The sequence below is a fragment of the Camellia sinensis genome, chromosome 2 (genome assembly GCF_055761805.1).
Source record: "Camellia sinensis isolate YWXY chromosome 2, ASM5576180v1, whole genome shotgun sequence".
Taxonomy (NCBI): domain Eukaryota; kingdom Viridiplantae; phylum Streptophyta; class Magnoliopsida; order Ericales; family Theaceae; genus Camellia; species Camellia sinensis.
The window spans coordinates 106,415,212-106,487,300 of record NC_138962.1 but is presented as its reverse complement, the minus strand read 5'-3'; the positions used below and the strand labels follow the sequence as shown (position 1 = coordinate 106,487,300).

Genomic DNA, 72,089 nt, shown 5'->3' with positions numbered 1-72,089 from the left:
GCTGGAGGGGTGTTGGCGTCTATCTTTCAGGATACGACGGTATAGACTAGCTAACGTAGAAACACGTTCTGTTCAGCTCCGGCGAACTGACAATGGTAGTACTCTCTCACATAGGAAGGAAAAATATATAGCAGTCTGACTGTATAATATGGAGGCAAAAATTATGTGTTGAGGCTAAGGAAAATGGCCTCCTTTTATACATAATGGGGGAGAGTGGAGGAGCCTTCTAGCCATGAAGGTTAGCAGCAAATGCACCCATCACTCTTGCAAAACTGATGGAGCAATGTATAATGATGGGGAGTAAGTGTGTGACTTACACACTTTACATACACGTGTATATTTGTAGCCATCAAACAAACCTGGCCCAAAAATGATTAGGTTGGTGGACCACCAATCTGGCCCAGCCCAAACCTAACCCAAAGCCTCAAGATCCAAGATCCACAAGCCACGGACCCCGGACCACTCGGGCGGCACACGCCCGTGTGGTAATTTTTGCATAACGAACTTGGACCATAGTTTTGGTCCAAGCCCATTCTTGAAGCATCCATAACTCCCTTCCTTCAGAAAATTTGAATGCCCCAAAGGGCTCATGTCCTTATCAAAATGTTGACGTTTAAATACCCATCCAAGCTTTCCTCTAAAATCAATGTGGGATTGGTAGTTATACACAATTTCCAATACCTCATTCATGAGGCCAACTTTATCAGACAATTTCTCATTCACTTCTTAATGATTTTTGGTCATTCTTTTTTGTGGTGCAAAGATCTTGTTACAAATAATCTAAACCCATTTAATTCCACCTCAACTAATGGTTGAGACCTACTTTAATTTCACATTAAAGTCACCATAAAACCATTTTTTCCCCCAACAAATATATCATTTTCTATCAAATTTCAACAAAAATTGGCTTTAGGAGTGAATTGGGAAAACTTGAAATATGAAAAGCTAAAGTGAGAAAGTGACCAAATATAAAGAGGTAAAGTGTAATATACCCATTTTGGATATATATATATATATATATGATACTTTTGTACTTAATTTCAATATAATTAAATAAATATTCATTTTAATATTAAAAAAATAATTAAATTGGAGAAAAAAGTCATTTAGAATTAAAAATAGCCCTACTTATTTATTTTGATAATCTTAATTTTGTCATTCTATAAAAATGTTATTTAAATAAACATATATAATAATTTTATTTCAATTATTTATGTGTATTTTAATAATCTTAATCCTATCATACTATAAAAGTATAACTAAAATAAATATATATAATGATTTTATATGATATTAAATTATAACATAGTGAAATAAACACTCAATTTGACATTAATAATAATAGTTAAATTGAAGAAAAAAAAAATAGTAATATAAAATTAAAAGTGATTCTAATTATTTAATTTTTTTTTATTAATTTAGAAACAAAAAAATATGTAGGAATGGAAGGTATACAAAATTTATAGTTTTTTTTTTTTTTTATGGTCCCTAATATTGCAATTTCAGGATATAAAGGACACTCCAAACTTTCATACTACCCGAGGTCCTTCAAAAACATGCGCATCTTATATCTAAAATTATTGGACCAAAATATCCTTTCATTTTACATTCAGTCTAACCTCTTTCACTTTTTGAAAATTTTGAAAACTTATAAATTTAATAACTTTTGATTTAGATGTCCATTTTCAACAAAAATTATATTTTTGCAATGCTCTCGTCGAGATCTATCAAATAAGATCGATGGTGAGTATGAAATTTGGGGAAAAAATGGACAAAATTTCACTATGTTAGCTACCTTTAGTTAGTGAAATTTTTCTGACTTTTAATAAGGGAAATTACATTGATTTATAATAATTTCAGTCAAATTTGTTAGATCAATGGAGTTGATTTCGAGTTGTTCGTTGTTCGTTGATTTCTGATCAATAAATTTCTCTGACTACATTTTGTAGAGAAAATTTATATGCAAGTAAGAATGCAAGTGTGTGATGGCTAAAGAAGATCGACATGGCAGAAAAATTTTAGAGAAAGTCAAATGTGTTAGAGAAATCAACATGCAAGTAAATTTCTCTGACTACATCTGTAGAGAAATTTCAGAGAAAGTCAAATGTGTTAGAGAAATCAACATGCAATTAAATTTCTCTGACTACATTTGTAGAGAAATTTCAGAGAAAGTCAAATATGTTAGAGAAAATCAACATGCAAATAAATTGCTCTGACTATATTTGCAAAGCAATTTAAGAGAAAATCAAATGTGCTAGAAAAAATCAACATGCAAGTAAATTTCTCTGACTACATTTGCAAAGAAATTTTATATGCAAGTCAAATTGCAAGTGTGTTATGGCCAAAGAAGATCAACATGGCAGAGACATTTTAGAGAAAATCAAATGTGCTAGAAAAATAAACATGCAAGTGTATAATGTGTCTAGTGAAAATCAAATGCATGAGAGAGTAAATTTCTCTGACTACATTTATTGAGAAATTTTATATGTAGGTTTGGGAAATTTCATATGCAGAAGAGAGTATTAAGTGTAAAGTTTAAAGTGACTAGAGAAAATCTACATCTCAGAGAAATTCCACACACAACTAGAGAAATAGTAAGTGTATGTGTGATAGCTAGATAAAATCAACATGCTGGTGAAGTAGTAAGTGTGTGATAGCCAGAGAAATTCCACACATGAACATGCACACACGTCAATACACAAACACACTCAGAGAAATTCCAAGAGGATTGTGATGTGCAAAACCTATAGTCGATGTGCCTATTCCTTGCTATTCTTCATCGCCTTTGCTTACTTTGGTTTTCTCTTACTAGATCATTGTTCTTTGGCGACCACAAATTTAGTATTTGGTTCTTGTTTTTTTTGATTATTTTTGAAGTAGCATTCTAGTGTCGGAGAATGAGGATGGTGGATTTGGGTTCTAAGGTTTGGAAAGAGAGAGATTAGAAAATGAATGAAAGAGAGAAAAGAGAGAGACCCAAATCTAAACGATAATTAGAGCGGAAGAAGACGGAGGTGGTGGCATCAGAGAATGACGAGATAGTGGGTTTAGGTTCTAGGGTTTGAGAAGAGAGTGATCAAAGAAATGGATGTGAGAGATAGATAGACCCAAATATGTAAAAAGAGAGAGAAGAGTGACCCAAATATGTAGAGAGGGAGAAGAGTGAGGGTAAAATTGATTTTTTTTTTAATAAAACCGATGCAAAGGATGTGAGGGACCTTATCTAACATAAAAAATTTGTGGACCTCTCATACTACCCAAAGTTGGAGAGGGATGTTAGACTAATTTCTCCAAAATTTATTTTAAAAAATTAAATGTAAGTATATTATGATTGGATTAAGAAAAAATAGATAGATTAATTATTATAACACCTTGAATAAAATCATACTATTATCTATTTTTCAATGTCTTAAGCCAAATTAGTTATTTTATTTTATAAATAGTTAAATTAATGCTTGAAAAAGATCATAGTTACAAACTTCAGTTAATAATAAAATAAAATATTTAATTTTATAATATGTGCTAAAATGTAAACTAAATTAAAAATTTGGGGCATTATTTTTACCAAAATATAATAATGTAATTATTATATTATTTGGGCCAAATCAAAACATAACCATGAAATTATCATAATATTGGGCCAAGAGGGAATATGGCTAGAGGCTCCAAGAAAGCCACATGTGAAAGCAATGATTGCTAGGGGAATGAATCATCACCTAAGCTCAAGTATATCAGGGGATTAGATAGCAAGCTAATGAAACAAAAAGTGAATCAGTGGAAGGGGAGTAAAGGAGAAGGGCCTTGGAAAGATCAGAGGAAAATAAAAAGGAAATAGTAGGAATCGATATTAAGGTGAGTTTTATTATATATTGAGCTATCCTAAATTGTTTTATAAAAATTATGTTTTGCAAATTATATTAATTTTTAAAGTATATTATTTGTTGAATGAACCTTATTTGCTTAAAAAGGAAAATCCATGGATATAACCGTTTATTAAATATGTTTTTGAGAATAATTATTTTGTAAGTACCACAATGGAGGTCCCATACCTTGGGGGACTTAAATAACCATTGGCCCTTTGATTGTTACTTGGGTGACCCTTTGGTGTGGACAAAGTACTGTGCGGAGCCAAGTGCTACACTATCGTAGGAGCTACCTCTAGAGTCCGTAAGAGTCACCTCTTGAGTCCATACATGCGTTATGGATTCATAATTGACCTTTTGTTTTGTTCTATACTGTCGTTATGACTATTTTGTTACATGATTTCTGCATTTTGTTTCTGTTATTTAACATGATTTATTTATTCGAACCAAACTATTCACTGTATTATCCATGATAATTTTTATACCTTTATACTTAGTATAATATTTCTCACTCTGCCATGTGCTTATAACTGTTAAACACTTTCAGGTGATGAGGCCTAGGGAGGAGTGTTAACCCCTTGTTCATAAGTTGGAAGTAACAAGACCAATGCATGAGATAGGCACAAAACACTTTGTAATCATAGTCTGGCTCTGACAATGTAAAAAAATAAAAGTTTCAATATATTGTTTTTAATAAAAATAAATATGTAGGTACCCTTTTATTTTATTCTGCTATGTTATAAATTTATTTAATTTTGATTTGACCTTTGATAACCTCAGTTATTGACTTGTCACGACATCTAACCTCTGGGTACCGGGGTTAGGTTGTGACATGTTGAGCATTGATTTTTCTTTAATATCTATTTTAAGGGATTTTTAGCTTAAGGTTTTTGATATTAAGATTTTATAAGATAACGGACATGTAACATTTTCATAGTAGTTGGGGTCCCTCAACATTTTTATAGAGAAGTTTCGATATAGAGAAATTTTGGCACAGAGAAATTTCAGTATAGAGAAATTTGTCTAAATTTCTCTGTGACGAGTTGAAATTTCTCTTTTAATATTATTGAGAGACCTTAACTAATAAGAAAAAAAACATATAGGACCTCTCCTACTATCAAAAGTTTGAGAGAGATGTTTCACTAATTTTTCTCATAAAAAAAATTGAAATTTACAATTTAAGTTTCATAATTTTAACTACAATGACACAATAAGTCAAATTTTAATTTATTACAAATTTCATTATGTAAGACTCAACTCAATAATTATGCCATTACAAATGAATTATAAATCTTAAAGGGTAAAATTCATTTTGCTCCCTTGCAGTTTAAGGCTAGAGCACTTTACCCCCTATGGTTTATGTAATGCCCCGAAAATATTGACAATTTGGACTATCCATTACTTAAACATTTAACTATTCAACAAGCAGAAGTAAATCAAGATTTTATACATTGAGATTATTATTGCTTCATAGTATTACACTATTACAGAATCGGTTTACATGCATAATGCATTCATGGCTTTTAAAACCTAAATTTATAGCATGTGATCATTGAGCACTAATATCTAAATTATTACAATTTCAAGCCTTAGTGGCTATAGGTTTCCAAGATTATACTTTGTTACAACAAAAGTGAGTTTTAAGCCCAATACATGGAAGCCCGAGGCTTAAACAAAATAAGAATACAAAAGTGAGCCTTTAGCTTCAATATCCTCCCAAGCTATTCTCTTGGCAGAGACAAACCATTAGCATCTGAAATGTCTTTCCACATAGGGTAAGCTAAAGCCAGTAAAGATATTTTTGATGATCTATATGATGCTTAACAAAGCCATAAGGTGAACGAACATGAAATGTCATTATCGAAACATGCATTTTTTCCTTTTCAAAACAGATGTAATGCCAAAGTTAAACCATGAGTCATGCATATATATTTTATTCCTTCAATTAGAAAACATGGTAGTAAATGCACACACTGGAATCTCTAGGCATGTGTTTGCAAGTAGGCTATAAAAGCACTACCAATAGCCATTTTATTGGGGTACTATTTCGAAGGATTGACATCTAACCACACAAGTTTCTAGATTTTCACTAAGGACACAAAGGCAAACATAAATGCCGCAACCCACACTCCTAACTAGATTCACCACGGTATTCACCCATTTTCTAAAAAATAATCCTTTTCAATGCATGAGTATGAAACATTTGAGTAAATGCGATGGATGAGTAAATTGGTTCAATCAACCTAGTTCTCATGCAATTTCTACAACAAACAAAGCTATCATCCACAAATAGCCAAAATAGTTATCTCTATTCGGTATATTCCAAAATGGACAATATAAGTATAAAGAGCATAACTCACCGTTTCCAACACATCAACGAAGTGTTATATTTTCATCATTCCCGTTATAAGTCCAATACTCTCCATAACATAACGATTCCTCAATAGTATAATCCATTTCCAGTATATACCAATTCAATGATTTTGATAAATATTAGAAGTTTTCATTTAAAAAGCATTCAACAACACTTATCCTTATAACTAACCAAAAAGGGCTTTTATGAAAAATATCAAGAGAATATCTCTTTTAGACATTCAAACATACTCTAATCAAAACCAAGACTCCCCAAAGTGTTAGCTTACTCAACTAACGCATAACAAGGTTAAGTAACGTACAAGTCGTTAAAAAAATCCCTACCTTAAAGCACGAGGAGAAGATGAACAACACCCGAAAACCAATACAACAAAAAGAGTCTTTGGAGACGAAAACTAATGACGAAAATAAATTTTGTCACGAAAGACGTACCTTTTAGTGAAGAAAATAATATTTCGTCTCCAAATGTACTATTTTTAGAGAGAAAAATAAAATTTCGTCACCAATCTACATAGATAATAAAAAAATTAGGTGGCGAAATTATTTTTCGTCATTATTTTAATTTTTTTTTGTCACTGAATATTTTTCCCCCTTTTTTTTTTGGATGGTGCCAAATTTTTGAGATTTTTGGTGAGGAAACAATTTGTCACAAATTATAAAATTATTAATGACGAACATATTTTCGTCACCAATAATTTTTAATATTTTTATATCCTTTGGTGAGAAAACAGTTTCGTTGTCAATAATAATTTTGTCACCAATTTCGGAGGCAAAATTGGGCGGCAAAAGAAAACCCAAAATAGGCTCTACTAATTTTTTCGTTTGGCTTCTGAACATAGAATTTGTAAGCTGCAAAACCTAGTAGAAGAGGGGGAGAAGAGAGAGGGTTCGAAGGAAAGACAACTTCGACTTCGAACGGTGCTCTCCATTCGGCGGCGGTGACGATTAACTGTTCCATTCTTGAGGTATGTTTGGATTCCCCCCCTCTCTCTCTCTCTCTTTTACAATCACTCCATTTTTTAAATTTCCTCTTCAAAATTCCCAAACACGCCCCATGCTTTACAAACCCTTTCTCAATTTCTGATTTGATACTCGAATTTCATTATCTCCGAATATTTGTTTGGCTCTGTCATATATGTGTTTGCTATTTTTTATTAGGGTTTTATAACTGTTCTTTTGGATTCACATGTCTTGATTTTGTTCTTGTTGGGTTGATTTGTGCTATTAGGGGCTTGTGAAAGCCAAATATAAAAGGCCTTTTAATGAAATTTGTCCCTGGCAATCTTGGCTTGATTTGGGTTGTGGATTGTGATTTGGTCACCAAACATTATTTGATATAAATTGAACTTGAAGTTTTCGAGGCTGTTTAATTCTTTTTTAGTAATAAAATTTCAAAAAAATTGTCTCTTTTCTATGTGGTTTATTTTTTTCTTGTATTTTTCTTATTCCATACATTTTCGTGCATTAGTATACTTAATAAATATCTTAAATTTTGACTTGAGGGGTTGCATCCCTGAAGTTACCTAGAAGAAGAAATATAAAACTTGAAATGCCAATCCATATATATATGGGAAAATGAGTAGCATACCAGTTCAAATTGACCCAATTGCTAAGTCATATGTGACATTTGGGTGTATAAATGCAGTGGTGAATGACAGCAAATTCATGGAACGGTTTGACAAATTGTTGGTAAAATAATAATTTTGTTGATATTTCAAGGTCATTGAATCAGGCCAAAACATTCATATATTGTGATGGATCTTATCTTTTTGTTGATATTTTATTGAATAGATTAAAATGAACATGTTTTTGTTGATATTACCAAATGAACAGGTTTTTGTAATGATTTGTGATGGATATTATATTCAGCAGGTTATTAAAATGCACAAGTTATTTTGATTGTGTTGTAGTTTTTGATTTTACTAAAATAGATGTTATAATTTGGATGTTATATATTAATTTCCTTATCAAGAAAATTCTTCAAACACACAGCAACTATTAAAAAAAAAAACTCTCTCTCTAAAAAAAAAAACTCTATCTCGGCCTCACCGTTTGCCAGCCGGCCGCCGCCTTTGGCCATGGTAGTTGGCTGGCCTAGTTTCCTCTCTTTGTGTTGTTGTTTTCTCTCCTAATAATCTTGAGCCCCCATTTGTATTCTGCTTTCCTCCTTTTTCGGATCTAATCTCTAGATTTGTTAAGGGTTTATCACTTCATTTTTGTCTTGGTTGCTTGTGTTCGCAGGTTTTCTTTGGGGCTTTTAGCTAATTACTCCTTGGGTTTTGGTGTTTTGGAAGCTTTGTTGGGTGGTTTTGGTGGGTTCTTTTCTCGATTGAAGTGGTTCGGTGATAGTGCTTCGGCCATGGGTTTCAGTTTCGGCCATGCGTGGGTTGGTTCAGGATCTTCATTCGAGCACTTCGCTGCGAAGAGGGAGTTTGAGGGGTGGAGGTTCCAGAGTAGTTTAGGATCTTCATTCGAGCGCTTTGTGCGAGTGAGAGTTTGAGGGGTGATTTCCGTTCAATCCTATGGTGGTCGATTTTTGTGTTCGGTCAAGCTTGAAGAGGAGAGTGAAGCAAGAAGAGGCTGTCGATGTTCAGAGGCAAAACAAAGTAGTTTTGGTCTCGGGTGGTTCTCGATGGTGAAGCAAGAAGAGGCTGCCGATGGTGCTCGGTGTCTGCAGTGGAGGGTGTTGTTCGGGTCACGGAGAAGAGGTGAAGGAAGCAAGAAGAGGTGAGTGAATGGTGCAAGAAGAGGCTGTCAAGTATGAAGGTGAAGCAAAGGAGGTTCGGCCACAGGTGGTCCTCGACGGGAATGGCGTCTGAGTGTCCGGCAAGCATGGAGGTTGGGTGTATCAAGCGTGTATCAGTGTATCAAGTGTGTATCAGGCGTGGGGCTCAAGAGGCGTGGGGTGTTCCAAGAGTCAGGTGCAGAGAGGAGCGTGCAACAAGTTGGTGATAAGTTTTAGCAGTAGTAGCAGGTGGGCGTTGGGCCGTGGGTATTGTCAGGCGTAGGGGAGTGTAACAGGTGGGCTAGCAGCTTAGGTGTAAAGATTCAGTTTCAAAATTAGCAGCAGGGGAGCTGCAGTGGGTGTGTGTAAGAAGAAGAGCTTGGGTTTTAGCAGATGGGTAGCATGGGCTGGCAGTGTAGGTGGTGTGGGCTGTAGCAGATGGGTAGCGTGGGCTGGCAGTGTGGGTGTTTAGGTGGGGCCTCAAGTGTGGTTTTTATTTTTTAGTTGTATTTTAAAATTTAAATTCGTGAGGCTTAGGGGTTGGTTGTAAGAACGCGAGTAGCAGTAGTAGGAGAGTGAGTTTTTACTCTTCGAATCTCTCACAATGCGTTTTATTTCCTTGTACCTGTAATGTCTTGTTTTTAATGAAATTTTTCTTTGCCGATCAAAAAAAAATATATATATATATATATATATATATTAATTTCCTTGATACTATGAGACATATATTTTGCTTGGGTTATTTTATGATAATGAACAGTTTAATTTTATATTGATTTGTATTAAATATTTTATTTAATAGATTATTAAAATGTACAGGTATTATTTATTGAAAAAAATATATAAATTGCAAATATAACCCTCCCCTCAATTTTTAAAAATTATTTATTATTGGTGACGAAAAAAAATTGACACTAAAACTTTTTAATCCCAACAAATAATTTTGTCACACATTCACTATTTCATCACTAAATTAAAATATTTCTTGACAGAAAGTTTTCGTCACTGAAGGGTCTTTTTTTTCCATCTTTTGGTGACGATATTTTCGTCACTAAAAATTTTATCACTATTTTTAATGACGAAATATTTTGTCATCCAAAATAAATATAATAAAATTTTATTTAATTTTGGTGACGAAATGGATGTTATAGGTGACAAAATATTTAATATTTAGTGACGAAATATTTCTTCACCAAATGCCAATAATAGGTGACAAAATAAATTTTCGTCACCGAGTACTTTTAGTGACGACGAATTGGAGACGAACGTGGTGACGAAATTATTTCGTCACGGATCAATTTGGTGACGAAAATTTCACTATTGGAGACGAAGTGATTTTGTCATTAAAGTACCATTTTGTTGTAGTGAATGATGCTGAAAACTTGAAATTTCCAAATTAAAATGTAGCCCTAAACTTGCTCTACCTTAAAGCCTTAAGCACTAGGGGTAGGAAATATGCGAAATTAGATGAAAACCAAGGCTAAAAGATCAAAAGCTTCGAAAATGGCATCTGAGAGAGAAAATGAGAAGATGAGCACAAGAAAATAGATATTTTCAGTTTTTGGAGGTATATATAGACAGTTGCCTCGCGGGGGCGAACAACACACTGCGGTCGCGAGTGACATAATCGCGGCCGCAGACTACCACACCATGGGTACGGTCTCTCAAGTAGCAGCCTGCCTTCGCAGCCCCTTGCGGCCTTTGCGATTCTCTCCTATACAAGGACTTGAAGGCGTGCTTTGGTTGTGGGTGACATCGTGGGCATTAACACCATCGTGGGTGAAGCTCGCCCATCGCGGGCGTCATCACACGGATCGCGGCCTCTCTCACGAGCCATCATAGGCCATGCATTTTGCTAGGCCAACAGACATGAGGGCCATGATTGGTCACGGCCTCTCGCGGGGGCGACCTAGCATCCTTGTGAGCGCGACCTTGCAAACAGGAAAATACTTCTGCCCAATATGTCGGGTGCAAAACAGGGTTCCTGGAGACAACAACACCCAAGGAAGGGACAATACAAATCCCAAAATAGTCACAACCCAATAGCAAGAGTACAAAAGGATGAAGCTTTAACCCAGGCCGTTATAGTTGAGAAATATGCAGACAACTCCCTCATGGTTTTGGACTAAATTGCAATTGTTATTCTTTCCATCAAAACTAATAGAGAGTGTAATACACTCACCAATTTTGTTACTGGGCCTCCCTTTTTGAAAAAATTAATGTGAAATTAATATAGAAAAAGACATTCATATGCTCTTCTTCATCACCTTCCTCAAAATCTTGAAAACCCTAATCCAACAAACACTAACTTAGCCAGCCACTCCCTTCCATCCTGATCATGATCGCTATCCATTTTCTTTATCAAACCATCGTCACTACCTTAGCTTCTCTACTCAACCACTGCCGCCACCCCCTTTCACCGCCATTGCCGACATCTTTCTGCAACTTGATCATCGTTGCCAGACCCTCACTTCTTACAAGTCATCTCCTCTCCCTCAACCATTACTGCCGCTCCATGTCCCCTTCCGAACCATTGTCACTGTCCATGATATGTTCATGATTTGTTACAGTGCGTTTGTAATGGCCCACTTTTCGGGCAGTTATTACACTAAATGAACCTAAAAAAATATATAAATCTGTCCCAAAAAATAATGAGTATATTTGATTTTAGTTTTCTAAATTCAGTTTTTTAAAAATTGAGTTTTTATTTTTTCGTGTTTTTTTTTTTGTTTTTATTGAATATTTTTAAAAATTTAAGTAATTTTTTCATTTTTTTAGATGCACCTTACTTAGATGTATCTAAATAGTAAAATATTTGTGAAAAAATATTTTAAAAAATTAATAAATACACAAAAATACAAAAATTATTTTTTTTTTGTATTTTTTGGTATTTAGTGTATATTTTAAAGATTTTTTTTTCACAAATATTATACTTTTTAAGTGTATTTATGTTAGGTGTGTCTAAAAATTTTAAAAAAAAATTGCTTAAAATATTAAAAAAATCCATTGAAAATATTAAAATAGGAAAAATAAAAAAAAATAGAATTTTTTGAAAACTGTTTTCTGAAAACCAGAACCAAACAAGCTGAATAATTACACAAATGTCTCCAAATATACAACAGCCTCCAAAATAAATATATGGTGGTGGGTTCCAAAATCTCTATCTCAATAAATGCTTTGGAACTTCAAATCCAATCTCCACTAAATTGCTCCACACCTGAAAAATAAATTAATTCGAGAAGTATACAATATGACAAGAATAACAAAGTTTGGATAGAGTATAAATCATCATGGATCCAATAATTTACAACATTGCACAAATGATACGACATTAATAAGGAATTTTTTGAATTCCACAAACAAATAATCTCACATATGATAATTTACCCAGGATCAAATATCCGGTCTTACTCAATACATGACCAATGATCGGCCTCACCCACCTTATCCAAGCACAACTGCTTATCCGGGCATATTGGTGCAAAGCTTATTGGTAGGGTCTATTCGATTCAAGTACGGAGCATTTTCACATCATTTAGTTAGACAAATCACTACTGTTTTACACATAATTTCACAAAACTTATCAAATGACCAAAATAATCAAATGAATTAACCCCGAATGATTTCACAGACTTTATTAAATAATCACAATAATCAAGAAGATAACAAATTGAAGGTAATTAAAAGGAAACTCTTTGCAAAGAGATTTAAAAGAAGGGTCCAGCTTGTCTCAAGTTGAGATCAAGACTAGACCCGTCCAGTTCGGCCTATGAGGCCCATTTTTTGGACTCGTTTTGATAATCTGAACCGTCAATGTGTAGAACTTGTCGAGTACTACATGCTTGTAAAAAATTACGTTGATCGGATATCAATAGCTATGTGATCAAATCAGTTTTGTATAAAAAAAAATGGACGGTGAAACAATTAACGGTTGATAAAAAACTGTTTTGTTCACATAGCTATCGATATCCGATCAACGTGATTTTTTACAAGCATATAGTACTCGACGAGTTCTGCATATTGAACGGTTCGGGTTATCAAAACGGGACCCGTGGTGGGCCCCCACGGCCCAATAGCACGGTCCAGTCCGATCTTGGACTAAAACAAAGCCACTGCCTCAAAAAAAGCATATTGTATACCATCCGAATTTACTTCAAAATGATCTCCTCAATTTCCAAGACTTTAATAATCTGAAATTGCTCCATAAATCTCCAAAATATGACTTTGTAAGGCTTAAGGTATGAAAGGTTTGACAAAATTAAGGACTTTCTTTTTTTATAAATTGGCTAATTCTCATTCTAAATACTCCCAAACTAAACTTACAATTGTATTACAAACAATCTAGGAGAGAAAACAGTCTGAGAGAAACATGAACGGGAAGGGAGATGAAACTGAGAGAGATGGGGAGAGAAAACGGATGACAGCAAATTTGCTCAGTTTAAAATGAATGAATTGGGGCCAAAATAAATAAATAAATAAAATAATTGAAAGGGAAAGAAAAAGGAAGGAAAAGAAGAAATGGGGAAAGTAAAAGATGATATAGGAGAGATAGGTCGAGGCAGGTGGGTTGCTGGTGGCCATAACATTTTATTTTTATTTATTTTTCTTTTATTTATTTATTTTTGTTTTGTTTGTTGTCTGCCACCCCGGCCAACTTTATATATACCATGTCGGTTTGCCGCGCTTGCACGGCAAGTTGGCACAATTTTTTTTTTAATTAAAATTTATTTTTTTGATTTTAAGATAGTATTTTTTTTATAGAAATATAGTAAAATGATTATTTGATAGAGATTAAAGAAGGATAATTATACGACATTTACTCTCTTAGAGATGTGTATTATAGCATTACTCGAATATATATTTATTTATAATAAGAATGCAAATATATAGAAATAGTAATAACAACTTAACCTAATAGTTGTTATGATTTCTAATTTCATTTTTTATTTATTATTTATTTGTAAAATATGAAAATTTTCATAAATAATTTTTAATAATTTCTAAAATTTATGTTATGTGATATTTTATTTGTTAATATTTTAATTGTGGCAACTAAAATAGTCTACTCATAAAATTAAAAACTCATAATTTAATTTGTTACAAATTTATGGAAAAAAAACCATGTCTATTTCATTTGATTTTTTAAAATTAATGTGTAGATGAATTTTTGTTTATTTTGTAGTTTCCTTTTTTCTTGTTAATAAGGCCCGTGCAAGGGACAGGCGGCTTGCATAGTTTTTTTTTTTTTTTTTTTTTTTTAAATTTTTTTTTATAGTGTTTGCTTTAATTGAAGTAAAATATTATAGAATGATTATTTGACAGAGGTTAAAGAAGAATAATTTCATTCCAATTTAACAGCCTTCAGTTTCATTTCAATTAATTAAAAGTTATTTGAAATTATTATTATTTAAAAAATCTCATTTTTAGAAGTAAATGGAGTGAAAGATTAAATAAATTGAAAGGTTTATTTATAGGGTTGGTCGAGCATATCATCCATTAAACAAATCAAATTAATTGAATATGTTTTGAATTGTTCAATTCATGTTTTTTTTTTTTAAAAAAAAAAGAAGCCATTTTATCTACCAGTTAGAGAAAACAAGACATTATCCTTTTTATAAAATTAAAAAAAAAATGATGGAAAAATCTATTTGTACACTATACAAACTTTCAGTACACTACCAGTGGCGGAGCCAGAAAATTAATTTAGAGGGAGCACTTACTAATTATAATAATTTTTACAAAAATATTTCACGTAAATTTTTTACGATTGATTTCAGGAAACATTAAGAAAAAAATTATTATTTGTAACTAGTGTATCATGGACAATACAAAAAAAAAATGGATATAAGCCTTAAAATAAATTATATAATGATAAATTATTTTTTGATACAAAATTTGATTAAAAATTCAATATAATGGTAATACCACGTCATCACTGGTATGTAACATCACCCACTAATGATAAATAAACGCATAAATAGTGAACCTCACATGCCAAATGTAACTAACAATCTAATAAATTTCATATCTTTATAGTGAGATTACTTATACTTGCATATCACTAATAAATACATCGTTGTTACATTCAAAAATTTTCATAGCTAATATGGTTTATTTATAATAGTCTCTTCATTTTCAATCAAAACAACCAATATTATTTTCATAATTTTTAAAATGTCATTAACATTTCACTCTAATAATATTTTTGTAATTTTTTATTTAAATTTTTTTTATGTTTGCAAAAAAAAAAAATTCCCAAAATTCAGGGGGCACGTGACCTCCCTGGTCACATGCTCCTTCCGTCCTGCACCCCACAAATGTTGGTCAAATATAAATTTTAGAATGAATGTCAAATGTTTGGATTTAAAATTATGAGCATTTTACTTTTGTTTGAATATTTATATCTGAATACTATTTATGTCTAATTTTGATGTATTTAAAAAGTAAAAAATTGAATAAAATATTTAAAAAAATCAGTAAAGGCAAACAAATATTTGTTTGAAAGTAATTTTTTAAAATGGAAACCAAACAAAGTCTGGTTCTAATTATTAAGAGTTAAAAATTTTGTGACTAATTTGTAATTATTTTGTTAAAAAAATATTATTTGAAAATTAAATTATTTATATTTTAGGAGATAAATGAAATAAACTAATGTGTTTATTGTATTAGGTAAATCTGTTTTTTTGTAGAGGACCTGCGTTTGATTTGAGTAATAAAACAAGTTCTATAAGTTTGACTTGCCTCATTTGAGAACAGGTTAATTTAGTAACTTTTTGACTATTTAGTTAAAATATGAACTAAAAAAAATTAGTATGTTTGAGATGACTTTTTGAGATTTTTACGAAAATATGTGCAAAAAGTAGAGAAAAAAGAGAATCTTTGGCTTTTTAGTATGGGTTGTTGGCTTTTTGGCTAATTTAGTAACTTTTTGGCTTTTCGACTAAAAGGGAGGATTAGGCTTATTTTAGAAAGATGGTTAAAAGCTGATTTTTTTAGCTTTTTTTTATTTTAATTTTTTGAAAAACCGTGTAAAAAATGTGAGAAATAATGTGACCTAAAATGAATTAAAAGCTGAAAGATGACTTTTAACTATCTTCTCAAAATAGCTCTTAGTTATGCGTTAGGATCCTCTAGAGTGTATTCTCTAGAGTAGTCTCCTAGAGTAATCCATCCAAGGGCTGAGATTCAGCCTCACCAAAACGACGTCGTTTTGAAAAGAAAAAAAAAGAAAAGAAACCAGGTCAGCCATGGTGAGAAAGAAATGGTGATGGTGTCTGTGAATCTGTGATAAGAGACAAGAAGAGAAAGAGAAGAGGATCCCCATTGACTCAGATGTTGCTATCTGTTACATTGTAAGGCTTATTGTTGTTGAATTTTGAATTCACCTTGCCTTATATCAAACATGTAGAGTGACTGTAATCTTCTTCTTCTCTCTCTTCTTGTCTCTCTCACTCTATTTTTACTCTCACTTCTGTGATTTATTTTTATTTTTTTTTGTAAAATGGTTTGTATATTTGTTTGTTTTGATTTATAAATATATATATATATATATATATATCATCTCAATGTTTTGTCTAGATCTATAAGGAAAAGAAAGAATGAAAGGAAGAGGAAAAGGAAGGAAGGAGAGGTGCGGGAGGAGGACCGCCGGAAGAGGAGAACGACTGGGGAAGGGTCGTCGGAGGGATTGAGAGTCGTCGGATCTGGTACGGAACGTGGCCAACGATGGCCTTTTGTTTTGGTTATGTTCAATTTCTTGAATCTGAAAACCCAGCCATGACAAAGATTGGCCAAAGATTTGGGAATAATTTGTATATTTGTATATTCGTTTGTATATTTGGCCAAATTTCTTGAAACTAAATCTGGTTTCTTTCTTGAATTTTTTTTTTTTGTATATGAATCTGAATTTGAGGGGAGATATACAAACAATTTGGCGATATACAAACAAACAAACATCACAGCCATGGCACCATCACCATTTCTTTCTCGTCATGGCTGACCTGGGTTTTTTTTTCTTTTTCAAATTACTCACCAAAACGACGTCGTTTTGGTGAGGCTAAATCTCGGCCCTCAGATGAGTCGTTTTGGTGAGGCTAAATCTCGGCCCTCAAATGAGTCACTCTAGGAGATCACTCTAAAGAATACAGTCTAAAGGATCTTAACGCCTTAGTTATATTAAACATTCTTAAAGTTTGAGGTAATGTTATACGTACTCTTATTTCAAAAATAATTTGCTACACATAAAAGTAAAACCAAACCAACAAACGCCTAGGGCCGTTATCCGAAGATGCATTGAACTACTTGGAAAATATGTTTCCAAAATGTACATGGCAATAGTTTAATAACATTTAACAAAAGGTCTATTTCAAAGTTTGACACAGTTGAACCCTTTGGATTTGATCAATTGGAAAGTGTTTTGGAAAGATTGCCACTTGCATGATTGTTCCCTGTAATACATTACTGAAAATATTACATGGTGGATAGAAATTGAGAAAGCATAGGTGATATGGAAAACCATATTGCATCATAAACCCACCAAAATGTAAACATTGACATGCTTTCATTATATCTGAAGTGATTAAATTTTCAATGTCAACAGAACCAAAAAAAAAAAGAATTGTTGCACGCAGTATGACACCCATTATAAGAGATGAAAATATTTTTGATTGCATTTGACTGTTTTGTTTGGTAAACGTTTTTACCAATAAATGAAAATAATCAGAATTTAAAATTAAAGAATTTAGGAGAAGCAAAAAGCAAGTTTAAAAATTCATTGGTTATAAATAGAATTTAGAAAACAAAAAATTCATTAACCAAGTTTCTTTTCAACTTGTCTTTATATTTAATAAAAGAAGATAGAAAAGTGTCAATTCTAATATGCACAACCAAAATGACAATTGTAAACATGTGAATACCGTATCATGTGGTACATTATATATTCAAAAGTTCAAACTGTATGTTTCATTTTTCCTAACATCATGTAGAACCAAAATAAATATTCTAGCTGATTGATCTTTTGCATCTACTAATGAAAACATTGAAGAAAACTCAAAACAGCAAAAGATCAGCTGATCAAACTCTATCATGTCACTTTGTTCACTAAAAAAAGAAAAAGGTCCATCATGTCACCCATTCGAAGCCTGAAATAGAAATAGTTACAGGTTACTCTTGTAAATCAAATTGGGAAAATTTCTAAGTAGCATTCTGCCTGAATGATGCAAAGAATGCAAGATGAAATGAAGAACGGTAGTTTGCACCCAAAAAATAAGAAAAAGAGAAAAGAAAAGGTAAATGACTGGAATCCTCACTATCATATGTCACGAAGCAATTATACCAAAGCAGATAGCCATATGAATATGTTAAATGGAATGCTAACTGTAAGATAAATTGATAGAGAGAGAGAGAGAGCAGGTGAATAAATGAGATGTGTATATAATTTTGTTAATTTACAAAGGGAGCCTAACTCTCTTCTTATAGCCTGTGATGTACATTGGATGCGAGGCACCGAAAGCATAAAGCTAGCCTGTTATTAAAGCTAAAGCTAAACATAATAATAACAATATTAAAGTATAATAATATACAATCCTAACATATAATAATATACAATGCTAACATATAATAATATACTAACATCCCCCCGCAAACTCAAGGAGGGAAAGCATCAACCAAGTTGAGTTTGGAAACAAGATCATTGAAGCGGCCAGGAGGATGAGCCTTAGTGAAGATATCAGCGGGTTGATCGACGGAAGCAATAGGGAGAAGATGAACAGTACCACAGGTAACATGCTGGCGAATGAAATGACAATCAATCTCAATATGTTTGGTGCGATCATGAAAAACATCATTGTGAGCAATCTGAATGGCACTCTGATTGTCACAATAGAGAGGGGTAGGACCAGAAGAAGAAACACCCATATCAGCAAGAAGCCAACGAAGCCAGAGAAGTTCCTGAGTAGTATCAGCAAGAGTTTGGCATTCAGCTTCGGTGCTAGAGCGGGCAGTGAGGGATTGTTTTTTGCTACGCCAAGCAAGAAGAGAATCCCCTAAGAAGAAGCAGAAACCTGTGGTAGAGCGTCGATCCGTAGGATCCCCAGCCCAATCAACATCGGAAAAGGCACGCAGTTCAAGAGAGGAGGAAGCAGAGAAGTGAAGGCCATGGAACAGAGTGCCTTTGAGGTAGCGAAGGATGCGGAGTAGAGCAGTATAGTGGGGAGTGCGGGGAGCCGACATGTACTGACTGACAATTTGAACAGCATAGGCAATGTCAGGACGAGTTACTGTGAGGTAGACAAGACTGCCGACGAGCTGGCGATAAAGAGTAGCATCAGAGAGAAGAGTCTTATCAAGAGGAGTGAGACGAATCTGAGGATCAACTGGAGTAGAGGTAGTTTTGCAATCAGTAAGACCAGCACGAGCCAGAAGATCAGATGCATATTTGGCCTGGGACAAATAGGAACCAGTAGAATCATGAGAGACTTCAAGTCCTAAGAAGTAGTTAAGAGTACCAACGTCCTTCATTTCAAACTGTCGGTTGAGAAACTGTTTGAGGTGGAGAATACCAGCTTCATCATTACCAGTGATAATCATATTATCCACATACAGAAGAAGAAGAGTGGTACCATGAGAAGTAGTCTGTATAAAAAGAGCAGAGTCATAGGGGCTAGAGGTGAACCCGAAGTCATGAATGGTAGAACTGAACGTAGCAAACCAAGCACGAGGCGCTTGCTTGAGACCATAGAGAGCACGCTGTAGTTTGCAAACCTGATGAGGTGGAAAAGTGGACCCAGGTGGAGGTTGCATGTAGACCTCCTCAAGAAGATGACCATTGAGGAAAGCATTTTTGACATCCATCTGAAAGAGCCCCCAGTGGCGAGCAGCAGCAACAGCAAGTAACCTGCGAACAGAGGTAAGCCGAGCAACAGGAGAGAATGTCTCCTCATAATCAATACCATATTCCTGGTTGAAACCCTTGGCAACAAGACGAGCTTTGTAGCGTTCAATAGAGCCATCAGAATGTGTTTTGATTTTGTAAACCCATTTGCAGTCTTGCCAGGAGGAAGATCAACAAGATCCCAAGTATGAGCTTTGTCCAAGGCCTGGAGTTCATCAGTCATAGCTTGCTGCCAAAGAGGATTAGTACAAGCCTCACGATAGGAGGTAGGTTCATAAGTAGAGAAGGCAGCAGATCCAACAATAGAATCACGAAGATGGATAGGAGGTTGAGTTACCCGGCGTGGTCGACCCGTTGGAGGATTGGTGGGAGGAAGAACCGGTGGAGAATGAGGTGTGGTAATAAGAGGCAGACCTTCAGGGAGAGCAGGCTGGACGGGATCAGGAGTGAGCAAGGACGTCTCGATGAAGGAGGAACCTGTATCAAAATCAGCAGAGAAAAGATCTATGGAAGGATTAGTAAATAGTACAAGAGTGGAAAGTGCGGGTAAGTGAAAGGAAGATAGCGAGGAAAACATTTGGTGCTCCCAGAAAACGACACGGCGGGAGATACGAAGGCGTTGAGAGAGAGGATCCCAACAGCGAAACCCTTTATGTTCAATTCCATACCCAAGAAAGCAACAAAGACGAGAACGAGGTTCAAGCTTGGTGTGTTCATGGGATTGAAGTAGAACAAAGCAAGCAGAGCCAAAAACCCGGAGATTGGCGTAAGGAGGGGGAGTGCCATGCAGACGTTCAAAGGGAGTTTGATTATGGATGACAAGGGTAGGAGCACAATTGCTAGTGTAAACAACAGTGAGGGCAGCTTCCCCCCAAAAGTTTTCAGGGCAGGAAGAAGATAGAAGGAGAGCGCGAGTAGTGTCAAGAATATGCCTATGTTTCCGTTCAGCGCGGCCATTTTGCTGGGACGTGCCAGCACAAGAACGATGAGGCAGTGTACCATGATGATGAAGAAAGGAAAGGAAATCTGAATCCCGATATTCCATAGCATTGTCAGAGCGAAAAATTTTGATGGCTTTGGAGAATTGGGTGTGGACCATTTGGGCAAATCTATAATAAATGTGTTTAAGTTCAGACCTATTTTTCATGAGAAAAAGCCAAGTAAACCGGGAAAAATCATCAATAAAAACAACAAAATAGCGGGATCCCCCCATAGTAGCAGTAGGGGAGGGTCCCCAAATATCCGAATGTATAAGATCAAAAGGTGCAAGGGAAACAGAAGTACTTTTATTAAATGATAAAGCAGGTTGTTTGGCAAGTTGACAGGGTATACAATCGAAATGATCGGGAATTACATGACCCAACTGTCCACTAGAAACCAAAGACTTTAAGCGATTAACAGAAATATGCCCTAAGCGACAATGCCAAAGATGAAAGGGAGATAATGAGGAAGTAGATGTAGGAGCAGCGATCTGAGGAGAGGCAGGAACATGAAGGTGAATGAGTTCATAGAGACGTCGACGCTTACGGCCGATCCCAATAGTCTGCCCCGTCTGAGGGTCCTGTACCAAACAATCAGTAGCAGAAAATGTGACAGTTAGACCAAGTTCACATAATTGACCAATGGAAATAAGGTTTAAGGTGAGAGCAGGGATATGATAAACTTGAGGTATAGATAAAGAAGAGGTGGAAACAGTACCAATATGACGGACAGACATGAGGGAACCATCAGCAGTATGAATTGAGGGAAGATGAGGAGAGGAGGAGAAGGAAGAAAAGATAGTAGAACTGGAGGTCATATGATTACAACAGGCAGAGTCAAAATACCCAGAAGAGTTACCTGGGGTTACAGACAAAGCAGTAGAAGGAGGTGTACCAGAAGGGGAGAGAAGTTGTTTGAGCATGGCCTCTACATCTGTCGGAGAAAAGCGAGGGGTAGACGGAGCAGGTGACTCAGAGAACCCCGCAGAGGCAGAAGCATCAGTGTGATGAGACTGATGCCCGGAAGCAGCAGCAGTAGTGTGATGAGACTGATTCCCGGAAGCAGTAATAGCAGTGTGATGAGACTAATTCCCGGAACGATGAAAGCTTCTCCGGGAAGAGCCACCGCGAGAGGAGTGGCTATTGGAGGATGATCGGGATGGATTGCGAAAACAATCCTATTGCAGATGACCAGGACCAAGTTTGTTGCAGTAGTGGCAGGATCTGACGGGGCAATTGACCAGGAGATGGGTTGAAGGAAGGCCCCGATTCTGACAATAGAGGCAAGCAGTGGTCCGCTGGGTAAATGATGGCCGGTGCGGAGGAGTGGCAAGAACAGAGTCCACATGATGAGTTTGAAGTGTACCGAGACGAGTCTCCTCTGATAGCAACTCAGAAATTGCTTGTTCAAGAGTGGGCAATGGATGGCGATGAAGCAGAGAGGCACGTACAGATTCAAAAGAGGAAGTAAGAGCCATGAGAAAGTGCACCAACCTTTGCTGGTTGCAATAGATAGTAAATAAAATAGCATCTTCGTGGTTATGGCAAGTTGGTTCTGAAAGAGTAAGCTGATCCCAAACAGAGTACATTTGAGAAAGGAAGTCATTAATGGACTGAGTGGATTCTTGGCGCATGCGGTGAAGTTGGTTCTGAAGTTGATATTGATGGGCAAGACCAGTAGTCTGGTATCGTTCTTTCAAAAAATCCCAGATGTCTTTTGCAGGAGTAGTTACAGAGTCAAGCTGAAAGCGACCAAACTGAAGGCTGATAGAGGTAATAGAGGTATTACGAAACCAGGTAATGATTTGGTAATTCTTACTGTCCCATTCCTCAAGTCGGTCTTCATATGTAGTAGTATGAGCAGTAGTTTCATTAGTGGCACTGTCTTTCACCGGTTTAGTCACATCCCCGGTGACAATTCGCCAGAGCTTCTTGCCTTTGAGGAAGGAGGACATGGCTTGGGCCCATAGAACATAGTTGGAACCATTCAAAATAACGAAAATGGGATGGGAGGCATCATGACGATCCATAATAATAGTTGAGTAGGGATAAATTGATAGGAATAGACCTGTAGGAGCAAAATTAGGTAAAACAGAGTGTACCAGTGAGTCCGGAAGGCCGGAAATAGCAAGGAAAGGTGGGCTGTGTAGAGATGATGTCAGCAGGATGGAAAATGATGTCAGCGGTGCACGTTAGCAGAGAGGGCGTGCGACGCACGGTAGCAGAATGGCGCACGCGGGTGCACAATAGCAGAACGGCGTATACGCAGCTCACGGTAAACGAATGGCGCACGCGGGTGCACGGTAGCAGGCGCGGCGCACGAAAGGGCAGAGTGGAAGGCGCTTGAAGGCGCGTGTGAGCGTGGCAACGAAAGCAGAGACGCGCCGAACAAAGAGGCGGCGCGTGAGAGCGCGTGAGAGAGTTTCTGGTGACGGGCTTGGTGCCGTTGGAATCGTAAGGAGATTCCGAGCTGTTTGGTGTAGTTCCACTGTGTACGGGACTAAGCACCAAAATTGAAGAATGCCAGAATTGTATTACTGGGCTCTGATACCATGTAAGATAAATTGATAGAGAGAGAGAGAGAGAGAGAGAGAGAGAGAGAGAGCAAGTGAATAAATGAGATGTGTATATAATTTTGTTAATTTACAAAGGGAGCCTAGCTCTCTTCTTATAGCTTGTGATGCACATTGGATGCGAGGCACCGAAAGCATAAAGCTAGCCTGTTATTAAAGCTAAAGCTAAACATAATAATAACAATATTAAAGTATAATAATATACAATGCTAACATATAATAATATACTAACACTAACTAAAATTCGAAAGAAAAGTATCAAAGAAGATCTTGCAATGCTTTATTTAATGTGAGTCTCATATGCAAAATATCAACTATGCTGTGGGCATAGTTTACCTTGTTTCTTCCTAGGATAAACTTTTTGCCTTATTTTTTTGTCGTTTCAGAAACTTCGTTTACTTCCCATCTATTTCATCCTAACCTATAAGTCAAGACACAATTCTTAAAACAAATTTTTCATTATTTTTTCCCCCTCAAATCCAGATGTTTTCATTTATCTAAGATGCTACCACGTGTACTTATTTCTCATAAAAGAAATCAGAAACACATTCTATTAACATGGTTCTGATTTTGCAATGGAAAACTACTAATCACTCAATTGATTTATGAATATATACCACTAATGAATAAAGTATTTGAAATTATTGAATTGTTGTAGTTGTAGAATTTGTTAGAATAGGAAATAATTGGTTGTATTCTTATTCATTCCTTTTTTGATTACTCAGACTATGCTTGTAATTGCTCAATTATCAATATAAAAGGAAATGAAGTCTAATTCATTCCCTAACTCTTTCTCTTCTCTAAAATTACATGGTATCAGAGCATAAACCCTAGCCCATACCTTATTCTTGTCTGCCTGCAGCTCTATCTTCCCTAGGAGCCTAGTCGGCCACCATAGCCTCTCACCCAAACCATCGTTTGTCATCGCGCAGTCCATCTAGGTCATCATCAATCTCCTAGGGGGTCTGTTGGCACTCTAGGGCCTTACCCAGGCCATCGTAAGCACCCTAGGGCCTGTTGACTGCCCCTCTGGCTTCCTTGGCATCAGTCGGCAAATCCTAGGCTGCCGTCGACTTTCTCTCACAGTGTCGTCTCTCTTAGTGTTGTCGACTCTCAGCGTTCTACTCTCTCTCTTTTCTTATTTTCTTATAAAGTTATAATGGTTGGTTAAAAAAAAATTAAAATAATGCTGCTACGTTAATAATAATAATAATAATAATAATAATAATAATAATAAAAATTGTGGTCATAGTGTTTGCTATTCCTCCACCATCTTCCGAGTTTGTGATTGGTACTGGGTTTGAAGGTTACTTAGTAGCATATTCACGGCAGATTTCACTAGTAAGTCTACAACCTCTCAGCTACCTAAGAGTGAGAGTTCCCTTATCCCTTATACTATGACTGATAACCTCAACCCTAGCCTTAAAATCACCACTTCTAGCGTGGTCGCAGAGTCTGACTATTTTCTTGAAGAGCAGAAGGAAGATGGGCTATGTTGATGGCCGAATCCAGGTACCTCTTACCACAGACCCGAGTTATGATCAGTGGGAGATCACCAACTCCCTTATTATGGGTTGGTTGATACATTATACGGTCCCGGAGATTGGAAAGAGCTATCTCTCTATGGACACTGCACAGGATATTTGGGAGGCAGTGACTACTACTTACTCTCGGAAGGGCAACTTCACACAGGCTTTCAAGTTACGTCACTCCATTGAAAGGTCGGTACAAGGTGAGATGACGATCCTCCAATATTTTACCTTCCTTAGTAATGGGTGGAAGCGACTTGATCACCTTCAGGATTATAAGCCTGTCTGTCCTACTAATTTTGCTGGTTACCGAACGTTTGTGGCGCAAGAGAGGGTCTTCAAGTTCCTGGAAGGCCTTAATGTGGAGTATGATCTGGTTCGAAGCAGAGTACTTGGCATGGATGTGCTTTCTTCTCTTCAAGAAGCCTTTGCTTTTGTGCAGAATGAGGAGAGTCGCCGCTCTGCGATGCTTCCTTCTACTACTCCTGATCGCTAGGCCTTGGTTTCTACACCCTCTCGCAATGGCGACCATGTGACTCATGGTTCTCGTTCTTCCTCTGAGAAGGATAATCTTTTCTGTGACTACTGCTGTCGACCTCGCCACACACGCGAGACTTGTTGGAAGCTGCATGAGACTCCTTATGGTGGCCGAGGAGACCGTCCTGGTACTCGAGGAGGTAGGTCTGGTCAGTCTAGAGGCCGAGGGGCCAATGCTCGGACACATCATTCAAACACTGTTGAGCCACCTTCTTCTTCTCCAGTTATCTCCCTTGCTGATGATGTTTCGGGGTTATCTGCCTCGAATTTTGAGATTGCTCTTCACCACTTGCTGGACCATCGAGCCTCTACTTCTGCTGCAGGTGCACTCTCTTCTTCTTTTGCCTATTCAGGTAACTTGGTTTCCTCCCCGTGTGCATTGCTCTCTCATACGACTGTACCATGGATTATTGATTCTAGTGCTTCCGACCATATGTCTGGCTCTTCTAATTTATTTTCAGAGTATAACCCCTCATCAGGTCAGGAAAAAGTGCGTATTGCTGATGGTACTATGTCCTCGGTGTCCGGGAAAGGTTAAATTCATGCTACCTTTTCCCTTCCTTTGTCCTTTATCCTCCATGTTCCAAAATTTGGTGTTAATATTTTATCTTTGAGTTGTATTACCCGTAACTTAAATTGTAGCGTGATGTTTTTTCCTGATCATTGTTTTTTTCAGGACCTTATTACGAAGAAGAGGATTGGCAGTGGTAGAGAGGAACATGGTCTCTACATTTTGGATCAGACCGACAAGATGGCTCACTTATCTATTCAGTTACCATCCACCAAGGAAGACATTTGGTTGTGGCACCGTCGCTTAGGATATCCCTCTTTTTTATTACTTAGGCATTTATTTCCTTCTGTTTTTGAGAAAAATAATGTGTCAGATTTTCAATGTGACTCTTGTCAACTTGGAAAACAAGACAAAGCCTCTTTTGCTTCTTCTTTTAATAAAAGTTTAGTTCCATTTTCTTTAATTCATTGTGATGTCTGGGGTCCATCCCGTTTTGTGTCTTTGACCGGTAAAAAATGGTTTGTTACCTTCATCGATGATTATTCTAGGGCCACTTGGGTCTATTTGATGAAGGATAAAAGTGAGGTCTTTTTTGTGTTTCAAAATTTCCATAAAATGGTTTGTACTCAGTTTGGGGTGGTTGTCAAAATTCTACGTCCTGATAATGGGTGGGGGGGAATATATTGACTCTGGTCTTGCCACTTACTTCGCCACTCATGGCATTATTCACCAAACATCATGCACTAATACCCCTCAACAAAATGGTGTTGCAGAACGAAAAAATTGCCATCTCTTTGATGTCGTCTGTTGTCTATCCTTTGAGATGCGGGTTCCTCGATCCTATTGGGGGGACGCTATTCTCACTGCTACTTATTTGATTAATCGTCTTCCTATCCAAGTTCTTCAAAAACAAACACCTCTTCAAGCTTTGTTCGGATCTACCCCTTCTGGGTCTTCATTCTTCCTAAGACTTTGTGTTTGCTTTGTCCATAATCATTCACCCACTCGTGATAAATTGGATCCTAAGTCTCCTAAGCGAGTTTTTCTGGGTTATTTTGCCACCAAAAAAGGTTATAGGCGTTATCATTCTCCCACTCGCAAATGGTTTGTCTCAATGGATGTTACTTTCTTTGAGTCTCAGCCCTATTTTTCGACTCCCCCAGTATCACAGTCATCCCTTCAGGGGGAGTCTTGGTGTGAAGAGATTCTTGTTCCTGTTAAACAGATGACGGATGATGAGCTAACAGTTGTTGAGGAAACGAAAGCAGGCAAAGTTTATATCAGGGATAAAGACAGACAACAAGTCACCTGGATGTAAAAGACTATTTCTCTTCCTCTACTGTCAACTTCTTCTCCAGATGAGTGTCCAGAGTCACCCACCTTTACTGAGAGTCCAGGTAATTATGATTCTAGTGCTTCTATTCCTGCTGTTTCAGATCTTGATGTTCCCATTGCTCATAGGAAGGGGGTTAGGTCATGTACTCAGTATCCTATTAATAATCATGTCTCTTATTCTCATCTATCTTCCTCATATAAAGCTTTCCAGTCTAAAGTATCTTCTGTAATTCTACCTATCAATTTTCAAGATGCTCTTTCTATTCCTGAATGGAAACATGCCATGATGGAAGAGATGAGAGCTCTTAGCAACAGTGGCACTTGGGAGTTAGTGGAGTTACCTAGCGGCAAAAATCCAGTTAGGTGTATGTGGGTGTATACGATAAAACATAAAGTAGATGGTTCCATAGAACGATACAAAGCAAGACTGGTTGCTAAGGGCTTCACTCAGACTTATGGGGTGGATTACCAAGAGACATTTGCACCGGTTGCTAAGATGAATTCTATGAGAATTTTACTCTCTCTTGCTGCAAATTTGGATTGGCCCCTTCATCCATTTGATTCTTCATGGAGATCTAGCAAAAGAAGTCTATATGGATATTCCTCTTGGTTTTGAAGATACTAAGTCCAATGGTAAAGTATGCAGCCTCCAAAAGTCACTTTATGGGCTAAAGCAGTCTCCTAGGGCTTGGTTTGAAAGGTTTACTCAAGCTATGCTGAAGTATGGGTTCAAACAAGTCAAGCTGATCACACCTTGTTTGTGAAACACTCCTCACATGGTAAGATCATAACTCTTATTGTCTATGTTGATGATATTGTTCTAACAGGAGATGATGTTGAGGAGATTCCTCGTTTGAAAGAATACTTTGCCAAAGAGTTTGAAATCTTAGGCTATTTGAAGTATTTTTTGGGCATTGAAGTAACTCGGTCCAAGGATGGCATCTTCATATGCCAGAGGAAGTATATACTTGACTTGCTAAAGGAAACTGGAATGCTTAGAGGTAAACCATGTAATACACCTCAAGAACCAGGCCAGAAACTAAGTAAGGATCAAGAGAGAGATCCAGTGGACAGGGGGAGATACCAGAGACTAGTGGGCAAGCTCATACACGTATCCCACTCACGTCCAGACATTGCCATTGCCGTGAGCATAGTGAGCCAGTTTATGTATGCTCCTAGAACTTCCCACTTAGAGGTTGTTATAAGAACCTTGAGATACCTGAAGTCTTCTCCTAGAAAGGGTCTCTATTTCTCAAAACATGGCCATCTCAGTGTGGAGTCATTTACTAATGCAGATTGGGCTAGATTAGTCACTGACAGACAATCAACTTCCGGATACTGCACATTTGTGGCTGGCAACCTAGTCACATGGCGAAGTAAGAAACAAAATGTGGTGGTTAGATTTAGGGCTGAGGCAGAATTCAGGGCTATGGCTTAAGGTGTATGTGAGTTACTATGGATTAAACTATTATTGGGAAACTTGGGAATCCATCAGATTGACTCCATGCGACTATTCTGTGACAACAAGGCCGCAATCAACATAGTTCATAATCCAGTTTAGCATGATAGAACTAAGCATGTGGGGATTGATAGGCACTTAATCAAGGAAAAACTCACTAGTGGCACCATATGTATTCCATTTGTGAAGACTGGGGACCAACTAGCTGATGTTCTCACCAAGGGACTAGGAAACAAATCCTTTCATGGCATTCTCAACAAGCTAGGCATGAGAGATATCTTCGCACCGGCTTGAGGGGAAAGTGTTAGAATAGGAAATAATTGGTTGTATTATTATTCATTCCTTTTTTGATTACTCAGACTATGCTTGTAATTGCTCAATTATCAATATAAAAAGGAATGAAGTTTAATTCATTCCCTAACTCTTTCTCTTCTCTAAAATTACAGAATTTATCAAGAAACTATTGCATCAGCACATTGAGTTGATAGAATTATTTAATACAATCAAAACTCACAAAGAAACATACAAATAATCAAGACTTCACTTAAAAATATGCTCACAACCTTCACAAATAATCTCACTTGGCTTAGTTATTGTGATTTGGGTTTTTTGTCCTCCTTTTCTCTAAAAAGCAATAAAGTAGAACTCATTCACGTAAGTGATTTCTTGGATTATATATGAGATGATTCACAAGAGTTACGTTATCAATCTCAAGGTCCCTATTGAAAATGCAAATAAGGTATGTGGATGTTCAACATAAGCGTGCAGTTGTGTTATAGATGTCTCATAAAATTCAGCTCCATTCAATTATTACTTGCAAACTTGCTATTTTAAAGTAAAATGAAGGAGCAAATTACTTTACTATGGACAATATTACAATTAAGCATTGTGATCACATATATACATAGCTATGTCAGGTAACTTTATAGAATGGAATGGATACATATGTATGCAAGGTATTGTGGTTAAGAGAGCAAAACTCACAGGTTTTTCTCTTCCTAGATGCCTTCATGGCCATTGCATGTTCTTCAGTAGCCTTTTTGAAAGACCAAGAAAATATACTATTTAGTCAAAGTACAGTAAGCAAATGATTAATGTAGCAGTCATGTTTAATTGTAATGATTATTTGTATGCAAGATACTATATAGTTTTCTTAGAGAATCAAATGGATTGCGCTAAAGATAATAGTTCCTGATAGAAAGCATTTTCTGAACAATTAGTAACGAGATTATTAGAATTTGGCGATTCAACTAAAACTCACTTTAGCTGCACTGGTTGCTCAGGATAAGGCAACATATAATTGGCCATGGGAGAAAACTGGTTGCGACAGATATATACCCACAACGTCTAAAGTTTGACCTTGGGCTTTGTTATAGTCATTGCAAAACACAATCTAACTGGAAATTGGTGCCTTGTAAATTGAACAGGGTACATCTTGTCATCTAAAGGTTGCAAAGGTATGTGAGGCAAGAAAACAATATTACCCTTACAAGTACCAACCACTATTTCAGCAACGATCACATGCTTGTCAAAGTGATGGCAAATTAATCTTGTTCCATTGCATAAGCCCTTTGAAGGATCTATGTTTCGAAGTAAAAGAATTGGGCAATTTTTCTTTAGCAACAGTGTATGAGGTTATAACAACCTCACTTCATCTTAGTCATACTCCCATGCATTTATATGATTTTGTCTTGTTAAGCTTGCATTTCAAATCTTGTCTTTGTTTTGCTAAGTGTTACTGCATGCTTTATTCATTGCGTGGTGTGAGTTTAGCCGAGGTCATCCTAAGCCTGGGTCGCACCTTTGAACCTTTTATACCTAGGACTATCTTGGAACCACTTTGTTTGACCTCCACCTCCACCCTGACATATTGGCCGAGATGTCATCATCTAGGCCGAGGTGTGCGCCACCGAGGCCGAGATATGAATCATCTAAGCCGAGATGTTACCCTTCCACCTAGTGATCTTGTTCCTGGATTGGTATGATCTAGACCGAGGTGTGGCACATCTAGGTCGAGGTGTGGCACAGTTAAGTCAAGTGTTGTCCTTCCTAGTCGAGATCATTGAGACCTTACTTGCCGAAGCTTTGTCCTTAGCCGAGATCATTACCTGCCGGAGTGTCTATGCCATCTTGCTCGTTGAACACACTTTGTCATAGTCTTGTCTTTTCACTCAGTCACCTTTTTGAGAAGAGCCAAACAGCCGATGCCACGTGTCCCAGTAGAGGGTTAAGTCAGTGAGCTGTTGAGAAACACATCATTTTGTATCATATCCTTGTCTTTTAGAGAAAGAGGCTCTAGGAAGAAGTAGGAGGAGTTCCTGGAAAGGGAATAGATTTCCAAGCTTTATCTTCACACCTTGAGCCGTTAGATTCATGTCTTGAGGTTAGAATCTTGATCTACTCTTGTTGTTCTTATTGTACATCTAGCTGCATTGCATGATCGAGCACGATTTTTAAGCCATGTATTGATTTAAAGTTTGGTTTTAGAAAGAGAAAGTAATATTCATGTGTTCTTGAATAAAAGCCTTGTTAATCCGAAAGCTTGCATCAAGATTCATGTTTTCGTGTTTGTCTTCATAAGATCTTCAAGTATGGGTACCCAGGTCCATGTTTTCGAACTCATCTCATGAAATCCCAGATTTCGTAATAACAAGTTGTGATTGAGCATTCATGTTTTTCATGTTCTTCTGCAGAGGGAAACCCAGATTTTCCCGACTTCATTTCCTTGAATGTGGCCGTCGGGACCACACCTCGGCAAGGAGGTGTGGGACCTCGGCCAAGACCTGGTTGGTGCCTATTATGTTTTCCCGAGATGAGAAACAGTGTCTTGTTTTGGTCCGACTTAGTTTTGAAGGAATGCCGAGATCATTTGCATTCATGTAAAGGTTGTTTGAGAGTGCATTCAATAGACTTTGCCATGTGTTTGTAGGACTTGGACTCTTACTTTAACCCCGACGTTTGAAGAACTAGGTGAGTGGTATTTTTAATAAAGTTATGTTATGACATTTGATAAAGACTTGTCTTGCTTGTTTTGGAAAAAGTATTTGTTAAGCATGAATGACTATCCCTATTTTGTGTATCAAGTGTTAGCTTTGGTTTTGATAACCTTCTTGACAAGTCCGTACGTGCTAAGGGACTATATGCATTTGTAGCACAAGTTCGTACGTGCTAGGGGACTCTAAACTTTTGTAGCACCTTTGATTATGTCATCCCTTGTATTATTGATGCTAGTAAGCATCCCTTGAGACTTGAAAGATTTTTAGATGAACTTGATTTGTCCTTTGATTTCGTACAAGATATGATGTGATTTGGCTTGATAAAGATCTCGGATATCATTCATGCAAACCCCTTCATTGATTATATCATTCACTGAGTATCCAAGCCCACCATCTTTATATATATATGTAGGTGATGAGCAGGACGGCGGTGATGCCTAGATGCGTTTGGCATGATGTTTTGGATTCATACTTTTGATAGCATCTTGAAGACTATGCTTCTTGGCTTGTGATTCATTGTATTTTGCATATGTCGGCTTGAGAAGCCTTTTGATCAAGATGTATTATGTACTTATCCGTTTGCATTCAAATTGTAAGACCTCGCTATGATGTATGTCATTTCATTTGATTTACGCACAGCTCTTATGGACTAATTAGGATTAAATTATTGCTTCTGCACATGTAAGCCCCATATGTATACTCTGCTGTGTGTGAATCCTTGCAAGTTGGCCTTTGGTAATCTCGGATTACTGGCCATCATGGCACCATTCTACTAAGGGCGGAATGGGGTCGTGACAGAGGTGGCAAACCAGCTGGGCAAAGAGAATTCAAGAAGTCTTCGTATTGACTTTGTTGGCTTGTATCAATGGTTTCATCAATGCTCAAGTATTCTTCCATATTTCCAAGAAATCTCTTGATCAGTAATTGATTAATGTCATCAATACTTTAGTTTTTGGGACTTAATATGGCACAATCCATCATTGATAGGGCATCAATTGAATACTTGTGACGATGTGGAAAACAAAGTCAATTAGTTGTTCAAGAGGATCCACAGTTTGAACAGAAGGAAGAATCATAGACAACAGAAATGTGATTTTGCCATCAGAATTTTGAGCTTTTGATCCATTTCCAATGCGAAGCAAGAAAGAACTGAAGATTGGATCATGTCTAGCATGCATGTTCTCTTGAAGCTTGATCTTTTGTAATGAATGCCAAATTTTCGATTTGACAAGGCTTGCATTTATGCATTCGCTTCTGGGAACAACAGATAAAACTTGCCGAAAATCACCGCCAAAAACCATAACTTTGCCGCCAAAGAGAAGATTTGAATATATTTTGTCTCTTAGAAGTTCATCAACGGCCTCAATGGCCTCTCGTCTTGCCATAGATGATTCGTTCCATATTATAAGCGAAGTAACTTTTAGATGTTTTCCAAGACCACTTTGTTTGCTAACATTACAACAGTTTGTACCATCAATAGCTATGGGAATTTTGAATCGAGAATGGGCGGTGCGACCATTTGGCAAAATGGAGGCTGCAATGCCAGAAGTTGCTGTTGCAAGAGCAATTTTTTGTTGTGTTCTGACTGTAGCCAATAGTGCATGGCAAAGAAATGTTTTCCCACTACCACCGGGTCCATCTATAAAAAAATATGTTGGTTTGTCTAATTGCACAGCTTGTATAATTCTACAATATGCTTACTGCTGTTCTGCATTCAACATCGATACACATGATAGATCTGATGAGAATCACACTCTAATAGAGCAAAAGCAGAAGACAGTGGATGGTTCTAGATCATGTGCATCATCTGATAAGGTTGAGGAGTAGCATATAATATTTCATGTAAAGTTGTTACAACTGTAGGTTAGTGGTTAGTTACAGAATTGGTTCAATAGTTAGATATAGCTTAGGTGTATGTCATATCTTGAATAAGATATAAATATCCTACTCTGTACTACAGGTTGAAATCAATAAAAAAATACTTCTTCTTTTTCAGTTTTGCTTTAAGATCTTCTTTAGATACCACAATATTTTTCTCATCCTCAATTTCTTTGCAAGTAACATCTCTTTCATTTATTGGAAGAATTAGATGAGACAAATGAAATTGTAGGATGTTTTTCCCCATAGATTCAAGAGTGGAATTGATATGTTATAGCACTTGGTACCGCGCTTGTTTTGTTGACAAGTTTAATTTGTGAAGAAAGTCCTCTGCCATAGCCTTTTCAAACTTTGAGAATAGAGCTTTTGGATCATTGGGATTGCAATTGGCAAGAATAGTAGCAAAAAGTTGTCTTAGTGAAGAAGGCATCTGGAAGGTTGTAGCTTTATCTAGGCATTTTTGTTGACTGTCATCATCTTCGAGTAAACCACGTTCAAGAGCAGCCTGTCTAAATGATTCACATACTATTTTGCTGACTGTTTTCAAGTTTTGAAATAATGTTGGACCTCTTACGTGGTTTAACAACCGTAAATAATAGCATTCTCCGTCAGTTGGATTTGAGGTCACAATTCTTCCTATAACGGTTTGTTGTTTTCTTTCATACCAGATTCTATTGGTTGGAACCCACACAAATGTTTTGGGAAATTCCGTATACAAAAACTGCCCATCTTTGGCTTTGTTGTTTGTTCTATTCACTACAAAGAACTCTGTCAACGTAGTTCTGGAGCAGAAGTCAGAGTTTACTAAGGGTTTCAAACTTGAAGTGTTCGTGAAGCTAACCATTTGACAATCATCTAGGTGCAATTGCAGGTTTATCACAATGGGGTGAGTTTCATTCAAAACAAATCTACATATTTGCCACATTGCTTCAGGAGGTGATATCCATCTTGCCGATTGGTATTGAGCTATTTCATCAATTTGTTCATTTGCATGTTCTTCAGGTACATTGAATGCTACTTTGTCATGGCCTTCGTAAATATACTTGTATAAGTACTTAATGGCCTTAATAGTAGAGCAAATCTCAACGTTAATGTGACAATCAAACTTGGCAAGATGTTATGGGTCATAAGGCACAACCCATGCATTATCTAACAAATGACCTTGAACTTTTTTCTCTTTGCCATTGTTGCGATGCCTATAGATCAGATATCTGTCTGTTGCTATGCTTGTTGTAGGAGTGAAGCACTTTGGATAGTGGTTTTTGCAGGACCTGTTTTTCATACAAACGTTAGTTTTATTTAAAAAACCACAAGGTCCGTGCATTATGTGTTTCACAACCATTGAATGCAAATGGGGATATTTGATAGGGTCTGGCAACTTCGGAGATATAAATGAATCAAAACTTTCAAGGGACTTTAGTTTATGTCTATGTTGCAGAATTAGAAGCAAGTGAATATGAGGTAAACCTCTTTTTTTGGAATTCAACAACATATGTAAATGCTGCAACAGGACCAAAGAGTTTTTTTTGAATCACTTCCTTTTTCAAATGTTCAAATTTGCTCCTAAAGATACGAGTCAAAAGATCTAGTCTATTTTGAGCTTTTTCATTTGGTTAAATTTTTTTTTTTTTTTATATTTTATTTCATACCAATTTGGATTACAAGTCATGGTTAAGAATATGTATGGCTTTTCAAACCGCTGCACTAACGTCATAGCATCAATGTACCGCTTGCAAAGATCTCTAGAACCACCTATGAATGATCATGGCAAAATAATTCTTCGACCAATATTAGCGCTCTTTGATTCTCCAAGTGTGCAAATTGTTGCAGGAGGCGGCCTGATCGTAGCAGAATTGACCCATCATCATTTCTAGTTTGAAATCGATATCAATAATATTCGCGAGCAGAGACCATATTCTTTTTCTTTGATTGTTCCTCAAAAACTGAAAGGAATTACAATATCTAAATATAGAAATAGTTAACGAACAATAGGTGTATTAGTAGAATCTATTTGTATTGCGCACCTGAAGCTTCTGTCGCTAGTAGGTCAGCAGCTTTGGAAGCTTGTCGTGGCGAAACTAAGGATTGGCCTTGAGATTTTTTGGGGGTTTTTTGGGGGGGGCATTTGGGTATTCCTTGATGCCATCCTGGCTCACCACAGGAAAAGAGTATTGGGTATTGAAGAAGAAAGTAGCAGCCGTAATAGTACCCAATCCTCTCAGATCGGCCTTTATGTTTCTGCACAATTATGTCACATTCTCTACATTCTGTAGCCTGGTCATTTTCTTTCCATATCGCACCAACTTGAGAAGCTGTAGGAGCATTATGAGTTTGAAGATCTAAAGTTGGATCGGCTTGGATAACAATGCGATGAACATGCAAGTCTGGAACTTCTTGCAAATTTCGGAAGAAAACAGAATATAGATTCAAGTTCATAATGTGTATTAGAAAAGCAACAATGGTTGGATCTAAGTTGTCGGAAATTTTAAGCCTATTTTCAATTTCGTGTTCAGTATCGTAAAAATAGAGTTGAAGATAGCAAGGTGATCACTTGAAGGATACAAATAGTTGATGTAATGGTAAACCTCACGTTGGACCTGAAATGTATATATTCCTATATTTCTTCTTGACAAATCGTTATCAGTGGTAACACTGAACGAAGTGAATGCAAATTAACTATTGTATGCACGGATAAATTTTAAGAAATGATTAGAAGATACAGATTTGCCTAAGAACAAATCATATAGGTCTTTTGGAATTCCATTGTTGCACAATACAATTTGTCCACTACAATAGCAAAAAGCATTAGGTTCAAGAGAATATTTTTTGGCTCCACAAAAACTACAACATGGTTTACTTGGTAAAATGAAAGGCTCAGTTGCAATCATTTTGTCAATACTTTGAGGTGTCGTGGAAACATTGATTGAGTCAGATGTGGAACCTATGAATCATTAATCAATAGATAAAGTATGAGGAAATGTACAAGTTTTGACAAAGGTAGCGATGCATTATAAACATAATTCAGTAAATTAAAGATACAAAAACGAAACATACCTATTTCAAAGGATGGTGAAGTCAAAAAGGGCCACAGACCTTGCATCTGTAGTAGCAGGTGCAGAGAAGTTATCTTTCTGTTTTGCTGCTCTTAACTCTTCTCCTTTTGTTGATGCGATCTTTAATTTCTTGTGACAGGTCAGCATATTTTGTTCTTTTTTTTTGGCCTCTAGCTCATAGTTTAACTACATTAAGATCTAATTAAACATAGTAATATATGTAACCATAGTGAAGTACATAAACTTAACCAGATTTTCTCCCCACAAATTGAACAGCTTTGACTTGAAACCTCATCAGAACGTGAGAATTACTGTAATATAGAAGTGGAATCATGTGTATTCTTGTGACAAATGATGTGTATTCTTATATTTGGTTCACTAAAAAACGATACAAAGCTCCAGAAGCAAATATAGTCCCCAAGTACATTGTTAATAATGGTGTGTAGAGTAAAATAATGGTGGTTCTGAGAAAGGTTATTGGCTTATTTTGTTTTTTTCTGCAGCTATCTATATTTGTAGGTGGTTTTGAGTTGGGTGGTTTTATTGCTAGGTTGTCTTGGTTTTGCTTTTAAAATTTTTAAAGTGTTCACAAGAGTGGACCGAATTGATCGACTTTTATGGGTCTATCATGAGATTTATTTTGATAATTCAGTTAGTTTATTTTTAGGTCTTTGCATATAGATCATTTGTAAAACAAAAAAAAAAAAGTATATTAATATAATAATTATATTTATACAATTTTATTATATTTTTGTTTTAAAAAATTAGACGACAAGTAGTGACGGAATAAACATGTGACCGGGCCACAAGCCCCCTTAAAGTTTTAATAATTATATTAATACCTTTAAATATATATATATATATATATATATATATGTGTGCGCGCGCGTGCGCGCTCTCTATAATATTATAATAACATCCCTTTTTAAAATTGTAATAGTGTTCCCATTCAAGAATTTTCTTCCAATCATAAGGATCCTCCTAAAATAAATCCTTCTATTATACACACCCCCAAAAGGATGTACCATATACAAATTATGACATTATAATATTGATATTATAAAATGTCATAATCAAATTATTTTCAACCATAACTAAAATGACCACTATAAATTATGAACAACCACCACATCTTCAGTCATAATAAAAATAAAAATAAAAATAAAAAATTCTTTTAATTTAAAATTTACATTTATCCAAATGATCACTGTGAATATTTAAGTTTAATAATGTTGCATTGTTATTCATTATGAGAAGGGGAAAAAAAATTAATTTTGAAAGTACACTATTGTGTTTTCTTTTCAAAATAAATGTGATGAAATTAAATGAGAATAATTATGTAATCAATTTGATTTGTTTTATGAATGATCTATAAACAGGATCTTAAAAAATATGAATATGAATGATCTATAATTTGTTGAGTTCACAACAACTCAACAGTACAATACAAATTTCTCTTCTAAGCCCATCTCTAATCAGATTCAAATATTTTATTAAATTTAAATTTAATAAAAATTTGGTGAAAGGAGTTTTCTAACCATTTCACCAAATTGATATCAAATGAAAAAAGTCCTACTTTTTAATATTTACTTGGGATGAGTGAGATTAAGGAATGAGGATTTCATTACATTCCACTTTTATTCCAATGAACTAAGCATTGTATAAAAGAATGAAATTGCTCTACTATGTATGCTATACATACAAGTGACGTGCAAACAACATTTTTCTAACTAAAAGAAAAGGAAATAGCACAGCATGATATGAAATAGATGAAACTTAACCATCAAAGCAATCACACTCCTTTAAAAAAAAAAAAAAACCGGAGTCTATGCAAAATGAAAACAACGGAAAGAAAAATCCAACAAAATTGAAATCCAAACCCTGACATTCATACCCATACATCAGCACTCAGCAATACAAACTGTTAACTACATCAAAATTTCAACAGTTTTGCCCAAAACCGACAACGAATTCAAGACAAAGCAAATTGGGTTCGAACTAAATTCGCAATTATTTCATTTTTGAAGTCATTACCCACCAAATAATTGTGAAAACAAAAATAAAATTGTTGTATGAGGAGAGAAGCCAACCAAGCAATAACAGCGAATAAGAACCAGAAATTAAATAATTTAACAAATCATAAAGGAGTAAATCCCAAATCTGATGGCATAAACAACGCACGTTGTGTATTTAAGATGGAAGCTGAAGAAAATATTGAAGTCAGAAAAAATAATCTATTAAGATTGTTAGAAACAGTAGAGATTTATATTTAAACCAAATCTAACACTTATAATTTCTTATTTTTCTAATTAATTTATAAGAATATAGTTGAAATTGACGTTGAGAGCCTATTTGGGATATTGACTTTTTGGTTTAAATAGTCAAAAAGTTAAAATATCTAATCACATCAATTTCTCTATTTTTCTATATGCCTTTTCTAAAAAATAAAAAAAAACTAACTAAAATACCCACTTCTCAAACACCCTCCAAATCAAGTTTTGGCACATCCTTAGAGCATTAAAAAATTCTTACAATTTAAACAAACTTAAAAGTCTTTGTATGTCAATAAATAAAATCTAGATTAAAATATTTAATTTATTTGACTCACCTTTATTTTTTTTTTATTTTTATAATGATTTTTGTTTTTATTTTAAACTTATACAAAGAATATCATCCATATTATTTATAAAAATAATAAAAAAAATCAAATTAATCAGATATGATTTGATTGGTCAAAATTGAACTTCATGCTATTTTTCAAAAATAAAAAGTCTTTTTACCCAACAATTAGAGAAAACAATGAAAAATTATCAGTTTTATAAAATAATAAAAAATTATGAGAAAGTCTATTTGCATACCATTCGAACTCTTAGTATATATCACAAATGATGTTCGGATATAAATTTTCGAATAAATGTTAAATGTTTGAATTTAAGATTATGAATAAAAGTAAATTATTCAAATTTATATTTTGTTCAATTATTTATATCTGAACTACTTTATGTTCATAAATTTATATTCGAACATTTGATTTTTGTTCAAATATTTATATCCGAACACTCTTTATGATATGTATTGAGAGTTTATACTATGTACAAGTGGACTTATACAAAAATAATACCTCTATGGAAGTTGATTTATTCAAAATAATTAACAACCATAATAATATAAACTTTTTATGCATTCATCTTTTTAGTCTATTGAATATAAAATTGAAAGTGGCAAAATTTGAAACTGCCAATTTATTTTGTTATAAATATTAAATTATATTATTTTTTCCCCCTCTCTTTCTTTTTAGGGGTAATAACTGTGACATTTGTCCCAGGTGACCGCTCGAGCAGTGAAAGTACTGCTCGAACGAAGATGCAGAACATCTAGTAGTTTTGCAAGCAGGAGTGGACCGCTTGAGCGAACTAGTGGTCACTCTAGCCAACTTGAAGAGCTCCTAGTATCTCATTTTGCAAACAAAAATACTGAGAGGCCTCATTCACCATTCAAGCGATGAAAAGACCGCTTGAGTAGTCTGCGGAAAACCAACAACTTAAAAAGTAACTTTTTAGCTTATTTCTTCACCTTTTCCTTTCTACCTTCTTTCTCCTCTCCCCATCTCCGAAAACCCTAAGTTTCTAAGATCTAGCCTAAATCACTTGCAAGAAGTGAAGTACATGTGAAGATCTTCATTTCTACCGATTGGATTGCGATTTTACGAAGAGTACACTTTGAAGTTTAGCACTGTTACCCATAGCTTGAGATAGGGTTACTTTTAACTTAGTATCTCTTTGATTTAAAGATGATTATGTGGTATGATTGCAAATATAAGACTTGATTTAATGATTGAGTGAGATTAAGCTTGTATTTGACAAAAAGGGGAATTTTATTTGACTATTGTTAGAGTTTCACCCAATTTTCCATATAATATGAACATTGATGTTGAGAAATATATATATATATATATATATGAAAATAGAGTGAAAGCCCCAAAATTATTGAAACCTTAATTTTGATCTTGATAGAGAATGATATTGTGATCAAATTTATCCTTAATTCTTGAGATTTTGCGGATGATTAAAGGGTGAGTGTAGTAATTGTGGAGTTGAGATTGTGATTTAGACATAGATGAAATTATAACTCCTACATCTTTATTTGTTCCATGTGAAATTGGATACTTGTTCTTTTGAAAAATAGTTCAAGGAGAAGTAAAATAGAGTATGAGTCCGGGTAGAGAGTGTCACGCTTCAAATTTTATTATCTAGAAACATTACCAAAACCTTTAATTTAAGCTCATTTACTCAATACATTTATATATACAAGTGACCATTACACTTGAGTAGAAGAAAAATGTTTTCCCTCGAATGTGTAACGCCCCCAAAATAATTACAATAATCCAACTCCAAACACTAGTGCTGAGTGATATAAATAAAATAAGAAGCTTTCATTAATCAGAGTTAATATACAAAAGGTGATACATGCGATGTACATTCATAAATCGTTCATCCTGAATCGACAGCATGTGTTACAAGAAGAAATAAGAAATGAAAGCTAAACAGATATTCATATGCCCTAATGGCTTACATCTTTCCAAGATCGTGCTTGGTTACAACAAAATGAGTGTGATAACCCAACCCGTACTATACTTAATTATGCACATGATTATGTGTTTGATATGAATTTGCAAATTTAAGTATGTGAATTATGTGAATTTGGAAAAATATCTGTGGAAAGTAGAAATATCTATTGCAATTGAGACTTTGAACCGAAATTGAAGGCCTTAGAGGCGCGATAAAGAAAAACTGACTTCATATCTATGATTAGCATGATTTATAGAGCTTACGATGAAATTTTGAAAAATTATGATCTGTAATGATTTAATCATGTTTTATGAGTTAGGTCATTTATGAGTTGTTTAGCCCTATTGTTCTTTATTTGTTGCTTGAGAGCCCTAGAGAGAGAGAGAGAGAGAGAGAGAGAGAGAGAGAGAGAGAGAGAGAGTGGAAGAGAAAGCTAAGGATTTGAAGAAAATCAGAGGGCAAACCTTAGACTTGAGTTGAGGTATGTTAATTTACTTACAAATTTTGTCTCTAACTCATCTTTGTCAAGAAATCATAAAGAAATTAGGAATTTTGAGCTAGGGTTTTCAGTTGTGTAGTGACTAGGGCTAAAGGCATGAAATTGGACCTTAATCTCTACCCCATTGTTTGATTTGAGTTCATTTTTATGATTGATCCATGAAACAAACCCTAGATGGTTCATATAAACAAGATTTGTGAGAAAATCATTCATGAATATGTGTATTTTGAACTTGTGTATGCAAACCATGAAATTGTGAAAAGATGAGACTATGAAATTGTTGTTAATGCAAGATTGATATGTTTAATGTGGAATTACACTCGTATCATGCTTAGATATCATGGTTTTTAGTTGTTTTCACATGGATTTGGGCTTGGGAATGAAAGGAAAACATTTGCATCTTGGAGCCATTTTCGGACTGCCTAAGTGAGCCCAGACCACTCCTGCAGCCTCAGGCTTTGCACGAGTGCCAAAGATTTAAGCCTAAACCCACTCTTCACTGTGTGCTCGAGCGGCGGCCATTTTCGCACGTGCGGAGCCAGACCACTCGAGCGACTATTATCTTACTAACCCTAGCCTCCAGAATGCGTTCCGAACCTTTTTTTAGCCCCTTTTGGGAGTGAAATGATAAATAGAAACTCATTAAAGAAGGTTGTGAATAATGAAAGAAAAGAGTACAATTGAAGTGAATTACTTATCGAATATGTGTGTGACATGTTTAGTGTAGGTCGTGTGCTGGAGGAAACGCCACAAGATTGATCCCACTGTGAGTAATAATATCATATTTATATGTTCGTTATTGTGTACCTCGAACCATGAATAGTGAATGGTTCTGACACTGTGATTTGTTTGAAATGAGAAAGTTCATTAATATTATATGATATGTGCAACGTTGGGCCCGAGGTCATTTTGTTATATGTTGGGCCCGAGGCCGTTTTGTTATATGTTGGGCCTGAGGCCATTTTGAAATATGATTGGGCCCAAGGCCGTTTCGTTATATGTTGGGCCCGAGGCCGTTTTGATATACGTTGGGCCCGAGGCCGTTTTGATATATGATTGAGCTCGAAGCCATTTTGAAGTGTGATTGGGCCTAAGGCCGTTTTGTTTATACGATTTTGGATATTGTGAGAATCTTATGACTATCTATTGACACTATTTTACTGTATTGTTAGTCATTGAGCTTCGCTCATCCAATTTTATGTATGCACATATAGATAATCCGCAGCACGGAGCACACCCCTAGAGTCAGCTTCAGGAGTCATTCTTTTTGAGACCCAATCGAGTCACACCTCCAAGATGGAGTTTCACCTTTGACTCACATCATACTTTGACTCTATTTTGTTTTTGCTATTGTGGTATTGGGTTTGTAAATGTTATGCACAAATTTCTTTCGATACTTATATTCTTTTTGCATGGGCACGTAAATGATGTGGATGTGTTACTTTTTGCTCATATTGGTATAGCTCAATGGAATTATTCTTTTGTTGTATACTTCCGCTTTTGGCCCCATTACTATAATTACTCCGTATGTTTGTTTGAGGCCAAAGGTAATCAAGTGATTACCGACTGGTTATGACCCAAGCTTTTAGGGGCGGGGTCGGGTCGGGTCGGGTCGGGTCATGATAGAGTGGTATCAAAGCACAAGTTAATATCTCACACACGAGTCCGTGCAAGCAATAAGAAGTCTAGAAAGGGTTTAAGTTGCATCCATAATGCATCCATAATCAAGTATGACATGAAAATGTGCATTTGTAAATGTGACTTATGTGTTTATTATTTGGGAAAGTTATAATATGTGTTCCTCTAGATCATGGTGAGAACAAGAGCAGAGGATGGGGAGGATTCAATCTCCGCGCTACTTGACAGAATGAAGGCAATGATCATGGACATGGTAGAGGCCTTTAGAAAACAACAACAACAACAACCATCGCCATCAATGCCTGTGCCACCACCTATAGTGCAAGACCACCAGGCTGACGACTGAACTATTGCTCTCACAAAAGAATTTAAGAAGATGAAACCACCCTTGTTCAAAGGAGAAATTGACCCATTAAAGGCGGAGGCTTGGGTGCTTGGTATCGAGAAATTGTTTGAAGTCTTTCCATGCACGGAGGCACAGAAAGTCTTGCTAGCTGCTTTTGCACTAGAGGATGAGGCGCGCCATTGGTGGATGCTTATTTAAGGAGAGCATCAAGGGATGAATTGGGCTCAATTTTTGGAGATCTTTTATGAGAAGTACTTTCCACAGAGTATCCGAGACAGGAAGGTGTCGGAGCTTGAAAACTTAAAGCAAGGGGAACAAGACCATAGCAGAGTATGAAGTGCAATCTACCGAATTAGCCTGTTTTTCACCGTACATGGTCGATACGGACTACAAGAAGGCGAGGAAATATGAGGGATGTCTTCAAGACTCCATTCTTGAGAAGATTAATGTATTACAGGTACAGAAATATGTGGATGTATTGGATAAGGCCATCATAACGGAAGGTAACCAAGCTAACCGCAACTGGTACTCAGATTGGAAGGGAAAAAGGCAAGGCTCCATTGTGCACAAAGGGTCGGCATCCTCACAAAGTAAGAAGCAAAATTTGGGAACTTCCAACACTTCGGGTTCTACCTGTGATTCGTCACCAACTTACCCGGAGTGTGGAAAGAAGCACCAGGGGGTTTTTTATCGAGCATCAGGAGCTTGCTTTAATTATGGAAAGACAGGACATATGGTGAGAGATTGTCCTATGTTTGGGCAACAAAAAAAGAATAGGCCAACTGCTAGTTCAGCCGACTCCACTCTTGCAACAAAGACCCTGACAAGGCCTACTACTTCTAAAGACAACGTTAGGCAAGGGAGAGTTTTTGCTCTTGTTCCGGGTGATGTCCAAAATTCAGACACTGTGGTTTTAGGTACGCTTTCCATCAATGGCCAACTTGCTCATGTGCTACTTGATTCGGGTTCCACACATTCCTTTGTTTTGAAAACATTTGTTCCTAATTTGAATAGATCTATGGAACCCTTGAATTATGTGTTGTGCATGTCTCTCCCATTCGAGGACTATGTGTTATGTGCTTCTATGTATCCTACATGTGACCTTTTACTTGGAGATATTCTATTGTGTGCTAATTTGATGCCTCTTGATATGGTACACTTTGATATAATTTTGGGAATGGATTGGTTAGCTACGTATCATGCAACCATCGATTGTGTGTCTAAGCAAGTTGTTTTCCGCCCACCGGGTCAGGGTGAGTTTACTTTTGTGGGACATGGGGTGGTCCCTCCGCCCTATTTGATATCGGCTATGAAAGCTTGTAAACTACTTCAAAAGGGTTGTAGGGGTTATTTGTGTAGTATTTTGCATTCAGAGACAACTGAGGTGGGTGTTGAAAATATTCAAATTGTTAGTGAGTTTCCAGATGTATTTCACGAAGAATTGCCAGGGGACTTGATAGATCGTGAGATTGAATTTGTCATTGATATTGTACCGGGTACTCAATCTATTTCCAAGGCTCTGTACAGAATGTCTCCGGAAAAAATGAAGGAATTGAAAATACAGTTGCAAGAATTGTTTGACAAAGGGTTCATTTGACCAAGTACATCGCCATGGGGCGCACTCGTTTTGTTTGTGAAGAAGAAGAATGGGACCCTTCAATTGTGTATTGATTACCAAGAACTTAATAAGGTAACGGTGAAGAATAAATATCCTTTACCATGGATTGATGATTTGTTTGACCAATTACAAGGGGCACAAGTGTTTTCAAAAATTGACTTGAGATTAGGGTACCATCAGTTGAAAGTCAAAGCAGAGGATGTTGAGAAGACTACCTTCCGAACTAGGTATGGCCATTACGAATTATTAGTTATGCCATTTGGGGTTACGAATGCACCGGCAACTTTTATGGATTTAATGAATCGGATTTTCAAACTGTACTTGGATGAGTTTGTGGTGGTATTCATTGATGACATTCTTATTTATTCGAAGAGTAGGGAGGAACATGAAAGGCACTTGAGATTAATTCTTCAAAACTTAGGGACAAGAAGTTATATCCTAAATTGAAGAAATGTGAATTTTGGTTGAATGAAGTTGTGTTTTTGGGGCATGTAATTAACAAGGATGGTGTGTTTCTCGATCCGCAAAAGATAGAAGTTATTGTGAATTGGCCTGCTCCCACCATTGCTGCAGAAGTGCATAGTTTTATGGGTTTAGCCAGTTACTACCGAAGATTTGTTAAAGATTTCTCTAAGATTGTGGTGCCGTTTACCCTATTGACTTAAAAAGGTGTTCCATTTGAGTGGACAGAACAGAGGGAGTCCGCTTTCCAAGAATTAAAGACAAGGCTCACAACGGCACCGGTTCTCGCCTTACCATCAGGTACAAAAGGGTTTGTTATTTATAGTGATGCTTCTCATAAGGGTTTGGGGTGTGTACTTATCCAAAATGGAAGGGTAATTGCGTATGCATATTGACAATTGAAGCCACATGAAAAGAATTACCCTATGCATGATTTGGAATTAGCTGATGTGGCATTTGCATTGAAGATATGGCGGCATTATCTTTATGGAGCAATGTGTGAAGTCTACACCGACCACAAGAACCTCAAGTATTTCTTTACTCAAAAGGAGCTTAATATGCGACAAAGATAGTGGTTAAAACTCATCAAGGATTATGACTTACAGATTCATTATCATCTTGGTAAAGCCAACATGGTAGCATATGCTCTTAGTAGAAAGTCAACGGGAAACTTAGCATGTTTGCTTACGGAGCAGAATGAACTATCACTTGACTTGGAAAGAATGGAGGTGGAAATTGTACTACATGAACGAGATGGAATGTTGGCCGCAATGACCGCACAACTGGCTATTATTGAGGAAATTAAACAAAGGCAATTGGAGGATGAATTCCTCAAGAAAGTATATGATGAGATGGAAGCAAAACCGAGACCGGGATTTTCTTTGGAAGCTTAATTGTTGAAGTTCAAGAGAAGATTGTGTATTCCAAATGTCCCCGAAGTTAAAGGAAAAGTCTTGGAAGAAGCTTACAAGTTCAGGTTTACTATGCATCCTGGGAATACCAAAATGTACCAAGATCTCAAGCAAGCCTTTTGGTGGCCTAATATGAAGAGAGAAATTGCGGAATTAATGTCAACAAGTGAAAGCGGAGCACCAAAGACCGGCGGGGTTACTTCAACCTCTCCCTATTCTGGAATAGAAATGGGAGCATATAACTATGGATTTTATTGTGGGCTTACCCCAAACACCCAAAGGTATGGATTCTATATGGGTTGTTATGGATAGATTGACTAAAGGGAAAACTTCATTTTACCCCCTATGGTATACGCCATGTGCAGATCACCCCCCTGACGTTTGAATATCACCGCATAACCCCGCTGTGGTTGATGGAGTGAAGTGCACAGTTAGTTTTTTCATCTATTCTAACAGGCTGTGCGATACACACGAGGGTTGTGCAATTGGTCATGGAAAGATGATTTTTTATCCGAATTAAATGACTAAAATTCCCTCATCTTCATCACCAATTTCCAAAGCAGTCCTTCTTCTTCATTTTCAAAACCTTGATCTGCAATCTCTACCCAGAAGAAGGAGGAAAAAAAAAGAGAGTAAAATTACAAACTCCCACCGGTACCTCCATAATCAAACCACTCCCAATGAAAGTACTCAATTACAAATGTTTAACAAACAAATGTTTAAGTTTGATCAAATTAATTGGTGTTAAATTATGACAAGTAAATAAAAAGGAAAACAAAATTTGAATCACCAACTCTAACATACACATATATATAAACCTACAAATTGTATCACAAACATATATATGCACAGTGAATAATATATATAATCTGTATATATATGTATATTTATAACCTGTAAATGTATATATATTATCCAATCATTCAATATTTTACAAATCAATTTAAAATCTAAATACTAAATTCCTAAAATCATTCACATCGATGGGTGTCTCTCTACTTTCGCATCCAAGACATTGTCATTTTGATCGTCTTCGCACACTTCAAATATCACCTCTAAAGGTGCTCGCACATCCCATTCGACGAACGATTCGGCGTAAAACGGGTTCGGATCCAAACCCATTTCTATTTTGAACTCAGAATTTGATTTGATCGAGACCCATTTGCGATCTTCGACTGTCGAATCATGATGATGATGGGTTTGTTCTGGTTCGGTCGAATTGAAAGTAGAGGTTCGACTGTCGTCGATGGTTTATATAGGTCATTATGATTGTGTACAGGTTTTGCCTGTGTATTTCCAGGTTCGGCCATGGATGTTACAGTCCATGGTTGCTATGTTTTGTTATGTAATACGGACTACTTTTGCTAGTTTTGGTTAGTTCTTGATGGTGCAGAACTATTGACTTAGTTTGGTGTTTTGTCATCATCTATCTGATAACTTGGGTGCTATGTAGAGGTGGTCTCGCCGTCCATGGTGGCGGTTTCAGTTGTCCACTGTGTTTTTCGTGGGTTTCATCCGTCCATGGTTATGATTTTGTTTAATTTTAGAGAAATGGTAGGGTTGTAATTTTAAAGAGAGAAGGAGGAAGAACACGACATGTCTTTGTTGTTTAAATTAATTTGTTAAATCAAAATCTAATTTCATATATCAAAACCCTAAGTTCTCTCTCTTGTTCTTCTCAAATGCACAACTGTTGAAGAAGAAATGTTAAATAAAGGTTATATATACAAGGGCAAAATAGTCTTTTTACTTCTGATGTTGACGGTATTAATTGTGCACTTCACTCTATCAACCACAAGGGGGTTATGTGGTGATATTTGAACGTCAAGGGGGTGATTTGCACATGGCCTATACCATAAGGGGGTAAAGTAAAGTTTGCCCTTGACTAAATCTGCTCACTTTTTGCCTGTGAAGACTGTTTATAATGTTGATCGACTTGTTACTATGTACATTGCTGAGATTATTCGATTGCATGGTGTTCCAGTTTCCAGTGTGTCAGATAGAGATTCTAAGTTTGTGTCAAGGTATTGGGAAAGCTTACAAAAAGCATTGGGGACGGAGTTGAGGTTTAGTACCGTATTTTATCCACAAACTGATGAACAATCTAAAAGAACTATATAGATGTCGGAGGACATGCTCCGAATGCGTGTTTTGGATTTCCGTGAAAGTTGGGAAACTCATTTACCTTTGGCAGAATTTACTTATAACAACAGTTTCCACTCCAGTATTAGAATGGCACCATATGAAGCTTTGTATGGGAGAAAATGTCAAACTCCAATTTGTTGGACCGAGGTTGGGGATAGGTCGTTGATTGGGCCTAAAATTGTGCAAGTTACTACGAAAAAGATTCAAATCATCCAACAGAGATTGAAAACTGCTCAAAATCGACAAAAAAGCTATGCGGGTCAAAGAAGGAGAGACTTGGAGTTTGAAGTTGGGGATCATGTTTTTGTCAAAGTCACTCCAATGAAAGGGCACACAAGATTTGGGGGGAAAAAAAAAGAAATTATCACCCCGGTACATAGGGCCGTTTCAGATTTTGGAAAGATTAGGTCCGGTTGCCTATCAGATTGCTTTTCCATCAGGCATGGAGCAAATGCATAATGTGTTTTACGTATCAATGTTGCGAGGCTACCTTCGGGACCCTTCTCATGTTATTGACTATCATCAAATTATGCTAGATGACGATATGGCTTATGAGGAGAAACCCCATTGAATCCTTGATCGGTAAGTCAAACAACTAAGGAACAAGACTATCCTAATGATAAAAGTGGAATGGAGGGAACATCATGGAAGCTAAACCACTTGGAAATGGAAAGAAGAAATGAGGCAACGATATCCGGAATTATTTTCAACTTGAGGTAAACAAGTTTGGAGGACCATACTCCCTAAAGGGGGGAGACTATGATAACTCAACCCGTACTATACTTAATTATGCACGTGATTTTGTGGTTGATATCAAATTTTAAATTTAAGTATGTGAATTATGTGAATTTGGAAAAATATCTGTGGAAAGTAGAAATATCTATTGCAATTGAGACTTTGAACTGAAATTGAAGGCCTTAGAGGTGCGATAAACAAAAACCGACTTCATATCTATGATTAGCATGATTTATAAAACTTATGGTGAAATTTTGAAAAATTATGATCCGTAATGATTTAATCATGTTTTATAAGTTGGGTCATATATGAGTTAGGGCAAACTTCGCTTTACTCCCTATGTGCGAATTACCCCCCTGATATTCAAATATTACCACATAACCCCCTTGTGGTTGGTGGACTAAAATGCACAGTTAGCTTTTCTGTTAAAGTGAGAGTCACGCGCTTGCAAGGAGAGTAACACTATTTTTAAGACCAAAATGCCCCTGGCACATCTTCAAATTTATAAACAATGCCATTAGATCTGTAAACCTCTAGTCAGGAGAAAAGGAAAAAAAATAGATGAAAGATGGTTTGATCTTACTAAATATGGTTTATTGTTCGTACTACCAAAATTTTTTGAGCTTCTTACTACCTAACTTCGGTCATCCCATTCCAATGCCACTCTCTGCAAATTATATAATATATATATATGTATGTATATCAAAGCTAATTTCAATTCATCAAAAAAATTGATTATATAATCTATATATATATATGTATATCAAATCCATATATATATATATATATATATATCTGTGTTATGTTTAATATATATATATATTTTGCATCTGCTATATTCCAAACGGTTCATGAAGAAGAGCAGTATGTTGAAGCTAAAAATACCCATCTGAAACACAACCACTCCGATGGAGATGGCTCTTTTCCTTTCCAGATCTCCAATTACAACTACCAGACCATGCCTTGTATTATATATATACACACACATGATATGATATCTATATATATTAGTCAATGCTTCCTTTCCAGATCTCCAATTTCCATATCTATATATATTAGTCTATGTTTCTTACTTTCTCCTTAAATACATTATTCTTCTTTCAACTTGGAATCAAGATTCACTTTTATCAACAAGTTTGAATTTCAATTTGGAACCTTTGTGCAAATTGTTCCTTATTGAAAATTTTATAAGCACTTAATCTAAAGATGTTTTAGAGATCAATGGGTGACAAGCATGTAGAATTGAATTATTGAATTGTTTGTAAAGATAAAGAAGATGAAGATGGAGAGAGAGAGAGAGAGAGAGAGAGAGAGAGAGAGAGAGAAGATGAAGATGAAGATGAAGAGAGAAAAAACTGGGTTGGGTTTCCCCTGAAATAATATATATATATATGAGGGTATAATTGTCAATTTACAACTTTTATTAATAGAAGTTAGTGTGCGTTTTAGTCCATCAACCACAGGGGGGTTAAGTGGTGATATCCGAATGTCAAGGGGGTAAACTACACCCAGCCTAAACCATAAGGGGGTAAAGTGAAGTTTGCCCTATGAGTTATTTAGCCCTATTGTTCTTCATTTGTTGCTTGAGAGCCCTAGAGAGTGAGTTAGAGAGAGAGAGTGGAAGAGAAAGCTAAGGATTTGAAGAAAATCAGAGGGCAAACCTTAGATTTGAGTTGAGGTATGTTAATCTACTTACAAACTTTGTCTCTAACTCATCTTTGTCAAGAAATCATGAAGAAATTAGGAATTTTGAGCTAGGGTTTTGAGTTTTGTAGCAACTAGGGCTAAAGGCATGAAATTGGACTTTAATCTCTACACCATTGTTTGATTTGAGTTCATTTTTTGATTGATCCATGAAACAAACCCTAGATGGTTCATATAAATAAGATTTGTGAGAAAATCATTCATGAATTTGAACTTGTGTATGTAAACCATGAAATTGTGAAAAAATGAGACCATGAAATTGTTGTTGATGCAAGGTTGATATGTTTAATGTGGAATTACACTTGTATCATCCTTAGATATCATGTTTTTTAGTTGTTTTTACATGGAATTGGGCCTGGGAATGAGAGGAAAACGTTTGCATCTTGGAGCCATTTTCGGACTGTCTGAGTGAGCCCAGATCGCTTGTGCGGCCTCGGGCTGCCCACGAGTGCCGAAGATTTAAGCCAAAACCCACTCTTCGCTGTGCACTCGAGCAGTGGCCATTTCCACACGTGCGGAGCCAGACCACTCGAGCGGCTGGACTGGTCGTATGTGCGGCCAAACAGGAAAAAATGGTGTTGTTTTGTCTTGCTACGCCCGGCCTCCGGAATGCGTTCCCAACCTTTTTTTATCCTCTTTTGGGAGTGAAATGATGAATAGAAACTCATTAAAGAAGGTTGTGAATAATGAAAGAAAAGAGTACAATTAAAGTGAATTACTTATCGAATATGTGTGTGACATGTTTAGTGTAAGCCGTGTGCCGGAGGAAACGCCACAACATTGATCCCACTGTGAGTAATAATATCATATTTATATGTTCGTTATTGTGTACCTCGAACCATGAACCATGAGCAATAATATCATATTTATGATCATATTTATGTTCATTATATGACATGTGTAACATTGGGCCCAAGGCCGTTTTGTTATATGTTGGGCCCGAGGCCATTTTGAAATATGATTGGACCCAAGGCCATTTTGAAATATGATTGGGCTCGAGGCCATTTTGTTATATGTTGGGCTCGAGGCCGTTTTGAAATATGATTGGGCTCGAGGCCATTTTGTTATATGTTGGGCTCGAGGCCGTTTTGAAATATGATTGGGCCCAAGGCCATTTCGTTATATGTTGGGCCCGAGGCCGTTTTGAAATATGATTGTGCTCGAGGCCGTTTTGATATACGTTGGGCCCGAGGCCGTTTTGATATATGATTGGGCCCGAGACTGTTTTATTATATATTAGGCCTAAGGCCGTTTTGAAGTATGATTAGGCCTAAGGCCGTTTTGTTTATTCAATTTTTGGTATTGTGAGAATCTGATAACTATCTATTGACACTGTTTTACTGTATTGTTACTCATTGAACTACGCTCACCCAATTTTATGTACGCACATGTAGGTAATCCGCAGCATGGAGCACACCCCTAGAGTCAGCTTCAGGAGCCATTCTTTTTGATACCCAATCAAGTCACACCTCCGAGATGGAGTTTCATCTTTGACTCACATCATACTTTGACTCTATTTTGTTTTTGCTATTGTGGTCTTGGGTTTGTAAACGTTATGCACAATTTTCTTTCGATACTTATATTCTTTTTGCATAGGCATGCAAATGACGTGGATATGTTACTTTTTGGTCATATTGGTATGGCTCAAAGGACTCATTCTTTTGTTGTATACTTCTACTTTTGGCCCCATTACTATAATTACTTTATATGCTTGTTTGAGGCCGAAGATAATCAAGCGATTACCGACCGGTTATGACCCAACTTTTAGGGGCGGGTTCATGTCATGACAATGAGTCACCAGCTCAATACAGGTAAAGCCCTAGGCTTGAAAAGAAAGTAAATACAAAATAAATAGAAATTGAGCCTTCAGCTCCACAGTCCTCCCAAGCTAAGTCTTTGGCAGAGGCATATCACCAGCACCTGAAAATGGTTTTTCCCAAGTAGGGTGTGCCAAAGCCCAGATTCTGTTGTATACAAGGGTCGACCCTTTCCAGACTAGTGTCAACCCTTCAGGCCAACAACAAAAGACAAGTGTCGGCATCACCAAGGCTGGTATCGACCCTAAATTTCAATAGCTATTCCAAGAACATAGCAGCAAGATGGTGCCGACCCTTCCAACGCTGGTGTCGATCCTTGGAGCTTAACAAAACAAAGATAAGAGGGCAATGTCGACCCCAACACGGGCGGTGTTGACCCCCGAAGCCAAATCCAAATATGAAGAAAAAAGAATGACCAACACGAATATGGTATCTCGGATTCAAAAGCAATAAATGGATCGCGTCTAAGCTCGGATCACTATAGAACGAATACACCAATATTACATGCTAAGATCCACATAGAAATACCCAAGCTAAATAATTACATGTGAAGATACTCAACAACCTCAAGCCATAGATACATTTTGTCTACATACAAAATAACAAATACACGTAAAAGAAAATAAACTTCTTGAAATCTTCATCTGGTGTTTCTAAATCTTTCTCCTGAAAATGGTAAAAATACGTGGGATGAACAAATATATCTAGTAGGAATTTTCAATGATTCTCAACAATAAGATCTCTAGATACACACGATCATGAATGCTAAAGAATGATACATTAATAAGTAATGTGCTCTTTTCATACTCAAAATACAATACATATAGGTAATACATTTCTTATATAGAAGTCAATGAAAACTTTTCAAAGAAAACTCTTTCTTTTGGATCCGTATCATTCTAGTATAGTATTTCAAAAGTTCCTTTAAGAATCCCTTGTTAACATTACTTAGAGATCAACAATATAGAAATCAATCATTTTACCATAATTCACACCAAGCCATCACCCCATCATAACCCACATAAAATGAATCAACTGAATTGCATCTGTTCAACTTTATACAATTAACTTATTCATTTCTCATTATCACAATCACACATATAGATCTCATTATAATTGTTTCACATAAGTCCAAATAGAAATCGGCTCCATTACCAAGCCACATTATCACACCAGATACCTTTCCAGGCGCTACTCTGGAAAGAATGCATAACCTCTGTTAAGCGCCACGCTTTACCGGTCATGAGCCAGAAGGAATGTGGAACCTCACGTTTTACTAGCCACTACTTTGGAAGGAAGGCGGAACCTCTATCAAGTGCCACGCTTTTACCGGTCACAAACTGGAAGGAAACAGACCCTCAACATATCTCAACAGACCACATGCTTTACCAGGCGCAACCCTGGAAAGAAGACAAAACCTCTATTAAGCGTCATGCTTTACCGGTCACAAGCCAAAAGGAAACAGACCTTTATTCCAATATCACCATTCATCAATTCATCATGTTATTCCTTATTACAATTTCGACAGAACCAACGACATCATTCATTACTTCCATTACACATTAGTCTAACATCATATCCACCGTAAGCATAAAGGTTTATCTTTAGAAATAATCACAATTCTTGTGTTCCATTTCCTTATTTACTTCTCCACATTAATATCAAATTTTAATATTCAATTATACAACACAATTATTTTCATACACTTCTCAAAATTTCTAGATTTTAATTTTTCAAGCACAACCTTCGTATCCTATTATTATTCTAGCAACAAGTTTAGTCTCATTACAAACACTAATTTATTCCAATCATACTCTCAATTTCATGAAATTAAAGTTAATTAAGTCAATTTCTCATATTTAAAATAAATCCATAACTAGGGTTACACCAAATTTTAGGGCTTTTAACCTTAAAACACAATTTCATATTTTAACAACTCAACACTTTCATCATCCTTCTCAATTTCACATTTAATCTCCATAAATTGAAAATCCTAACTTCCTTTACATGTGCTTATAAAAATCTCCTCAAAAAGAGGTTTTTATGCAATAGAAATTTACCATCCATCTATCTATGAGAGTATATTAATGAGAAGCAAAGAAAATCCCTACCTCTAGCAAGAAGAGAAGATTCCCAAAATTTCAACTTCAATGAAAAAACGATCTGCTTGGATAGATAAAAAGCCCTCGACGTGCTCTTCGTTTTTATATAAGGAACATGGGGGTAGAAAATGAAAGAAAATAGATGAAAACCGACCTTGAAAACCTGAAACCCACAACAAAGGTGGAAATAAGGAAGAAGAGAGAGAAAGGGCAAGAGAGAATAAAGAAAAAGTGGACCAAAAGTGACTTTTAAATGTGCTGAATTCGGACACTTCACTAGAGCAACCAATCCTTCACTCGAACGAACAATACGAACTCCCAGAAGTTCAAACCAGATAAGGCAAACCACTCGGGTGACCACTCCTGCGCTCGAGCAAAAATCGACAACTCTCAGAATCTTAGACCTGCAAAAGTACTAGGAGCTTCGCAAGACCGCTCGAACGACTAGTCCATTACTCCAGCGATGAGAAAAGGAAAAAGAAATTTATGGAGTGCTATAAAGAATCACTTTTGAGAATTCTGTGTCATGTTGGTACTCGCGCGGGGAGTCAGGTGCCCAATTTCCCTATCTTGAGCTTATCACCAAATGAATGTGGAAAAGGATTTTTGGGTGTCCACTAGTCTTATAGTATTGGAGTCAGTAAAAGTGGAAAAACGGATGATTTTGGGTGCCCACGTCATACTGTATTGTAGTCAGTAAATATGGAGATAATTTCAACTATAATGATATAAGTATATGTACTATGGACTCCTGCAAGGGATTCATAACTTATTTACCTCTTGCGTTGATAAAGGTTTCACAGTAAACAAGTTTGTTTCATTTATTATTCTAAATTTTAATTGTTCATTTTGATTTGTATTGAGTTACAATTATGCCGTGTGAGTGTTTAAATGATTAGATACTTTGTTAAATGTTGCTGTACTGGGCATATAGCTCAACCCTATCTGACATTTCAGGGACAAGTGATATGCCACCACAACAATGACTTGGAGTATGCATTATTGTTTTGTTGGGAGCTGTGGCTCAAGGATACTTAATTGTGGAGACTTAAAACTTTTGTGTCAAGAATTTTGAATTTATGTTGTTGTAAAGAAGCAACGCTTTGAATTTTTGTAAGCCTTTAAGGCAAATTTCTTTTGTGTTGTCCTCTAGCTTATTGAACTTGGTAATGAATATAAAGTGTAATCAATATGTAGACCTTGGAATTATAATTCTGAACGTTAGTTCACTGAGAAATATGACTTCACTGTATTTTGCTATGTGTGGTTATGGTATGTTCATGTATGATATTTCAGGGCGTTACAATAATCATGTGCCATGAGCTATTTTTTGTTTGAATAGCTAATATTTAAAACCAAGCATACAAAAGCATAGTACAAGATTACAAAAACATGCTTCTGCATCGAGAAGCTCTACGAGCTTCCATATAGGCTAAATTGACTTTTGACCTAGGCACCTTACATATACAGACATAGTCAAAAGACTTACATATATGCTTAATATTGTCTAATAATACTTGTAAATTCCAATCCACCAAAACCTCTGAATTTAATTGGCATACTAATTCCTAGCTATCAGTGAATTTGTTATGACTATGCCAGCACAATTTTAACGCTTCTAAACATGCTCGAGTTTCCACAACAAGTGGGGAAGGAGCTAAAAAGGATAGCCGACATTTAACAATTGTATTACCCTTATCATCCAGTCCAACCCATGTTGCACCTACTTGCAAAGATTGTTGCTACCAAGCTCCATCAATAAGTAATTTGTAAAATTCCATCTGCATACCATTGAGATTGATTAGAAACAACAAAACAATTAACTTCTTGATTGGCCCGTTGATTACTAGAATTGATCCTATCGCCCCAATTTTCACATTCTGAAGGTTGCTAGATAGACCTTTTAAGATTGTAATTTAGGGTGGGTATAAAACCTATAATTACCGAAGGATGAACTATCACCCCATCAAAGCATGCCTTATTTCAAAAAAGCTATAGGCTCCACAATACCCTAATGGCCTCAATAATAGCGGCCTCATCAGGTGCAATATTGAACCAACGTATAAACCACTCTTGAATCTGCAACTCCTCCATTACATCACAATCCAGTCCTTACGATGATCCTTACCAAACATATTTAGATATTGGACATTGAAAACAAAAATGTTCAAGAGATTCGTCCGCCTTCTTACAAAAAGGACACATAGCTTGCAGAATTATTCATCTTCATAACAGCAATGCTCTTACGGGCAGAATTCTGTAGACTAGTTTCCATACAAAAAGAGACCACTTGGATGAGATGTAAGTTTCCAGAGATGCTTCCAAAATTTGACCCAAGATTCTGCTCCCACACTGTTTTGACTGTTCTCAATCCCCACAGCAGAAAGGTAGCCAAATTTTACTGAATATTCCCCACTCTTAGTGGCTTTCCAAATAATCCAATCTGAAACATGTCCAGTAGGAAGGTAAATATGAAGAATGTGATTTACTATTTCTGGTGGAAACAATGCGCAAACTAAAGGAACTCTTTATTGCTTAATCTCATCTGAAATCAAATGACTTGCCCAGAAACTAGTAAAAAGACTCCCAATCCCACACCCTGAAAGCTTATTTTTTAAAGTGAGAATCCACTTGTCACGACCTGAACCAACCCCTAAAGGTTAGGATCATAACCAGCCAGTAATCATGAGATTACCTATGGCCTTAGACATAAATTAATCATATCTAAGGTAGTTTTGTATAATAAAGATCTATATAATAGCGAGAACAATGGACCCAAGGTTGTTTTTTATAATAAAGATCAATGAATGCATGCATGTATAAAATTGCTATGATTTCCCTTATTTGAGCATAAACAATGATGATTATGTTAAAATGAAAGTTGTCACTTACATGCATTCATGAATTATAAAGTTATGATGCTTAATTCCATGCTTTGAAGATCATAGAACAAGAATTTGAACTAAATCATACATGCATGGGAGTTTTGGGTTTCAATTTGAAAATTTATGAGGTTTTGAGTATGAGACATGTAATTCATCAATTGTTTGTCTAACTACATGTTTACAAGTTCTTGGACTAGCCATGCATACTCTTGGATATGTGTTTAGAGTTCAAAACAAAATTCTAGAAATTTCAAAAATTCGACAGACCACTCGAGCGACCAAAAGGTGGCTCGAGAGCACATTTTGAGCATCCATTATTTTTGTAGTCTGTAAACATTGGCTTGAGCGACCAAAAGGTGGCTGGAGCGAAGGACTACTTGAGCAATGAAATGCTAGTTAATTCTTGAATCTAGCTCTTCAAATCTTTAAACTTGAGTTCAATCCTTCAAGAATGTGCTGAATCTCTCTCTAATTCTCACTCCCCTCTCTTTATGGTGTATACTTTCAGAATTTTTGATCTTGTAATATGTGCTTATGCACATTACAACATATATATATGCTTGACTAAACTAATTGGTTAATCAAGTTTTAAGATTAATCAAATAGGCTTAATTAAATTAAATTAATCTAATTATTTTAATCCGAATCAATTTTTAATTAAATTACACCGTAGGCTCCAAAAATTATGCTAATCATAATGGTACAGTCAATTTTGATTTCGGTTGCCTCTACGACCTTCAATTTCAGATTATAACGGAATACAAAACAGATTTTCCTATAGTGGACAGATATGAATTCAAAAACACATATAATCACATGATTAGCATCCAAATTCACATTAAGAACATAATCACAAGTATAATTAAAGATTAACGGCATAACACAGAATGGGGTTGTCACATTCTTGCCCCCATTAGGAAGTTTGGTCCTCTAAGCTTATGTTATCTTCTATTAGAAACAGATGTGGGTACTATTTTCACATCTCATCTTCTTTTTCCCATGTGGCTTCCCTTCCATAATGCTCTTTTCATTTCACTTTCACCATCGGAATGGATTTATTTCTCAGTTATTTCACTTGTCGATCAATGATCAGTTCATGCCATTCTTCATATTTCATATTCTCGTTAAGAGCTATCCAGTGGTAGTTTATAACATGAAATGGATCCCGGAGGTAGCCCTTCAACATTGACACATGGAACACGTTGTGCATTTGTTCCATACTCGGCAGTAAAACAACTCTATAAGTAATTGAATCAAGTATCTCCAGAATTTAAAATGGCCCGTTGTAAAGGGGTGACAATTTACCCTTCTTACCAAATCTTGGCTGGCTCTTCATCGGGATGACATGAATAAAGCCATGGTCACCAACTTCATATTCGAGTGGACTTCTTCTAACATCCGCATAGCTCTTTTGTCGGCTTTGAGCAGTTTTGAGCCTTTGCTGAATACCTTTGATCTTTTCAGTAGTCATCTGTACAATCTCGGGCCCAAGCAAGATTCCATCCCCAACTTCAGTCCAGCATATTGGAGACGTATATTTTCTGCCATACAAGGCTTCATACGATGCCATACAAATACAGGAGTGGAAACTATTGTTATACACAAATTCGGCCAACGGTAAGTAGTCCTCTCAACTCCCCTAAAAATCCAAGGCACACATTCTGAGCATATCTTCCAGAGTCTGTATGGTCCGTTCTGATTTCCCATAAGTTTATGGATGGAATGCAGTGCTAAACTAGTTCTGTTCCCATTGCCCATTGTAAACTTTTCCATAATCTAGATACAAACTTCAGATCTTTATCCGAGACAATAGACACCGGCACTCCATGTAGACAGACAATTTCATCAATATAAATGATAGCCAATCTATATGCATCATAACTAGTTCTAACAGGAAGAAAATGTGCATATTTAGTCAGTCTATCAACAATAACCCATATAGAGTTCATACCTCTCGGAGTTCGAGGAAGACCAACAATAAAATCCATAGTTATATGCTTTCATTTCCATTTTGGAATAGGGAGAGGTTAAAGTAGACCGGCTGGTTTCTGGTGTTCAGCTTTGACTTGCTGACACTGAAGGCACTTGCATACATACTCTGCAATTTCCCATTTCATATTAGGCCACTAGTAGTTCTATTTCAAGTCTCGATACATCTTGTTGTTACCCAGATGCATGGCAAATTTCGACTTATGGGCATCATCTAGAATTCTCTTCTTTAAATTAGAGATGTTCGGAACATACAATCTATTTCGAAATTTTAACACTTCATTCTCAACACTATACCCCAGTTTCGGATTCACTTCAAACTCATCAATCACCTTTTTGAGGAATTCATCCTCCCTTTGCCTTTGCTTGATCTCATTAATAATTGCCAGCTGAGCTATAACGACGGCTATCATTCCACTCTGTTCATGTAATAACACTTCAATTTCTAATCTTTCAAAGTCTTGCAGAAGGTATTTTTGTGTAGTGAGTAGGCAAGCTAAGTTCCCCGTTAATTTCTACTCAAGGCATCGGTAACTATATTAGCCTTTCCCTGGTGATACTGAATCTGAAGATTATAATCTTTTATCAACTCGAGCCATCTTCTTTGCCGCATGTTCAATTCTTTTTGGGTAAGAAGTACTTTAAACTTTTGTGATACTTGTAAACTTCACATTTCGTCCCATACAGGTAATGCTGCCAAATTTTTAAAGCAAACACAACTGCAGCCAATTCTAGGTCATGTGTTAGGTAATTCTTTTCATGTGGTCTCAATTGTCGGGAGGCATAAGCAATCACTCTTCCAGTCTGCATTAACACACAACCTAAACCTTTGTAAGAAGTATCACTAAATATCACAAAATCTTCCGTACTTGTGGGCAATGTTAAAACTGGTGCAATAGTCAATCTTGTCTTCAGTTCTTGGAAGGCATATTCCCTTTCATCATTCCATTCAAACAGTTATCCCTTGCATGTTAGTTGGGTAAATGGCACAACTATCTTGGAGAAGTCTTTTACAAACCGTCTGTAGTACCCTGCTAAGCCCATGAAGCTTCAAACTTCCGTTACATTTGTCGATGTAGGCTAGTTCACAATTGCCTCAATTTTCTATGGATCCATTGAAATTTCATTTTTGTTAATAATATGGCCTAGAAACACAATGTCATCTAACTAGAATTCACATTTCTTTAGTTTAGAAAATAACTTCTTTTCTCTAAGTGTTTGCAAAACAGTTCTTAGGTGTTGTTTGTGTTCAGTTCTACTCTTTGAATATATCAAAATATCATCGATAAAGACCACGACAAATTCATCAAGATAGGACTTACAAATTTGATTCATAAGATCCATAAATGCTACAGGTGCATTAGTCACTCCAAATGGCATAACAAGAAATTCGTAGTGACCATACCTTGTCCAGAATGCAATTTTCTCAACATCTTCTGTTTTCACTTTCAATTGGCTGTACCCGGATCTCAGATCAATTTTCAAAATTACTTGTGATCCTTGCAACTGATCAAACAAATCATCAATACAGGGCAAAGGGTATAGGGTATTTGTTCTTGATCGTTACCTTATTCAATTCCCGATAGTCAATACATAATCGTGCAGTCCCATCTTTCTTTTTCACAAAAAATACCGGCACACCCCAAGGCAAAGTACTCAGTCTAATAAAACCCTTATCAAACAAATCTTGTAACTGTTCTTTCAGCTCTTTCATTTCAACAATAGACATTCTGTAAGGAGTTTTTGAGATAGGTTGGGTTCCTAGTACAACATCAATAGTAAACTTTATTTCTCTGTTAGCCAATTCCCCTGGTAATTTTTCAAGAAATGCATTCGGAAGTTCTCTAACAACAAGAATACTCTTTAATTCAACATTCATAAGTTGCTCAGTCATTATACTACATAGGTAACCCTAACACCTTTTCCTAAGCAGTTTATATGCTTTCATTGTTGAAATCAGATAAGGCGGAGGTACTACATCATTACCCACAAACACAAACTCATCATGTCCTGGAGGTCTAAACATAGCTTGTTTTGTTACACAATCAATAATGGCACAATACTTTGATAACCAGTCCATTCCCAAAATTATATCAAAATGTCTAATATCCAAAGGTAACAAATCCATATATAAAGTAACACTCCCAATATGCATATCACAAACACGGTACACAGATGTACACAATACAGACTCCCCAGATGGAGCAGATACACACAACATGTATGACAATGATTCTAAAGGTCTATTCAATCTAGATGCAAATGTAGTAGACACATCAGAATGTGTTGATCTGGAATCAATTAACACAAAAGCATCTTGATTACATATAGAGATAGTATATGAGACAACGACTTCAGTATTTCACGTGTCACCTGGGACGAGTGCGAAGACTCTCCCTTGCCTCAATGTGTCTCAGGTAGCAGTTGGTCTCTCAATATAAGTTCCCAAATTATGGTTTAGTACCTCGGTGCCCTAAAGACACCTGAACAAGAAGAATCACTAGGAAAAAATTACAAATGCTCTTTCAACCTACATACTCATCGAGGTCCAAGAGATAAGGGATAACACTAACCATTGTACTCCCAAGGACAACAACAACTCCCCACTAACAATAGCACACACAACAACCATCGAATAACCAAAACCCAATTTCAAAGGAAAAGAAAACCACCATAAAATCAGAAACACAGCCAACACTGGAAAAAACAAATGATACACTACAATGCACGACCCAATACAATAATCCCAGATAGCCTCACACTTAGCAACATCACCAATTCTTTATACAACCCAGCATTTAAAAGTAAAACAGTGAAAATCGTTCATGTTTATACGTAGTTTTTTTTTCTCAAAAGGTATTCCAACTTCTACCATTCACCATCAAAACACACTGCAATCCATAATTTTCATAAACTTTTTTTTTTTTTTTTTTTTTGAAATGGAAGGCGCTATTTAGAATACTAAACCAGTTACATCCATAAGACTCATCCATAGTTAGTTTCCACTCAATTCAACAAGCTATTTATTAACGCAACTTAGATTAAATCTTTAGCATCCAGTTTAACTGTGCTATTCCATGTCACAATACAAGGAAAAGACATTTTCATTTTCTAAATTATTCTCAACATTTACCCGGTGAATTCCAACCATCACCCAATGACCTCCGTCACCCATCCAATGACATCACAACACATTTGCCATGCATACTTGTAATAACAACGAATATAAACGATCACGATGCATCTGTGGAATAATACAACACATACGACTTCCCAAAAGTCAAAAGTTCCTAACCATTACAAACATCAACACAAATAATCAATAATACACATCGGCACGAGTGTGCTTGTAACAATCTAGATTCTAACACGTTATCCCAACTTGAGGAATTCCACAAATTCACACCAATAACATATATACACAAGCAAAACTCAACATCCTCAATACCACTCAACCGCACCACTATTTATTTGAACCAAAACAATTCCCAAGTGGACTAAGTGTCAATTATCTTCGAATGGAACTCATTGAAACCACCAGTTTCAAACCAAACCAAAACAGACCCAACTATACCAAACCCAACTATACCAAACCAATCCTTAAGTCTCGTCAAAGGAAGTGACCGCAAGGATCAATCTTCTCTATGAGACTTAGACCAACTTACCAAGTAACCACTGTCGCAGTTCAAACTTCGACATGCTAACCAACACCAATTGCCATATTTGGGGTTCAGCACACATCGACATCACATATGAGTTTAAGTTGAATTTCCTAAAGCCAAATCTTGTAACTCATAACCACTATCATCACTTATCATTCACACAAGGCACAAAGTACAGGCATAACTAAGAAGGTTACAATGTTTCCACCCCCAACCCGAGGAGTTTCCATCAACTCGAGACAAGCTTCACCCGAGCCTCACCACTATATATAAGAGACTCAACACTCACAAAACCCTTCCAAGACATTTCTTAAACTTGTCACTTTACTCATATTCAACCATTCTAAAGTGACTATTTGTCAACCAAACCCTAATATTAACCAATCAGCTAACTACTCAGTAAAACTTTAATTTTGACTCTCAAACATCCACAGGTTGCCCTTGATCGTTTACTCCGAGATGGAGCTCCCCACACCATTCCCCACGCTTCTAGAATCTCACTGTATTCCTAAAATATATATATATATATATATATATCACGATAGCAATGTTTCCAATAATCCTATCACTCTTATGCTGATAAGGTAACACCCTTCCCTTTTTGCATGAAACAAGACCTATAAGGTCAATAAAACTCCATCTATTTCGAACCACATAGACAATCGTGGTCCACAATATACCTGTTACTTCAAAACACAACCCATACTTCCTCCTAAGAATCACTTCTAGCATCTAGCTATTAAGTTCCTTTCATACTCATGAATCCTGAACACGCCTTGACCATGTCACTCAATACTTGAATATCGCAAACCCCCTCTTTACCTATACATAACTTCTAGCTTATAATAACATCACAATTCTCACACCTTTTCCAAGTCATCCCAACTATACCCCTTTTAAATCATACAACTCCCACTTTTCATAAACACTTTAATTCAATGTAAGGCTTATAAGTCAATATATGCTTCATTCAGGGAATAGAAACAATTACAACAAAATGTTAAGATTTATAAATTTTTATAGCACTTCCTAATAGAAACAAGTTCCAAGGTTTAATTACATTACTACACAGTTGGGTTCCAAAAATACACATGCATATACATATATAACATATGTCGGCACAAAGCCCTACTTACAAGGAAAAGTGCATCACAATACCAAAACACAAAAATCTTCACCAAAACACCACATCACAATCGTCCCTGTCTAGACTGCTAAGACAAACCCTACCCACGCGAAGGGCAACGACACCTAACATGGCCCATCTATCTACACTTAAAGCAAAAAGGTGGTCCTCTACTCTACGACCGACTCAAGGAAATCTGAGTCTGGCTAGATCTTTGTAACAACCCCACTCCATGATTAGCTACTAATCCATAATTAAGAACATTAATCAAATGATTAGATGAAATCATGTGTTAATTGTGCATTTCATGTGTTATTTGTGATCATATATGTCTGACGTAGGAATATCTCTTTGAATTTCCGTTTCGACATGCGAATTGAAGGCCTTATCAGCATCCAAACATAAAATTGATTAGGTTCACGTGTTATTTAGGATTTTTAGGATTTTATGGTTAGTTTAATTGGAATTCGATTCAAAATCAAATAATTAGAATAAATTAATTAGACTAATCACACTTAATTGGCCTAATGTTAATCAAGCCTATATAAGGCACTAGTGACTTCTAGACCATTATATAAACATACATTTTATCATCTTTGTGAGCTCTAAGCCGAGAGAGAGAGAGAGAGAGAGAGAGAGAGAGAGAGAGAGAGAGAGAGAGAGAAGATAGAGATTAGAGCTAATTTTGAAGAAGAATTGAGATCAATCTAGGAGAATTGTTAGAAAAGTGAAGGAAATTGGAGGAAGCAAACAAGATTTGCTAGAATCCAAGGGAATTAAAGCTTCTAGGTAAGAAATCAACTCTAAATTTATGACATTGAGTTAGATGACATGTGAATTCAAGAGAATTTAGCGAGAAAAAAACAAGGATTGAGCTTAGAAGATAGAATTGAGATCAATTCATGCATTGCATGCATAATGCATGATTTTTGAGTTCTATTTTCACAAATTCTTACATGTAAGTGCATATTTTGGCTATATCTTGAGAGTTCACCATGATTTTACATGAAAACACTTATTTATTCATGTCTTAGAAGTTTTGAACTCAAAACAATGCATGTGTTATACATGAAGTTTCAAGTTTGACTTTGAATAATTGACATACTTTCGGGCCTTGAGTTTGCAAAATGATCTTCAATTCATAATGTTGTACAAAATTTCAAGAGTTTTCTTAAGTTTTGGCCCAAAAGAATGAACTTTGAAGCTTTGAAATTGGACTTTGAACTTGGAATTGAAATCTTGAAATTCCAGAATTTGATCATATCGCTCAAGTGAACAAACCGTCGTTCGAGCATAAATTTCGAGCTCTCAGAAATTTTGCAGAGATTGATGGTTTGCTTAAGCGACCAAAAGACTGCTTGAGCGACCACCCTTTGTTTTGAACCTTGGCTTGAGCGACCAAAAGTTAGCTCAAGCTTGAAATGAGAGCTCCCAGTACTTTTGCAGACTTTGCAGACCACTCAAGTGACCAAAGCTTCGCTCGAGCGAATTGCCATATTTTTTAAAATTTTGCAAAATGTTTCAAAGTGCATAATTGCATCCTCATTCCATCTTAGGCATTTTAAGCCATGGTTTAAGCTATAATCATGAGGAAATGAATTAGAAACACACCAAGAACAAAGTGAAATAAGTCAAGTGTTTTCTGAGCGTGTGTTTCAATGTGTACATCTGTAACGTGTTCATGTAGGTCGCACGTTATCGTCCACTTGATTAGTTTGCTCTGTCTGTTTTGCTTTTGGTGCTATCTGTGAGTAACAACTCTGTAAAACTATGTTGACTATAAGTATTTTTCGACTGATATCACATGATCTATTTTTTGAAATGCTATTTTGTGAATCATGAATGAATGTCCAATTTTCTGAAATGTATTCGTGGCATCCTTAGCATCATGTGCATCTGTCATGTGTTATATGTTACCTAGTACCAGGGTTTCACGCGGGTTCCATTCATGGAACTGATTATGCATAATCATTTACTCTGCACGTGGGTCTTAATGATCATCTCATGTGAATATGGATCTATATGACCAAGTACTGTGCACGTGGGTCTTTATGACCAATCAGATCTATTAGCTAATGGATGTACCACATATGACTATTTACAAATATGAAAGAAAATCCATTGCGAATTTGGCATGTTTGCTCACCGATCGGAAAGAATTGTTGTGTGACTTAGACAGAAATGAAATTGAAATTGTTTTGCGTGAATAGGGTGGAGTCTTAGCTGTTATTTCTGCACAGCCAGCAATTATTGAGGAAGTTAAGGAAAAGCAATTAGAAGATGAATTTCTAAAAAAGATTGTGGAAGAAATTGACTTTAAGCCAAGACAGGGATTTACAGTTAAAATTAATGTATTGCAATTTCATGGTAGGCTTTTGTGTACCAGATTGTTCAGAGCTGAGAAAACGTATTATGATTGAGGCCTACAACTCTAAATTTCCTATGCATCCGGGAAACACGAAAATGTACCATGACTTGAAACAACATTTTTTGTGGCCTAGAATGGAGAAGTATATTGCTGATTTTGTCGCAAAGTGTTTGCATTGCCAACAAGTGAAAACCGAATATCAACGACCCACTGGATTGTTTCATCCACTTCCAATACCGGAATGGAAATGTGAGCATATTACGATGGGCTTCATTATCGGTCTACTTTGTTCATCTAGAGGTGTGGACTTTATCTGGGTTATTGTTGATCATTTGACTAAGTCTACTCACTTTTTACCTGTCAAAACTTTTTATAATGCGGATAAATTGGCTAACATCTATGTGAATGAGATTGTGAGACTACATGGGGTGCTGGCATCTATTGTATTTGACAAAGATCCATTATATGTTATGGAGCCAACTCACGTGTTTTTGAAAGACGACTATACTTATGAAGAATGACCAATACATATTGTCAACTATTGGATTAAAAGATTGAGAAACAAAGAAATTTCGTTGGTCAAAGTTGATTGGCAACAACATTGATGAACCTATGCAACGTGGGAAACGGAGGAAGATATGATGAAAAGATATCCAGAATTGTTTCCACTAGACTCGATGTTCTTCTGACATGAAGGTGCTTAAAGTTTGAAGGACCAAACTGTTTAAATGGGGAAGAATGTAACAACTCCACTCCATGATTAGCTACTAATCCAAAATTAAGAACGTCAATCAAGTGATTAGATGAAATCCTGTGTTAATTGTGCATTTCATGTGTTATTTGTGATCATATATGTCTGATGTAGGAATATCTGTTTGAATTTCCGTTTCGACATGCGAATTGAAGGCCTTATCGACATCCAAACACGAAATTGGTTAGGTTCACGTGTTATTTAGGATTTTTAGGATTTTATGGTAAGTTTAATTGGAATTCTATTCGGAATCAAAAAATTAGAATAAATTAATTAGAACTAATCACACTTAATTAGCCTAATGTAAAGCAAGCCCATATAAGGCACTAGTGACTTCTAGACCATCGTATACACATACATTTCACCATCTTTGTGACCTCTAAACCGTGAGAGAGAGAGAAGAGAGAGATTAGAGCCAATTTTGAAGAGTAATTGAGATCAAGCTAGGAGAAATGCTAGAAAAGTGAAGGAAGTTGGAGAAAGCAAGCAAGATTTGCTAGAATCCAAGGCAATTAAAGCTTCTAGGTAAGAAATCAACTCTAAATTTATGACATGGAGTTAGATGACATGTGAATTCAAGAGAATTTAGCGAGTGAAAAAACAAGGATTGAGCTTAGAAGATAGAAATGAGATCAATTCATACATTGCGTGCATAATTCACGATTTTTGGGTTTTATTTTCACAAATTCTTACATGTAAGTGCATATTTTGGCTATATATTGAGAGTTCACCATGATTTTACATGAAAACACTTCATTTATTCATGTCTTGGAAATTTTGAGCTCAAAAAAAAGCATGCATGTGTTATACATGAAGTTTCAAGTTTGACTTTGAATAATTGACATACTTTCGGCCCTTGAGTTTGTGAAATGATCTTCAATTCATAATGTTATACAAATTTTAAAGAGTTTTCTCAAGTTTTGGCCCAAAAGAACAAACTTTGAAGCTTTGAAATTGGACTTTCAACTTGGAACTAAAATCTGAAATTTCCAGAATTTGGTCGCATCGCTTGAGCAACCAAACTGTCGCTTAAGCATAAATTTCGAGCTCTCAGAAGTTTTGCAGAGATTGATGGTTGGCTCGAGCGACCAAAAGACCGCTCAAGTGACCACCCTTTCTTTGAACCTTGGCTCAAGCAACCAAAAGTTGACTCGAGTGTGAAATGAGAGCTCCTAGTACTTTTCCAGACTTTGCAGACCGCTCGAGCGAACTGCCCTGTTTTTTGAAATTTTTCAAAATGTTTCAAAGTGCATAATTGCATCCTCATTCCATCTTAGGCATTCTTAAGCCATGGTTTAATCTATAATCATGAAATGAATTAGAAACACACTAAGAATGAAGTGAAATAAGTCCAGTGTTTTTCGAGCGTGTGTTTCAATGTGTATCTGTCGCGTGTTTGTGTAGGCCACGTGTTATCGTCTGTGATCAGTCTACTCCGTCTGTTTTGTTTCTGGCACTATTTGTGAGTAACAACTCTGTAAAGCTATGTTGACTATAAGTATTTTTCAACTGATATGATATGATCTATTTTTTGAAATGCTATTTGTGAATCATGAATGAATGCCCAATTTTTTAAAATGTATTCGTGACATCCTTAGCATCATGTGAATCTGTCATGTGCTATCTGCTACCTAGTACCAGGGTTTCACACGGGTTTCATTCATAAAACTGATTATGCATAATCATTTACTCTGCACGTGGGTCTTAATGACCATTCCATGTGAATATGGGTCTATATGACCAAGTACTGTGCACGTAGGTCTTTATGACCAATTTGATCTGTTACTTAATAAATGTATCACGAATGACTGTTAACAAATCTGAATAAGTATATGAATCTGTTTCTGATCTAAATTCTGATTTTTGAATCTGTTATGGACATCATTCATCAAAACCTTTACTCCATTGTTATTCACTGGGCTCTAGCTCATTATTTTATATATGTATGTAGGTGATCAGGCGCGCAACCAAACTTAGGACTTCAAGTCTGGATCTGTTCTGTCAAGCTAACCACCGTGCCTTACGTAAAAGTTCCTGTCACGACCCAAACCCGCCCCTATGGGTTTAGCACCGTAACCGGCTAGTATTCCGAGATTACCGAAGGCCTGCTTAACAGTAATACAGTAATACAGAGTACAGGGGCTTGCGGAAGCCAAAACAGTAATTAAAAAATGTCAGATGAGCTGTGACAGTCTGTATGGAAAAAGACTTTTCATATATATATATATATATACAATCAGTACCAAAACAGTATGTACAATATATACATCATTCAGGACAGGGACTCAATCCCTATTAGAACAGTACAGTACGACATCATTCAGTCTATACAGTAATTATAAAACAGATACAAAAAGGGAAAAAACTAAAACACCCCAAAAGCCCTAGCTTGAAGGACTTGGAACCTCGCAGTGAGGCACGGTGGTTGGCTTTGACAAAACGAGAGCTTACCCTGACGCTTCTAGCAACGGTCCAGTGCCTGAACACCTATATATATATATGAGTAGTGAGCTAAAGCCCAGTGAATAACATATGCGTAAAGAGGTTAAGAATGAATGTCTTTTCAGTATTGAAAACAGTCATTTAAACAGTATATCAGTCATTCAGTTTGTGGCTCATATTTCAGGCCATAACAGTCATTCAAAAACTATAATAGTCATATGTGGTACACCCAATAGCAAAACAGTACAGTAGGTCTTAACAGACCGAACAGTCAATGATGGCCATCAGTAATGGTTCCAAACATGGGAACCGACAGAGATCTCTGTAACAGTAGCAGTCAGTAACAGTAAATTGCTATGGATGCCACAAATACAGTTCACAAATAGGACAAACATTCATTCAGTAAACAGTGTCATTTCATAAAACAGTACAGTCATTGTTCAGAAAATAATCTCAATTGAACATATCTTTACAACATTGTTACTCACAGAGTTCTGGGCTATAGATAAGCTAGTACGCATCCTCGGATGACAACCCTACACAGTTACAGAGTGAACACACACTAAGCTACACAGTTGGAAAATAATAACTTAATCCCTATCTTGACTCAGTGTGGTTTTACAACAATATCCTCATTAAGATGCCTTAAACTAGGCCTAAGAGTGCCTAGGATGGAATGAGGATGCAAAGATGTACTTTAAAAACATTTTCAGAATTTTCAGAAAACAGAGGTCTCGCTCGAGCGTCACTTACCCCGCTCGAGCGGACATGCAAACAAAAGCCTCCGCTCGAGCTTAAACTTTTCCGCTCGAGCGGACTGCAAAAGTACTGGATGTGTGAAAATCACGCTCGATGGGCGCTCGACACCCGCTCGAGCGTGTGACACAAGTACCCGCTCGAGCGTGCAAAACCCCGCCCGAGCGGACTGTAAACACAACAAAAGTGCTGGATGCACGAATTTCCCGCTCGAGCGCCACTTACCTCGCTCGAGCGAGAGTCCAAAATCTGGAGTTTCCAGATTTGAACTTCAAGCTCAAACTCAAGTTTCAATACATCAAATTCGATCCTTATGGGCTAATTTTTTGGAAAACACTTCAAAACTCATAATAGAACATGATTCAAAGCTCAATTTGTAAAATCAAGGCCCAAAGGTGAGTCAATTAAGCTCATTTTCAAACAAAACTTCAAGAACATAATTTAAATGTAACATGCATGGATTTAAACAACTCCAAGGCTTCAAATACTTGCTCCAAAGAGCCAATTCCTTCAAAATCAAGATGAATTCATGGACTAGAACCAAAATGTAAACATGCATGTAAGATTTCCCATGGAAACAACCTTAAAACTTCACAATATGTACATGCATGCAGGATACAAGCTTCAATTCAACAAAAGGGTCCTAGATTAATCCACTAAGTGGCAAATTCGTAGATAGGTCCAACTTTTGTAATTTAGCTTTATTAAATCTAATTTAATCATACCAAATCACATTTCAATTAAATATACCAGAAAATCATATAAATCTTAATTAGCACAAAACATCAATCAATTTCAAATTCGGCCGCCGATGAGGCCTTCAATTTGCAGTTTAAAGCATAAAACATGAACAGATAATTTA

The 72,089-nt window shown here is 36.3% G+C and overlaps 1 protein-coding gene across 1 annotated transcript; it reads left to right on the top strand.

Moving 5' to 3' along the window:
• The first annotated feature begins 24,890 nt into the window (after nt 1-24,890).
• On the top strand, nt 24,891-25,430 carry LOC145817666 (uncharacterized). Its single transcript, XM_082912758.1, has one exon. It carries the CDS (start codon nt 24,891-24,893, stop codon nt 25,428-25,430), a length of 540 nt encoding a protein of 179 aa, XP_082768884.1.
• Nucleotides 25,431-72,089: the final 46,659 nt, after the last annotated feature.

Coding starts and splice junctions, on each gene's coding strand:
- LOC145817666 (XM_082912758.1), top strand. CDS start 24,891: ATGGGCTATGTTGATGGCCGAATCCAGGTACCTCTTACCACAGACCCG.